General features: G+C 35.7%; 2 protein-coding genes and 1 non-coding gene across 4 annotated transcripts in view; all 3 read left to right on the plus strand.

Annotated features, from left to right (window-relative positions):
* The first annotated feature begins 5756 nt into the window (after nt 1–5756).
* On the plus strand, nt 5757–54581 carry TMEM196 (transmembrane protein 196). 2 transcript variants are annotated; one of them, XM_077995148.1, is made up of 4 exons: nt 5757–6816; nt 46527–46583; nt 50548–50802; nt 51966–52669. In XM_077995148.1, exons 1-4 carry the CDS (start codon nt 6670–6672, stop codon nt 52053–52055), a joined length of 549 nt encoding a protein of 182 aa, XP_077851274.1. In that variant the 5' UTR covers nt 5757–6669; the 3' UTR covers nt 52056–52669.
* A 12549-nt stretch (nt 54582–67130) lies between these two features.
* The window catches only part of POLR1F (RNA polymerase I subunit F), a 13348-nt gene continuing 8389 nt past the window's right edge, over nt 67131–72089 (plus strand). The window contains exon 1 of the mRNA XM_001103523.5: nt 67131–67405. Coding sequence (XP_001103523.3) covers nt 67152–67405 — 254 coding nt within the window. The 5' untranslated portion in view covers nt 67131–67151. The remainder of the gene's footprint in view (nt 67406–72089) is intronic.
* On the plus strand, nt 71772–71883 carry MIR3146 (microRNA mir-3146). The gene has a single exon (NR_128300.1). It is a non-coding gene; the product is annotated as a microRNA mir-3146 (primary transcript).

Genomic DNA, 72089 nt, shown 5'->3' on the forward strand with positions numbered 1-72089 from the left:
CCATTTGGCTATTTTTATTGCTTTTATTACCTGCTAACATTTCCCAGTTCCCTACTGAAATATTAACTGGTTGAAAAGTATTCTGTTTTAATTCATTAAGGATAGTTATAATTACTCTCTTAAAATCTTTGTTAGTTCCAACATGTGGTTTATTTTGTGGTCAGAATCAATATTTTCTCTCAAGAATACTGTCTATTTTCTTGGTTCATCATTGAACAATGTTTTATTATGCCTAGAATATTATAAATGTTAAGTTGTGAAGATTATTGATTCTCTCATTTTTCTCTAGTAAACATAATTTATTTTGTTTTAGCTACTAATTTTCTTGGTTGTGCTGGAACTGCAAATTCTGTTTCTTACATAGAAATTCTGGTCTGTTTACATCTTTGAGCCAGTTACATACATGTGTAGTGCAGGGGTCTACCAAAGATCGGAGATCTATTCTGTGGTTTCTTCCTTTACAAGTGTTACCTATTCTCAGAGGCATTGACAGTTTTCCAGATTCAATGTCCTGGTTATCTCAGCCAGAAAGACTCTGTGCCATGGCCCTGCCATGGCTGGATGCATTATACAGCCTGCATCTAGGCCTAGACTGAAGACCACAGAGTTGGGGAGTTACTTGTATAGCTCCCCCTTTACTATCACTGCCTTCTAATTAGAATGATAAAACTACTTGTTTCATTGTAACTATTTATATGGTCGGTGTTGATCCTATCATCTTGATATTTGTTTTTTATTTGTCTCAACTATTCTTTGTTCTTTTTTCATCTCTTCTTTAAACCAATGTAGTAATGTCTAGTATTCATCTCCATTGTTAGCTAATTTTCTGTTTCTTTTTATCATCATTGCTTAGTAGTTGCTCTAGCTTAAGACTGATAATTGCATCTTTAACTTACCATAACTAATTTGAAATAAAGTCATAATATAATGTAAGAATCTTATAACAGTCTATCTCTTTCTTGTTCTTTCTATTGACTGTGCTATTGCTGTCATAAATTATAAATGTGTTATAAACTCCAAAATATGTTATTATATTCTCTTTTTGTAGTCAATTATTTATTAAATAATGAAGATGAAAACATTGTTTACAATTACCCATATATGTACCTTTATGATATTCAGCATTCTTTTGTCTAAGTTTTCTTCTGGTATATTTTTAATTCTGCTTGAAGAATATTTACTTTAACACTCTTTTTTTAATTATTTATTTATTTTTTATTTTTAGAGGGAGTCTCGCTCTGTCACCCAGGCTGGAGTACAGTGGCATGATCTCAGCTAACTACAACCTCTGCCTCCCTGCCTCAGCCTGCCAAGTAGCTGGGATTACAGGTGCCCACCACTACGCCCAGCTAATTTTTGTACTTTTTGTAGAGAAAGGGTTTCACCATGTTGGCCAGGCTGGTTTCGAACTCCTGACCTCAGGTGATGCACTCACCTTGGCCTCTCAAAGTGCTGGAATTACAGGAATGAGGCACCACACCCAGCCTACTTCAACAACTTTTATGGTGAATATCTTGTGTTAGAAAATTCTCTCAGCTTTTTTTAGTCTGAAGAAGTCTGTTTCCCTTTTATTTTTAAGTTATTTTTGCTAGGTGTATAATTCTAGCTTAATAGATTTTTGGTTTTTTTTGGTTTTACAAAATATTTCATTACTTTAAAATGTTATTCACTTGTTCTCTGGCTTGAATAATTTTAGATTAGAAGTCTAGAATTGTTGTCTTTGTTCCTATCCACCTAGTGTTTCCTTTTTCTTTTGGCTGCTTTTAAGTTTTAATCCTTATCATTAATTTCCAGCTATTTAATTGTGATATGCCTTGGTGGGGTTATCCTATCTGAAATAATTTGTGTATATCCTACTTGTAGTGTATTGAGCTTATTGGGTTTGTAGTTTTCACCAAATTTGGAAAATAATTGACCATTATTATCACTTCAAATACTTTCTTATAGCCCTGTAGAATTGCACCCTACAATTGTGTGGCTTGGAATTTAGCAAGAGGCTCGAGGAATCCTTATGGAGATTTATGGATCTCTCTATGAAATACCCTCATCTCCCTGAAAATATTGGCTACCTCAATGTCTTAGTCAGTTGGAGCTGCTATAACAACATGCCATTGACTGGGTGACTTAACAACAAAAACCTACTTTTCACAGTCCTGGAAACTGAGAAATTCAAGATCAAGGTGCCAGCAGATTTGGTATCTGGTGAGGGCCCACTTGCTGGTCTGCTGTCTTCTCATTGTATCCTCACATGGTAGAGAGTGAAAACTAGACTCTTTCTCCTCTTCTAAGAAAACTAATTCTGTCGTGGAAGCTCCACCCTCATGAGCTCATCAAACCTAACTACCTCCCAAAGGCCCCACCTCCTAACACCATCACATTGGGGTTTAGGGTTTCAACATCTGAGTGTGAGGAAGGAAGGGAAACAAACATGCAATCCACAACACTCAGCCCCTGATAACTCTGCCATTTGTCTCTGAAATTCTGTAAGACCACCATTCTCTGCCTGGTACCCTTCTTCTTGGATCATTATATGTTAAGGGCCTGTAATAAGAAAACAAGCACAGCAAACTTTGCTACTGTCTTACCAAGGATCACAGTTCTGTGCTGCCTACTGTGCACTATCTGAACACTATTATATTTTGTATGCAGTTGAAGAGTAAGTCCAGTCCAGCTTTCTTTATAATGGCCAGGAGTGGAAATACCCATACATTTCATTAAACATTGGAATTTACTATAAACTATCTGTTTGTTTACATGTTTACAGGTTATTAACAATCAGAAACTATTTTGAACATAAATGAGAAGATGTGCTAAATATAGTATTAAATATGATACTTTCTTTGATTAATTTCCACAAGCACTGAAATTACTATTGGATACTGACTTCTGAGCTGCATTATTACTAAAAGCTAAGAAAAGGCAGAAGATAAATTCAGGTTTTATTATATCTGTTTCTTGACTGTTAAATTAAAAAAAATACTCCAAATGTGGGCTATTTTTCTTTTCTGGCAAAACTACTTCATCAAATCCTAGGTAGATCCAATATTTTTTAACTACACTGACAAGAGATTAAATATTAGATGAACTTCTAGCTAAATGATTGAAATCATTTTATGATTTTTTTTCTAATTTTTTGTACTGCATTGGCAATTCAGCCCAGTGCCCACGATCATCATATAAATTTAGCTTATAATAGCTTAGATACATTAAATCAGACCTTAAAATTAATCATTTCACATTTTTAGCTTTTTCAGTAACTCTATATTAATGTGGCAGTATTGATAATTTTGTCAACTTACTTTATTATATTAACACAGGACGCATCAGTGTACTGTCTACCCATTCCTGGATTTTCCTTCATCCAGATATTAAAATTTCCATAATCCAATTTAGGTAAATGGGTGAATGAGAGAACCTCAGAATCTTTGAATATTTATTGGAAGTGCTTCTTAGGTCCTTAAAGATAGCCACTATAAAGATGTTTTCTTTTATTAAGGCATTTAATAAGAATTATTTTGAGGCTACTCACATTCACTTGTATCATGCATAAGCCAGCAGATGGCAAACTTGAGATTTTTTGTGCTATTGTTCTTGTCAAAGTTGTGGAAATATTGAATTATCTATCAATGGATCTCATGAATAGCTCTTTTGGTGTACTACGGTGTTAGAAAAATCAAATTCAGAAATTGTGGAGCTACTGGTGTTTGGATAGTGCTGTGCTTTATATGATTTTTTCTTGATTTATAGTTTTATCCTACAATTATTTGTCTAGCAAATAATTTGGAGAGATAATTATGATAAGAATCATAAATAGTTTGTCAGTTTGAACTCTTTTTTCTTGATTTCTATATATAGGAGGAAATTTTAGGTGTATTTGGGTTTATCTTAGGAGGATCATTATGTCATTTTTAAAAGGCACAAAAAATATCCTTTGTGTCCCAATAAAGATAACATAGTTTTTTTGAAAATTTTAACGTTGATGCTCATGTTTTAAAACACAAAACAGCAGTTTCCTCTCTAGAAAATAATTGTTTTTATTTTTAAAAATATTTGTTTTATTGTGAATTATTGGTAGTTACTTATGTGAAGATGAGTTGCATTTCTTCCACATACAATTTAATTTTCAAAAGTTTTGGATTTCTAACCAATGACCCAGAATCAATCAAGATTGGTTTTAATCAGGCATATCATAACCAATCTTATATTCCAAGCCATCATATTCAGAGATAAAATGTTAACCATAATATATGTTTTGTTTGTTTCTTTTTCTCTGTGAAATTCAACTATTGCTAATGCCATCCCTATGTTCTCTACAAAAGTTTATTTCCCTTCCTAAATGTCTCCACTAATCAATTCATTTTAATATTACGATTTGTTGTTCTCTTCCTAACAGAGAAGTGTTTTTTTTCCTAAAGAAGTGACTAAAGACAAAGCAAAAATTCAACAACGTATATGCTGTATTATTTGTGCATATCAATTGGATAATTTAGATGACTTCTGTAATATTTAAATAAACTTTACATCATTACAACCATACACTAATGAGGTACTTTAGCATGTCTTTCAGGATTTAAAAGTATAGAAATGAATCCACTAATTATCATTCAGTACCAATGTTTATTTGTACTCCAAATATCACAGTAACTGAAGCTCTTTAAGGCTTAATAAATTGTAACTCATCTTCCTTGCATTTGTTTTTATTTTTAAGAGAAGAGGACCCAATTTTTAAATTATAGAATATAAACATATGAAAAAAAATTATAGTGTAGAATTGAGTTTAAACTCTAAAAGCAGCCCTTAATCAAATTTAAGAAAACTAAAACTGGCATTTATGTTACAGAACTTATGCTATAAGTCGCTGAACTTTTATGTTACCATCATGGGAGCTTTAAGAAGCCTCAAACCACAGAGGCGCCTGCACTGCACTGATCTGCATGTGTATAGAAGTCAAGATGTCCTAGTCTCCTGTTAATGTACCCTAACCTCATCTTCCTTTGTTCTATTTTCCTTCAGTCCATCTGCAACTAGAGAACCCAGTTTTTGAGAAAGATGACCCACACCCAGAACCCTCTCTTTATCCCACTTCCTAGATTTCCTTGATAGAATACCTTGAGATTTTTCATAAAACTAGAGTAATGAAAATGGGGTCTAAATACAGCGATCCCTAGACATCTAGACTCTCACAGGCATCAAAAGACAATGCAAAAATACCCCAGGCCAAGCTGGACTGGCCCCTGCCCTAAAGATTTTGATGAAAACAGACCGTCAAAAATAGTTGTGCATTAAGCCAGACGTGTTTTGTTTTGTTTTTGTTTTTGTTTTAATAATGCCTGTTGTAATGCATACACGTCTCTTGAATTTGGATGAGAATATATGATCCCAGCTCAGTTGGATCTAGCTATGCATCCTAGAACGTGTGGTCACGCTCCTAGAGGAAAGCAAGGGTCTGCGGCTGGAAAGGAACAAAATCACCCTGGAGATGCGGCCCCAGTCAACTGCTTCTTCGCCCTCCGACACGGAAGGCGACAGGCTATAATAGCCAGGAGTGGACATTCCTTGTAAGCAGGCTTGAATCTAGCTCTCCTAGACAGGGGAGTTCCTTGATGAAGGGCCTTGAGAGTCCTAGTGACATTAGGAATATGGCTTTTTCCACCCCTCTCCGTCTTTCTTTGCTCACTGCTCCCCCTACCCCGCGTACAAGCCAAAGAAAGTTTTTCTCAGAATGAGCCTGCGTTGACGTAGGCATCGCCTCCCCTCTCCGCTGGATAGAAGCCCAGAAAGGAGCCACGGAGAGAAGCGGAGGTAGGGGTCGCCTGGATTCCTGTTGCTGCGGTCCGGGGGCGGGGCGGATCAAAGGCCAGCCAAGAGTATTGGTCCTGGATCTACAAATACATCAGGCTTTTTCCTCCTCCGTCAACCTCCTAAATCCCAATGAGGTCATAGCAATGAGAGAGAATCAGCTGGAGAGAGAGGGGGAGGAAGAGGACGACGACGAGGGAGAAGAAACCCAGACGGAAAGAGGCCATCAGACAAGGTCGCTTTTTCTGGTGACATAGCAACTGCAAGGAGTGTGGTGCTGAATATCATCCGCCCGCTCTGCCTGGGGATCCAGAGACTTGCAGAAGCACTTTGCATTGCCACGAAAACAAAGGCGAGACGAAAGGGAGAGGGAGAGAGAAGCTCGGAGCAGTTCTCTTTGGGTCTCCGGGAAGCAAAGCTCCTCTCCTCGGCAATGAAACAGAAGGGACCGTGTGAAAGGGTCTGGTAGGCTGAGGAGGGGGCGGGTTTCCCTGCGGAGATTTGGGACGCGACAGAACTCTGGACAGCGCCTGGGGAGCAGGGCTCGGAGCTCCCTGGGTTACTCCAGGTTTCCGGCTCCTTAAAAGCCCTGGTACTGGTGTGCAATCTTCGCACCACCGAACCGAACCCAGGAAGATCCTTCTACGATCCCTATCTGAACGTGCCAGGGGGTGGAGCAGCTCCTTTGCCTCTGGTTCAGCCAGGGAAGGTCTTCGTTTCTGGAAATCCAGCCCTTGTGGATAATGCCTCGCTCTTGAAGAAAAGTTTTGGGATCTGGTAGGGGGTGGAGGGGTAAGGAGGATAGTGGAAGAAAAAAAGATAGATGGTTGGTTTCTCTCCCTGATCTGGAAGGAAGATGACCGAGGAAGGATGTGCACCAGCGGTCAGATTATCGGGAGCCTCTTGGTGCTTTCCGTGCTGGAGATAGGGCTGGGGGTGTCCAGTGTGGCCGTGGGGGCAGTCAGCTTCAGCCTGGCCCTCCGAGAGCACAAGCCGCAGCTCGGAGACTCGTCCCCGGTATGGAGCGGGGTGTGTGTACGTTGAGCCATTTCACTCTCTCTTTACCTCCTTACGGTGATGGTCAGGGTGCGCGCATTAGTCACTCCCTCCCTGGGAAACAAAATCGTAAATCTCTGGCTTGCATGTAGGTTCATGCTGACAGGCTATGCTTCTTTACATTGTCCTTTATTCATTTTTATTTATTTTTTTCCTTACTTGGGCTAAAGACTAAATTAAATGGCTTTGTTTAAAGGTGGGGGTGGGGGATTAGTTTCCACTGGCTGATTCTGCAAAGGGCTGCTCTGCCCAGTGGTGCTGTTCGGGAGGCGAGGGGAAGGGGGGTGTCACACCTGTCAAGGGCAGGCTCACTTAATCTTTTCTTCCTTCTACAAGGAAAATCAAAATAAGAGTGTTCCATCATTTTTCTGTATCAGAGAACAAGCAGAAATAGTTATGCATTTATCACTGGGCAATAATGCCCAAGGTACACCAAAGGCAATACCAATAACAAAAAGAGAAATGTGGTGTGAGTGTGAAAGGAAGTTTGTGGGTGCATTTCATTCCAGAAAACATTGCTCTTAATTTTCCTGTGCTACATTTCTGATATTTCACCTCTGAAAACTCTTTTGTAAGTTCTAGACAGTAAGTTAGAAAAACAACTGGTAAGATGTGTAACAACATTCTAATTGGAGAATAATTCTGCTTACAGAGTACCAAACTGCTCAAAGAAACTGTCATAGTTATCTCTAGGTCAGATGTTGGATTCAACAAGCTTCTTTTTTATTAGGGTGAATCTTCAAGAAAGCCTTAGAAACCTATTTCTTCCACCAATAATCAATAAAATAACTCAGCACCATTCCTAATGTGAATCTAATTGTGAAAACCAGTTTTTTCCTTCCTTCAAGCTACATGGCTTTCATATTTACTACCAAGACTATAAAGATGAATCAGAGCACTGTCTTAAAATACTACTCCATAGTGGAGGAAACAAAATGGTACATCAGTAACTTTGCCAGCAATGAGAAATTAGAGTGTGATTTCAGAGAGATACAGAGGCAAAAAAGGGGGAGAAAGATTGGGGTGGTCAATGAAATATCCACAAAAGAAGTATTATTTTATTCTTGATCTTGGAAGTTTATCAGGACTTAGAATTGATGTACTGCAGTGTTAACTAATGCTTCACAGTGTAAGATCTGAGGCCATACTACCTGGTTGCAAATCCCAGATCTACCACTTACTTAGCTGGGTGACTAGCCAAAGTTTCCTTATCTATAAAATGGGGTCGTTAAAAGGAACACATTAAATACAGTTGGCCCTCCCTATTCATAGGGGATTGGTTCCAGAGCGCTGTTGGTTACCAAAATCTGAGGATGCTGATGTCCCTTATGTAAAATAGTGCAGTATTTGCATATAACCTAGGCACATCTTCCGATACACCTTACATCATCTCTAGATTACTTACAATACCTAAAACAATGTAAATGCTATGTAAATAGTTGTTATACTATATTTCCTTTGTATTATTGTTATTGTTGTATTTTTTTTTTCCAAATATTTTCAATCAGAGGTTGGTTTGTATTCATGGATGCAGGACCTGGGAATACAAAGGGCTGACTGTAATGTTCTTAGTAAAGTGAATGGAATGTAGTAAGCACTGAGTAAATATGAGCAGCTAATACTGAATGCACAGACTGGCAGTGGAGGGCGTGAGAAAAGACAGTCTTTCAGGAAGCATAGATGAAGGCAAAAAACTGGGACAGGTTGGGTTGTGGTCCAGGAAGAGTAGGCTCTTCTATTTTTCTGGGGCTTAGGTGTGTAAGAAGAAGATAAGAATAGAAAAAATGATTGGGGCCAGACCATAGGAGACTGTGTACCAGTTGGAGGCAACAGATTCACTTCCTCATATTTCGAGTAATAATAACACCCATTCTTACTTCCCCTTCCCAAAGCGATACTGAGGAAATGCAGAAGAAAGCTAGACAGAAAATTATTCATCTCTTTGCTAAATTATGAATTAAAAATCTGGATTATTTATGAATGCCAAATAAGATTTTACAATAATTAACCTGTCACAATACACATAGTCTACAATCAAACTACATTTTGATTACTGTTGTAAAACTCCTTTCAACACATTAATATCATTACTATAAGGTTTCTGAATTAAATTTAAAAGGCAGTGGAAATAAAAGCTGCACTATAAAAGGATTATTTTTATACAGAGAGACCCTAAAATTGTAAGCTTTTTATCTAGGACAAGTGCACTAAGGCTTTAAGCCACTGCATTTTGATTATTTGGCCCCGAACACAGAAATCAAAAAAAAAAAAAAAAAAAAAAAAAAAAAAGAGGTAGCTTAAAAGTAAAGATAAGGGCTTAAAATGTATGAGATGGATGCTTACACAGATTATTTCAAGGCACTATTTCATCTGATTAATCAGGCAGGGATGCTTCCTGTGATAAATTTTTAAAATATGGGCAATTAGAAGGAAAAATCAGTTGACTATAATTTCATAAAGAACGAAAGCTATAGGTGTCATTATAGCATTTTTGTTTCTTCTTGATTCTTTGTTATAGCTGATATGGTCATCTACAATGAAAGCATAAAATCAGAGGCATAAGTGTTAGATAACAATTAATAAACATTGAGTAATATGCTTTGGAAAAGATATAGTCATGTGAATTACAACTGATGTAAAAGATTTATAGACAGGAAGTTAAATGCACAGAGTTCTGTTTCCAAGTTGCTGTGTGAAAGTCACTCTTCTCAGCCTCCAGTGCATCATCTACAATGGGAATGGACTAGGTTTAGCAGCACACAGATTTATAAATCCCTGAGAATTGTATTGCTGTAGGTTGAGATTTGGAAATCTAGAGATTTAAATGGTGGTATCCAGAACAAAATATGATGCTAAGTTGCATTTTATATATATTATGCTAAAATTCCATCCGTCTATTAACATATCTGATATCTTATAAAACTTAATTTATTAAACAAACTTTTCTAAGCCTAGTTCTCCCATGTGTAAACCACAAGGTAGTATTTTTAACTATTTAAAAGTTTTCTTATGTAAATCATTTAATATTTACAGGTTTTATTGCTTATTTTACTGGAGCATATTTGATTTATACATTATATCTTTATCTGCTTAAAAAATCTGAGGTTTTGCTTCAGCAAAATTTACAGCATAAACAATGCACATACCTTTTCTGTAGACTCTTGGTTTACCATGGCAACAACTCAGCCAATTGTAGGATTTTGTTGAAATTCACCTCTGCACATTCTGATCTATATTATAGTAATCCAAATGAGGTGCTGTATATAAATTATAGCTGCTCCAAAGTATTATTTTTAATATTTAAGCTTTTAAAATTTATTTAATAAAAAAGAAATAAAGTGAAAGAAACCTCTCAGTTACTGCAAATGTACACAATTTGAAGCTAGTGTGTCTCTAACCAGGTAACATATCATTTTTTCTTCCAGATCAAGTACTTAACAAAAGAGATTCATATCCTTTGGCATAAGATGAAAATGCTGCTCCTATGGCCCCCCAAAAATTACAACATATTTTTATGCCCCATTTTAAAATTAACTTAAATTATACAAGTAATTTATAAATACATTCAAAATGTTTTTCAAAGTTATAACTAAAGTCCTCTTCCCTACTCCCTTATCAAAATTAGACACCATTATATTCTTATAGTTTCACAGACATTTCTCCATGAAGAAAAAATAGTTTTGATCTGGGCATATAAACCAATTTTCATCAAATTTTTGCATATAATAAAGCCCATTAAGAGATTCTGTAGAGGCCAGGTAAAGAATCTCTTTCTTATATGATTCATACTCTCATTCTCAAATGCTGCTGATTGTCCACTGGGCATAAGCAGTTGGATGATTGACAATCAGATAAGTTAGGCAAGCCAAACTACTGGGAAATATAGTTATTATTTAGGGGGCCATACCGTGCATCAAAAGAGATGTAAATATGTGTTCACTTCTGGTGTTGATAATGGTATAGTAGAAAATATGGTGAGTTTTGTCACATTTTTATTTATTTGACGAATTTCTCATGGTCTAGATTCTGTTCACATGTAAATGGCACATACTGGAATTTCTATCCAAAGTCCATGACAAAATCTACTTTGACATTTTTGTTCTTATTCAAGGGTATAACTGGTCTTGAAGTCTTTGTCCTAGAAACATTAAGAGATAACTAATAATATTTGCATCAGTCACCTACTAATTGACAGTTTGCTTGATAGAAACATCTGAACAAAGTCAAACCTTTTAATTTGGACATTTTTGCCTAAAATATCTTAGTTGGGTCTCTGCGTTGACTTAATTATGAGCCGGATTATCCAATGTGTACTTTGAATAGAACCAAACTATCTAACTTTTTTGTATATTCATTTGGTCTTCACGCAACAATTAATCATACTGGTAGATTAATACAATCTGAAATGTCTCTCTTTGGCTTCAATAAAAGCTATAATAGATTTTCGTGTGTGTGTGTGTGTGTGTGTGTGTGTGCAAGTGCAAATTTAAACAGAGTTCAAAATAAAAATATATATAATATATGAGATACATATATGATACATATGTATAATCCTATATATGATATATATATAATCCTATGTATATCTCATATATATATATATATGATCCTGTTCACGTAAATGGAATTTCTGTACCTAAATAACTAGGTCCAGCATTGGTCTAATTTTTAAATTTGTCTTAGTAATCTAGAGAAATTTTCTTGTGGCCACTCTACAGATAGATGTTTCAACATGCAAAATGGACAGTGCCTTGATAATTAGACTCTCATTGAGCATATTTCTAGAAAAGAGAAAGAGAGAAGAAGCTGTGTGACAACTTTCCTCTGTAATGTACAAAGCCATGCAGTCCTTTAACTGCAGATCTAATCTATACATACTTCATTAAAATTAGATGACAATCAGATTAGATTCATACATCTCACTCAGTATAACTGTGTCAGTGGAAACATTTTATTTCTTCACCAAATCAGTCTCGTTATTCCTAAAAGGAGGAAAATATTAGCTCCTATTTCATGGAGTTCTTGTGAATCTCAAAAAACAATGTTTCTAAAGCTGCTAGTTCTGGGCCTGGCATAGAGTTAGGGATCAGTGAGCATCAGCTGCTGCTTTCTCTCCGCTGGCTGGTGCTGCTCCTTGCCTGCCTGGGACCTAGAGTCCACTAATGGTGCTCTGGCTCTCAATATTTCTCCCACACCTTTCATCAACCCTAGTTCGACCCATTCTTTTTGTTTTCGTTGTTCCTGTACAGTATGTATCTAGTTAGGTTTTGATTTAATTAGGATAATTACATTAGCAACTATGAAAATGTACCAAAATATCTATATTAGAAAACTCTTGTAATATTTAGTTTAAAACCAAATGAGAAAACATAAAACCCTTCTTTCTTTGTTTTTCTTTTGGAGTGAGAGAGGGTGGTAGAAACTCTATCATAAAGATATTTGGTAATCAGATTAATAAGACAATTATATAAATTAGACAAATTGAATAGTGTGAATATGGTGACCATTATTTATGCCATAAAACAAAGTATTCAAAAAGCAGTTAGAACTATGTAAATACTTTTTGAAAAGTCAAAGTACAAATTAACACATCTAATAGATACTTAATATCTTAGATATTTAGTAAATAAAGATACTTAACATCTTAGAGACTTGAACTGCCTGAAGAGTAGCTCTACAAGCCATGTTTATTACATGATGTATTATTCACAGACACCTCAATTAAATACCTAGATTTCAACAATGACTATTATAACCTTAACTGGTGCCCATGATTTATTAGTACCAATAGTAAAACTCCCAAGAAGCAATTCTAAGTTCCATTAGTTTGCAATCTATTGTTAAATATTGAATAAAACTATGTGGTCAAGGCAAAAAGAAAATATTAATGGTTAAATAAATAGATCAGCTTGGGAGATAGAGTGCCCTGATCTATTTATCCTGTAGAAATAATGCTAGACATGATTTATTAATAGTTAACTAATGTCCAGATGCTTCCATATGTACTATTATTTCTAATTTTAACAACTTTGTGAAAATGTGGTATTTTATAAAGTTTAAGTAGAAAAAGGAACTTACCTAGGGTCCATTGTTATTTAATCAGCTGAGTCAGTACTTTAAGTCAGAGCAATATTGTTTCAAAGTCTGTACTTTTTCTATTGTGTTGTGTGGAACTTTGGAAATTTTCATGAAAAAGTCTTTCACTGAGGCCCGACCTCATTATTTGCTCCCCATCCTTGAATATATGTACCAGGCAGGATACCTTAAAGGCTAAGTCCCAATCATTCCTTTTATCTATTTTCCAGAAGAGACTAGCAAGTCAATCAATCAACAAGTACAACCCCCACGTTACCAGAATTTTGCATCTAAGATATTGGACCTAAATTGTTCCTGCCATCAAGGCTTAAGACTTAGTGTTAAATTATGAATTTCAAACTATCCTTAAATATTATAAGGGCTAGTCAGTATAGCACATGACAACAAATTTAAACAGAGTTCAAAATAAAAGGTATAAGCAAGAGATCACTTACTCTTCATCTAAGCCTTGGAGACAGAATAGGTTTCCAGTGGGCAGAGGAGGAAAGGTGTGCAAAGCAAAACTATTAACATTCGTACAGTCATGGAGAAGAGGTAAAGGCAATAAAATGGAGTTTTTGTGGGGCACTGAGGATATCAGCCTTGTTAGGGCAAGATATGTTCATGTAAAAACTGTGAAATGAAGATCTGCCTCTTCTAAATAAGATGGTACCAGTCTTGAAAAGGTACTGAAAGAATGGCAAGACTAGTCTGCTCTTGATACCCTACTAGGCTTGGAGAGCTCTATTGGGTAGAACTTGACAATCATGAGGTCAAGGCAGTTAAGCCCAGGCAATGCTGCTCAATTTCCAGGCAAGATGCCAGCTGGGTTCTGAGATGTACATCCTGGATCAAAAGAAAGACTTGAGGAAATCCTTGAAATTGAGAAAATGTAAATTTACCATCGCAAATCTAACCACATTTTCAAATGTCATTCCTGTTGATGGTAGATTTTTAAACTTGTAAATTTCTTATGTTCAGTGAATCTCACAGCCGGCTGGCATATAAAAACAGAAATTTGTGCATTTAAGTGGAGATATCAGCATAATACAAAGAAATAAGAATAGGTTTGGGAGCTATTAAGATCTGGGTTCATATTCTACCTCTAGCACTTTTTTATTGTTTAGGCTTGAGTGAGTTACATTATCTCACAGAACAATAAGTTAATTCATCTGCAAAATAGAAATACCACCACTTATCTCATGGAGTTGTTCTAAAAATTAAATGTGATAGTTATATTAAAGTATTCAATATACGCATTAGATATTTACTAACCATGTCTGATCCACAACAATGGGATGCATGTTTTGGTCTCTTTTCTGGAAAATCTATAATCTGCGTGTGGTTTCTATTTGTCATTTATAGACATATTTTATTTTTATACATTTATGAAGAGGATCTTCTTGTAAGACCATTGATTAAATTGACCTTGGACTCTAGGCTTGCTAACATTTAGGTCATATACCCTGTCTTAGAAACTGTTTACTCTACATAACTGATTTTGTTCCCTAGTAATAGTTGTGATTTGGTGTGCATGTTCCAGAGTTCCAGGAATAATTGTTTTAGGTCAATGTTGGAATAACAAAGTATGATTTTTGTTTATTCTACTAAACAGAGACGTATGTTTGATTTTCTTGTTATATTTGGCAGGGTTTTTTGAATTCTTAGTTGCCTTCTTTTTTAATTTGTACCCTGCCAATTATTTTTCCATATGGATCATTATGTTAATAACAGCAATGGCAGCTTATATTTATAATAAACCATATTGCCTAAGAAATCCAACTGCTCTCATTACACCATTTATCCCAGCAGATAAATTTATTCACTTAAGGGATGAGAGACTAAAGGATTTAGGATTTAGTGATTTAAGATCCGAAAGTGAAACCAGTAACAGAACTAGGATAAAAATCAAAATCACCTAAAGAGAGAAATATGTGTAGGAGTCTGTGTGTGCACACCCAGGCACAGAGAAGGTAAAAAGATAAGCAATTCCTAAGAAAAAGTTGGTAATTGTCATTAATATACAATTTAAGCTGCATTTTTAGGCTGCTATTACCCTGACGTGGGGCCAAGTTCCCAATGCCATGACCTTCTGTGCAGCTATGTTTGTTTCCATAACTGGCTAGCTTTCAGAAACCACCACGCATGTTGGATGAACATTCATCTGTTGTGTTGGCAATTCTTGGGAAGAGCATAACTTCCATTATTTAATCCCCTAGGGTCATTGGCTATTTTCAAATATGTAAGAACAGGTCACAAATCAGACTCAAAGCTAGCACAACTCAAGGGAGTAATTTTTTTTCTTTCTCCTTCACTAAATTCATCATCTACATTTTAAATCCTATTATAGTTTCCACATGTTTCAAGTTGTGAGCTTTTTACTTGAATGTTGTCCTAGGCTATACCCAAGTACATTTTAGTCATATTTGATATAAAAGAATCTTAAACATAAAATATAAGCAAAATCATGTAAATTGGAGTAACCTACATTAATATAAAACTACTTTAAGTGACATAAATACACTTATTAAATTATTATGAACTATATAATACAGAGGTTCTGCACAAATATATAAAACGTTTAAGTTACTGCAGTAACTAGAAAATTATTGATAACATTATCCATACATTGATGCTTAATATTAATCACATTCCTTTTTACTACCCTCTAGAAGTAATCACTATTATAAAGGTTTATATGAATTTAATTTTAAAATTTATTTATTATATTTGACTAAGATAATAAAAAGTTTAACTCCAAAGAGAAACTCTTCTGAATTTTTTTTACTACTATCTATGAGATGGGTTTTCTTTTGTTTTAAGAGCCTATGTGAATAATGACTATAACTAAGATTTATTTAGAAAAAATGACATTTAAATATACTGCAAATTCAAAGTTCCCCTTATATAAAATTCACAAGTTTGGTTATGATTTTTCTGCCACTTTTGAAGCAGAAACAGCTCTAACACCTAAAAGCCTTATTTATTTAGCATGCTCAAAATATTCAAGAGATCATTTTTTAAAAAAGAAAAAACTATCACAAAACAGAATTGGAACAGAACACAATGCATAATGCATTAAAAACAAGAAAGATTCATTACATGAACACTGAGGGGGAGATGTGAAGAAATTGCATTCTGAGAATTAAGGCTGATTTGTTCGGTGCACTGAAAGATTTGGGTCCTGGGCCAGTTTGAAGTTTCTGAGATTTTTTTGGACTTGGATTTATTTAGAAGTGTGTGCATGCTTGTTAGCTACATGCTATGTCTGGTGATTTCTTCTGAAATTTATTCTTAAGTTCATCTTTCCTTCAGTTACTTCAGTCTCTGAAAAGGTTTCTGTCACTATCTGATGTGCATCTTCATTTAACACCATGAAACTATTCTTTCCATCTCTCTCTTGAGTGCTTCTGGTTTAATTTCTGTTTGCTGTGGTTGTATCTTATCTCACCTGGTCTGCTAAGCCACCAAGATGGCTGGTGTTAATGGAGGAACGCCTTATCACATAAACTTGTCTGTTGTACATTTTATCATCTTGGGATTTTATTTTTCTATGAAGTTGATCATATGTGTGAGAGGTTATGTCTCTTTTGATAAAAGATGTACATTACCCTTTTCCAGTTAAACTGATGGTGAAATTTTCTGTAGTGGAAGAAACGTGGTATATGGAACTATATTCCTTACATTATTTCAGTCCTTCATTATAGTTTAAAAAATAAGAAATTAGTTTGAGTTTAAGGAAAAAAGAACATTGCGTAATTAGCAGGGTTTTCCATGGACTAAGAAAAGAAAGAAATATAAATAGGAAGATGGAAAGTGGCTTGAAGATGTACACTACGCTAAAATTGCAGAAGAACTGGGAGAGGGGAAAGCTGAAAGCCAAGACCACCGAGAAGATCTGTAAATCTAATAAAGGCAAGGAAGGTCCAGGGACCTGGATTGTGAGCCCAGGGAGTGGGACCCGCAGGGATTAGGCTTATGAAGATGGGGCCAAGTCAGCGTTGAGGTCAATGGCAATAACACTTGATAGGCCTTAATTCTGTAGTCCACACTGGGTTGGGATGAGACAAAAAGGGAAAAGACAGCGTGGCGTGGAAGAAAGCTCTGCGGGACTCCAGGAGCGCAAGCTTCTGTTGTCACTCTCATGAGCCACCTGCTTACTTTCCTTGGTTCTCTTTCTTGTTAGATTTAGTGAACAAATATTGATTCCATGGCTACTGTGTTCTATATTGTGATTTTGGTCCTGAGAGTCTAGCAGTAAATAAAATAACCATAATCTCTGATCTTCTGATGCTTAATTCAAAAAGAAATATAGACAATGACTAAATAAGACACTAATTAAAATTAAAGACTGTGCTATGTTAAACAGGAAAATAGGCTGGGTGCCGTGGCTCACGCCTATAATCCCAGCATTTTGGGAGGCCGAGGCAGGCAGATCGCTTGAGGTTGGGGGTTTGAGACCAGCCTGGCCAACATGATGAAACCTCATCTCTACTAAAAATACAAAAATTAGCTGGGCATGATGGCACATGTCTGTAATCCCAGCTACTTGGGAGACTGAGGCAGGAGAATCACTTGAACCCAGGAGGCAGAGGTTGCAGTGAGCTGAGAACATGCCACTGCCCTCCAGCCTGGGCAATAGAGCGAGACTCCATCTCAAAAAAAAAAAAAAAGGAAAATATATAGGCTTATGAAGAATATAAAATAACTTTATTAACATTGGGGAAATCAGGAAAGCATCTCTAAGAAAGCAATATTTTCTCAAGAATGATGAGGCATTAACCAGACATACAGAAGGAAGAGCATTGTTTCATGCAGAGGAATAGCATGAGTAAAGATGCTGAGATAGGAAAGCTTTGGTGTGTTCAAGAAACTGAATGAAGTCCAGGGTGACTGAAGTATGACCTGAGGAGGAGGAGGTAGAAGGCATTGGGTGAGATAACGAGGTAAACAGGGGTAAAAATTAGAACTTTATATACATGCTACAACATTTAGATTTTTCCCTAATTATAAAAGGATCTATTGAAAGCGTTTGAGCAGGAAATGGACAAGATTATAAATGTCATTCTGGTTTTCAGTTTAGAAAATGTATTGATGTCACACAGGAAGTCACAGGTGTAGTTAGGAGGCTATTAAGATGTATGATACAATGGTTACTGCAGTGAAAGTGGAGGTGGTAAAACACAAAAGCACAGATATTTACTTGATAAGACTTTGTGTTTTGTGTTCAATTTTATGCCATTATAGAAGGGATGTATTAAGAATAACTACCAGATTTTGAGATCAAGCAAATGATAGAATCGAGTTTCTGTTTACTTTTTTGAGAAGTAGATTATTAGAAAAGAGAAAAACTCTGTGTGCATGTGTGTGTGTGCGTGCATGTGTGTGCGTGCATGTGTGTGTGTCTGGTGTAGGATGGGAGATCAAGAATCTGTTTGTGACCTGTGAAAGTAGAGATGCTTGTGAGATATCAAAATGGAGAGATGCTGTGGACTGTTAGATAAATAGGTCTAGAGTTCAGAAGAAAAGGCTGTGCTAGAAATATCAGTGTGGGAGTAATTAGTAAATACAAAATATTTTTAAGGTCATATGTTTGGTTGAAACCACCCAAATAAAGCTTTTAGTTACTACAATATTTAGAGGCTGGATAGAAATGAGGAACCAGAAAAAAGGTACTGAGAAGTTTGGCCAGAGAGATATGCTGAGGACCAGAAGAGTGGTGTAAGCAAAGACCAAAGGAGAGATTTCCTTGTAAGATGAAGGCTGAAAGGTGGTGGTTATTGTTTGCTTTTGCAAGAGTAGCTGAAGTATGGTAACAGGAATATAAGTCAGGCTAAAGTGTGCTGAAAATATAATGGGAAATAAGAATCTAGAAATTGTAAACAAGAGGCTTAGTGGCGAAGGGAGATGGGTTCTGTATAGAGATAGAGCAATAGACTTTGGAGTCAAGGAAATTTTCTATTTTTAGGGGAGATTTTGGAACATGTTTACGTGCCAATGTGAATAACGGGGTACAAAGAGATAAATATGTAAAGAGAAAAAGTCTTTAAGAGCTAAAGGGGGAGTTTTTTTGTTAAGTGTCGTCTTTGTCTATTGTATAAACAGAGAGAGCAAGTCAAGTATGAGTGAAGATGCACATTAAATGGCCAATGCAGAGAGGAGTCTTGGACAGCTTCTGCCTTTTTGTGTAGGCTGAGACTCTAGGAGTCAATAGCTGAGAGTAAACAAGACATAGATTTCTGGGTATGTGGGCACTGAAAGCATCATTAAAATGTTTTCTCTTCCTATTGGTTGAGAATTATAATTGAGTCATGCAATGAACTAGAGATTTAGAAATAACTTATTCTAAATTCATCATTTCACAAATAAGTAAACTTAAGTCCAGAGAATCAGGCTAGCTGTAGAACTAGGACCAGAGTCCAAATCACCTATTTTTTTATTCAAACATTATTTCCACAGATGACTCAAAATATTAACTATCCTTGAAATAATCTTTCAACCAAAAGGAAAATGCAGTTATCCGGCCACTACCCAAAACTGAACAGAAATGATCCCAAATTATTGGCAGTGCTAAATCATAATGGAAATATAATTAGCATGTTGACAGATTTCAGGGGTTTCTACCTGCTCAGAAGTTTCAAAGAAATGGCTTTCTATACCAATTTTGGCATGTTTTCCATGGTGCTTTTCCAGACAAACTGAGAAATGGAAGCTAATTTTTAGAAGTTAATATTTTCCAAACCCACAAGAGTTATTGATCAATTTGGATAAGTAAGTGAATTGCCTTCAAGAAGGTATTTTAAAAACAGAGTCCAAAGCTCATTTATCAAGCAGTGAACATTCAAAACTTTGGACTGGAAATGTCAAAGTCATTTGGCTATTAATGTTTGCTATCTGAGCATTTTCTTTTTAATTCAAACAAATAGGAATCAAAATTTATAAATTTACTACACCATTTGCCTGGAGTTCTTAGTAAAACAACATGCATATATATAAAAAGAGCTTCATCCAACACTATATTAAAAGATAAATGCCTTTTAATCATGGTATATGTTTAAAAAGGTAACCTTTTTAATGCTTTTATTTTTAACCATGGATACAGTGAAGCATATTTATTAGTGATAGGGTGGGCTGTTTTCTAATACAAAAGTAAGAAACTAAAATATTGTTATAAAAGACAAGCAATATTAATTAATTTTATATGCCAATCACTTATAATTAAAGTAAAATATTTTCTCAAAGGATCAGTTATTTTGGAGAAAAAAAAGGAGTAACTTTAACTCATAATTTTGCTAATGTCTTTTCAACTCCAGCCAAGCTATCTCACTAAACCGCTTAGGCCCTCAGACCTTCAGACTAGTCTTTTAGAGAAAGACATGTGGGTTTATAAAATACTAAGACGAAGGCATTGGCCAGACGTTGTGGTTCATACTTGTAATTCCAGCACTTTGGGAGGCCAAGGCGGGTGGATCAATTGAGGTCAGGAGTTCAAGACTAGCCTGGCCAAAATGGTGAAACCCCATCTCAACTAAAAATACAAAAAGAAAAAAAAAATAGCTGGGCATGGTGACGCGCACCTATAGTCCCAGCTGCCTGGGTGGCTGAGGTGAGAGAATCGCTTGAACCTCGGAGGTGGAGGTTGCAGTGAGCCAAGATTGTGTCACTGTACTCCAGCCTGGGTGACAAAGTGAGACTTCATCTTAAAAAAAAAAAAGAATAAAAGTATTCACTGCAATATAAGATGCAAGTTTTGGAGGTATTACGCTATAGGTTATCAGAAAACTTATGCAGGTAAAAAGTAAACTGCCTTAGAGCTAATTTAGGAAAACATTGTATTTTCTGAGTGACAAGATATTTGGGAAGAAACTTGTCTTTTCTTGACTTGTAGCCATAGTGCATCATCTAGACTTGCACGGTCAAATGTAGTAGCCACTAGCCACATGTGGCTATTGAGCACCTGAAATGTGGCTAGTCTGAATTAAGATGTGCTGCACACTATTCACAATAGCAAAGCCCTGGAATTAACCTAATTGCCCATCAGTGATGGACTGGATAAAGAAAATGTGATACATATATACCTGGGATACTATGCAGATGTAAAAAGGAACAAGATCATGTCTTTTGCAGGACATGGATGGAGCTGGAGGCCATTATCCTCAGCAAACTAACACAGGAAGAGAAAACCAAATACCACATGTTCTCACTTAAAAGTGAGCTAATGTCTTTTAATAAGAGCTTTTAATAAGAGCTCACTTTTAAAGTGAACTACTAAGACATTAGCTCGCTTGTAAAAGAGCTAAATGATAAGAACATATGGACTCATAGAGGGAAACAACACACACTGGGGCCTTTCAGAGGGTGGAAGGTGGGAGGAGGGAGAGGATCAGGAAAAATAACTCACCAGTCTAGGCTTAAGACTTGGTTGAGGAAAATAATTTGAACCACAAGCAACCATGACACACGTTTACTCATATAACGAACCTGCAGATGTACCCCTGCACATGTAACTTTTAAAATAAAAGTTTAGAAAACAAAGATGGGCTGCAGGTAAAAAATACACACTAGATTTCAAAGACTGAGTATGGAAAAGAGAATGTAAAATGTCTCAAGTCGTTTTATGTTGATTTCATGGAAAAATGATGATACTTTTTATAGCTTAAATAAACTATATTATTGAAATTAATTCCCCCTTTTGATCTTTTAATGTAACTACTAAAAAGTATAGTTATATATGTCATTTGCATTGTGGCTTACATTAGATTGCTATTGCATAGCTTTTGTATGAATACATTTTTTTGATCAAAAGAAATGAGTCAAGAAACTTCATTTTTTAAAATATATATAGAGAGGCTCACTCTGTCTTCCAGGCTGGAGTCTGGAGTGCAGTGGCACAATCTTGGCTCACTGCAACCTCTGCCCACCAGGTTCAAGCGATTCTTGTACCTCAGCCTCCTGAGTAGCTGGGATTACAGGCATATGTCAGCATGCCTGGTTAATTTTTATATTTTTAGTGGAGACAGGGTTTTGCCATGTTGGCCAGGCTGGTCTCAAACTACTGGCCACAAGTGATCTGCCTGCCTCAGCTTCCCAAAGTGCTGGAATATAGGCATGAGCCATCACGCCTGACCTTATGTTTTGTTTTGCTAAGACATTAACTAGAGATGAGGAAAGTCTTTAAGACAATTTGTGTTATTTTTTTGGCATAGTCATAAACTGGAAGGCAGTGTTGGCTTATTTGCCTTGTAGAGACACCAGAAACAGGTGTTACAGTACAGCATTTCCCAAAATAAACCGCTAAATTACTTGTACCCATGACACAGAACTTTCAATTTTATTTTTTTACGAGTAAAACCAAAATCTCTCTGTTACTTTTTATTCGTGGGATTTCAAGTATAGTATAATCTGGCAAGTACCAAAAGTGTTCCAGGCAAGGGAAGACTATTTCCCACTTCTCCCACTGAACTGAAATTCATTCACTCATCGATTTATTCATCATCGAATATTCACTGAAATTTTTGTATGCGCAGGTCTCATGTTAGTGATAAAGGTTGAATATATATTTTAATAGCATTCGACCAGAAGGAGTTTAAAACCTTTTGCAATGACAGATATATAATTAATAATTGCCAGAAAGTATGATCAGTGCATCAGTGTTAAAATATGCTTTAAAACAATATTTTGTTAGATTTTAACTAAGAATAAGTAGAAAGGTTAAAGAAAGCATCACAAATAAAGTTAATAATTGTACTGAACCTTGATGTTCAAAAAGAAATTTTTCCCATGGAAGGAGGAAAATAAATATTTATTAACACCTGCCATGTACTATAACCCAAGATTGAGCACTTTCACATGAATTGTCCCTTTAAGACCATAATTACATGATATTAACATTAGTCTCCTTATTCTTATAAAAAGAATGGAGAGAATCATTTCATTATAAATAATATGTGCTGTATCAGCTGTGATTTTCATCACGGTAGACACCGAAGAAATGCCTGCTAAAAATGAGTGGGAAAAAAATAGGGTTACATAGATTAGTGATCAGAAAATGTCAGAGCTGGAGGAGATTCACAATTCTATCTGATCCAAGTCCCTCTTTTTAAAGATGAAGCCCAGAGAATTAATTGACTTGCTTAAGGTAAATAAATAACAAAGGAGGACAGAATTGCCACCTAGAGGTTCTGTTCTGAATTGCAGAACTTTCTTTTTTTCTTTTTTCTTTTTTTTTAATCGTTCGTGGCCACAAGTAGTTAGTTGACAAGCTTTTAGCCCATAACGACAGAGGACAATTTCATCAAAACCTGCACTCTGATAACAACACACTTCAAACCATGCTCATGATTTATTGCAAGCTTTCAGCTTACTTGTAAGATTCCTGTCTGTATTCTACTGATTAGAGCTGTAATTATATTAACATTTAATCATATTCTCTCTTTGGAAATTCTGATGATTTTTTTCACCTGCTGTCCTTAATATTTTTTTTAACAGGACTGATATTATCACGTTGCTTTTGGTAATACAAAGCTTCAATATATACTGGACCCTAGAGCTCTCTAGTGAATCAATTTGACACATAATTATGGGGCTAACATTAAATTAAGCACTTGGCTGAGAATTTGAAGATAAATAATACAATGGACTCTGGATCCAAGGGCTTTAGAGTTGTTAGCAGAAATATACTTGCAAACAATAATAGATAGCGAGCACTTGAATTCTTCCAAGTGACTTTTACCTACAATTTCATTTAACATTTACAGCTATTCTATGAGGCGTACACTGTTATGCATCTCAGTAAAGAGGAAACTGTGGAAAAATAAGTAACTTTCTGAAAGCCACACAGCCAGAAAATGGTAGAGCCATGATGCAAACCCAGTCACTATGACTTCAGAGTAGTCATTCTTTATCACTAGGCTACACTACCTCCTACTCAATCCACATAAATATAGTTCAATACACAATTAAGTGTATGCAAATCCTGTGGATGCACAAGGAAGGTGAAGAGGGTCACAGATGACTTCAAGAAAGATGTGCCTTCGGTGGCAAACCTGGAAAAACGAAGTAGGGAGAGCTTGAAAAGAGAGGAGGAGAGATATTCCAAACTCGTGGAGGCAAGGCCTATGAGAGCTTGAGAACGGCAAAGAGACTGTTGGTTTCCAAGCAGAGAAAGAAGGGAGATTGAAGAGGTAGGCTTGGTCCAACTATGAGGAACCTGAGTATTAGACTATAGGATTTGAAGCCTGCTTCTTTAGAAATGGACAGGTACAAAAAGTGTTTTAAAAGGTTTTGAGGATAAGGGTGACTAGAATCAATTTATTTTAAGAATAATCACCTAGGGAGTAGTGTGAAGAATTAGAGGCAGGGGGATTACGTATGCTTTTAATATTAAAATTAAGACTCTGAATGAAGGGAACACCAGGAGCAATGGAATTATGTGGAAAACTATGGAGGCAGATTCGGCAAGACTTCATGGGAGTCAGGCTTTTAAAAACATGGGTTGAAAAGATTGGCAATTAAGTCTGACTTTCTGCCTGGGTTAAAGAGAATGAACGTGTACTGAGATCAGAAAAACAAAAATGAAGGCAGGTTTGGGAAGGGGTAAGAAAATGAGTTTAGATAAGTTGTACCCCTTTGATTTATTCTGAGTGGGAGTAGGGTGCTGGTGGTCGTTATAACATAGAATAAAAAATAGACTTCTCTTTAATGTGCTTAAAGTGTAGTAACAGAGATAATAAACGTATAACTATCTATAATACGAGTCAAAATGTAATAAGCCGCATAAAAAAGGTATTATGAGAATTAAGGAAAAAAGATGGAATTATATCTGAACAGAGAATTTCAGATGGACCCTGCAGAATAGTAAGAATAACACTGTCCAAGAAGAGAAGTGGAATATGCAAAAAGAGATAAACTGAGAGTGTACAGAATAATTTAAGTGCACTTTGGCTGTAGAAGATTCACAGTAGACCAGTCGGTAAATTGGGTTGGAACCATCCATTTGGGCCCTGATGCCAGCACAAGAAATTTGAAGAGACATTGATTTTAAAAATTGAATGAAAAGGCTGGACAGGCGGCTCATGCTTGTAATCTCAGCACTTTGGGAGGCTGAGGCGGGTGGATCACCAGGTCAGGAGTTCGAGACCAGCCTGACCAACATATTGAAACCCCGTCTCTACTAAAAATACAAAAATTAGCCAGGCATAGTGGTGTGCGCCTGGAGTCCCAGGTACTCAGGAGGCTGAGGCAGGAGAATTGCTTGAATCTGGGAGGTGGAGGTTGCAGTGAGCCAAGATCGGGCCACTGCACTTCAGCCTGGGTGACAGAGTGAGACTCTGTCTCAATAATAATAATAATAATAATAATAATTACAAATACTTAAAATTAAATTTAAAAAAATTGAATGAAAAAATAAGGCACTAATAAGGCGCTAAAAATTATGCTAGGAATGAACTTAGAGTGAGTGATATTAGAGAAACTAAAGGCAGGGGGACTTGCTCAAAAGCCCTTAAATAATCCAGTTAAGGGCTGGTGAGGCCTTGAATAAAAGAACAAGTTCACTATGGATATAAAAGTAATGGCACACAGTAATTTAATCTGATGAAAATGACATAGGAAGCGAGGGGAATCAATAGGGTCTTTGAGTTTTGAGAGAACAGTAATAAGAGTAATAGACATAGGAAAAGTGGTGAGTGGAAACAGAATTGAGATTCATGTTTTGAGTCTGAAGCTGACAATGTAAGTCTAGATCTCTTTCATTAACTGCTGTGCATCTGGCTATGTGCACACTGAATTGCAAAATGATTGTAGGCTGAGCTAAAACTAGACATAAGCTTTTATGATGACCAACATTTTGTGTTATTCTTTAGTTTCTTGGAGCATCAGCCCAATCTGAACATAACATTTTGCTTTACAACATGACATTCAGAGACAATTATGATTGGCAGCATTTCAAAGACTTCCCTTGGATTAAATAGAAATTAATACACAATTATTTTCCAGAAGACAGTCCACTTACAATCCTTGAAATCTTGTTAATCGTAGCTTAGTGTACTGGGCCAGAGGTTGCAGAGAATAATGGTACTCAAATCCCTGAGTATATATATTGGTGTGATGTAGGAAAATCTGCCTCCATGGATGAGGAAACATGAGTATTCTGAAGCAAACATACATACAGTTTTGGTACAAGGGAAGATTCTGTAAATAAGAAAAATAAAAGTATAAAATATTCTTCATAGTTTTGTTAGGAATTCTGACACTGGTCTGTACCCATCAGATGCTTAAAAATTATAAAATTTTAATAATTATTATTAACAGCTCCATTTATTTATAGTTTATTGGACATTAGAAATATACCAAAAATATCATAAGCATTATCACATTAATATTTTTAACAGCACTTTTAGATAAGTATCAGCATACTTGCAGGAGTACATCCATTTTACCAATGGGAAAATTGAGAGTCAGAGACTTTAATTAGCTGCTATAAGTCCCACTTGTGTGTGACACAGCCAAATTTACAGCATATGTCTGTCTGACACCAGAGTCTGTACTCTTAACCATTGTGTCATACTTCGCTGGTTTCTTTTAAGCCTTGGTTCTAAACAGCAGTGCTGGTTTTATATTCCAGACCTTCGCGGACAGCACCTGTCAATTAACCTTTCCCAGAGTGAAAAATGTCCTGGAGCATAAATACTGTTCCACTAGTGCTTCAAAAACTAGCAGCTCAACATGAAAAGCCATTGCAGATACCTTTCTCCCCTGTATAGTCGCATTCTGTTAGCAGATGCAGAATCATCATGCTATCTATCTTGTCAAGGGGAATGAATCATTTTCTCTTCCAATATTTGTATTTCTTCTTCATATGGTTTAGCAGAAAAACAATGCCACTCTGCATCTTCCTATTTCTGCTCTAACAAGAAATATGTAAAATAAAAATAATCATGACATCCTTTTTTTCCTAATCAGAGAGTCTTTCTATTCTTTCCTCAGAAATGAGGGAAAAACGTTGAACGCATTACATTTTTAACCATTCCTCTTAACTTGGTTCACATATTACAGTTACTCCTTTACAGATACCTTTGGAAACAAAACACTTTTCAAGGAAATAGCACTGGGGAATTACAACCTTTAAAACAAATATTTTAAAAGACATAATATATGATCGTTCTTTTTCAGATATTCTAAAATTATATTTTTGGTGTAGATTGTGCAAGATTCACTCTATTTCTGAAGGAATGATGTTATTTTTATTGAGTTCTGTAAAAGGATAGAACTGCCTGCAAAGGAAATAAATTGCATAATGAATGGTACTTGTTTATAGACTGCTAAGCATTGTAGACCCCATATATTTTAATCTCTGTTGTCCTATTTGGGAGCAGATAATGGCCTGGTCTCGGTAAAGAGCAGCAGAGGACCACTGCTTAAAAGTATTTACAACCCCAGAGCAACTTTTCACCAGCTTAAGGCTGACATGTGTTAAGAAGTTCTTGTGAGATACAAATATCTGTAAGGACATAATGATGATTAAAGACTTCAACTACTTGGAAAGTTGCTAAAAAGAATCCTCTTCTGGCTAACAGAAAAAGGTCTTCCAATTTATTTATTTGCACTGTAGTTGCATTTTTAACTGCCAAATAATAATTGCATATATTTATGGCTACAATGTGATGTTTTGGTAGTTTTGATATATGCTTACATTGTGGTGTGATTAAATCAAACTCATTAAGATATCCATCACTTTGCATACTTATCTTTTACGAGAACATTTAACATCTACTCTTTTAGAGCAATGGGAAGGTTTGCTGACTCTTAAAGAGAGAGAAAGACAACAGAACGTTTAGGAGAGAGTGATCATGAAAATGGCTGAGAAGCCAGGGCATGTTTTTCCTAGGGGAAGATCCAGGGCTAATGGTGCTCTTGTCTTAATGTGTAGACAATGGGTAGACATGGTGGGGATAAAATCTTCAGGTGTAATGAAAGAAAGAACTTTCTAACAATCAAAGTCATTTAGGATGAAAAAAGCTGCCTTTGTTGATGGAAGAGATTGATCCTAAACTGTGAAAACTTGTCAAGCAAGGAATGTTAGTAGTATAGTTATGCCAGGCAAGTTATGATGTATAACTCACTGACACTCTAATTTCCACTACAGCAGGCTGAGCTTAGCCTCAATATGTAGGAGAATTGTTTGTGAGTGTTTTGTATTTGGAGGTAGGAATTGTGAGTAAGGGAAATAAAGGAGAGAACAAAAATAGATGAGAAAAATCTGGAGGAGTTGTTGATGAAAACAAGGCCAACTTACAAAAAGCCTTGTTCTTTTCTAGCATTGAAAGAGATGATGGATAGGTTCATTTGTTTCACTATGGTAACCATTTTATTATCTATATGTAACCCATAACATCATGTTGTATACATTTAAATAAAAAAACAGAACTTTCCAGGACATTTAGCATTGCTCTGGGTTATTACCAAGGGTTTCTGACATGCACACAAAGCAAGATGAAGGTGTTTTCTCACTTGGATACTAATTTTGTGAATGCAAATCCCAACCACTTTATAGATTGTGTATTAAATGGATGCCTTTTGGGGAATCTGTGACATAATTCAAATGAATAATTCACATAGTAAGATTTTAAGCCAAGTGAGGGAAATATTTTCATTGGCTCTTTCCATATCACACGTTATAAGTAGGTCTTCCTCCACTTCTAAGAAGGGTGGCATCTCTTGGTTTATTTTTATCTTGTTCATATATTAACTCCTATAAATGTAAAAGCCATAGCCCAATGGCCTAAATAAAGTTATCAGGACAAATTTCTGGAAATATTATACTTAGTATCCTATTTTTTTTCCTACAAGTTTACCGTAGAGAATTGGAAAAATATCAAATAGCAAAATGGCACTAAAATTGCCAATAATCCTACCAGTAAGAGATAATCACTGTATACATTGATTCATAATAATTTTCTAGTTTAGGAACAAAATGTGCATAAAATTTTATATTCCGATATTTTATTAAATTGAAAATAGTCATATAAACATTTTATTGTGACCTAACATATTCTAAGAAGACATGATTTTAAGGAATAAATTTTAGTAAATTTTTAGTCTAGCCTTCTGCTTTCAATTTCATATAATTGTTTAAGGCAAATATTATCTCTACCTCCTAAAAAATACTTTCTGCCTTATCTCATTCTAGTAGACCACTTCAAATTTCTACTTGCCTTTTAGCTAAGCAAAATGTATCTTGATCACTATGAACTCATTTCTTTTACTTGTCTTCACATTGAAGAGTTGAACAGTCTTAGAATTTTGATATTCCCTTCTGAGGTCTTTCTGTACACGTCTTCCCTTAGGTGTAGTACTACCGTCATCAGAGAGAGCATGACACAGAGGAGGGTGCATATGTTTATGTCAGACGACTCTGGATTTGTGTCCTGCTTCTGCCATTCATGAGCTGTATACACTGCATTTAAGTGGACAAAATCACTTAAATTTCTCTGAGCCTGTTTCTTGTTCTATAAAATGAGCTGCTTGTGTGTATGGAGACAACATAAGTATGTTCCTTGATTATTGTAAATGCATAGTAATAAGTTAATGCTCAATTATTATAAGGCCTCTTCTAATTCTGGTTTCATAAGCTCTCATTCTTTCTAAGTTCTGTCATTACCCTTTTTTTTTGGACAGTCACAGTGAACATCTCTAAATTTATAAGGTTGAATGAAGGAAACCTTTATATTGTCATTATGTATAAACTCTGTTATAAAGGAAAATGCAAGAATTTTAACCTGGGAGATGCAGGAGAGCATTGTAAGCAATGCCCCCAGAAAATCATAATCATAATAAATAAATATGCATGGGAGAAACCAGTGGAAATACATGTATTACATGGAAAAAACAATTAATTGAAAGAAGTAATCCGTTTTACAAATCACTCCCCAGTTAGAGGTAAAGATCAATAGTTTAGTTGTTAATTATTTGGGAGCTACTGCCACCAAGTGGTAAGAAAATATTCTTCAGAGACTAGAATACCATAACCTTTAGGGAGAAAAGTTCCCTCATCACACTGTGGATCCAAATGTATTCCATCCTATCCCATTGCATCACAATCACCCAAGATCTGATCTTCATTAAATAACCAGCTGTCTTTGGTTTCTATTACCACACTAACAAAATGTTTTTCTGTCAAGAGACAAAACCGAAGTTTAGTTCTAATAGAGGAAAAGAAAAGAAAACATAACAAATACTGAGAGAGTTCAGGTAAAATCATAATTGAAAAATTCCAAATTAGGTTAGCCTCTAGAGTTAAAAGGACTGATGTTCAAACACCAACTCTGCCACTTGCCTGCTTTATGATATGAAAAAAATGTATCTGAGGATCAGTTTTCTCAGCTGAAATATAGAGGTTAATTTAGATGATGTGTGTAAAATGTTTAGCCTACAGGCTGTTATCTAGCAAGTGCTTGATAAATATTATTCCATTCCTTTTTATTATGATAACTATAAATTGTATTCCTCTTCCCTAAACCTAAATACATATTCAGTACATTAAAATTATGATATACAATCAACTCAACTGTAAAGAGGTTTAACCTAAGAGAGTAAAAATCGCCACAACCATAATAGGGATTTTCTATGATTTCCCTAATTCCAAAGAAAGAACTACAGTGAGAAGACAGAAATGAAGAAATATCATACATTCTATATCTAGATCAGGCAGTAATAATAATTCCTTCCTGCTGAGGTTCTGAGCAAGGCAATTAACCCCCCTTGAACCTTGTTTAACTCATTCAGTGCTATAAAAAATACAAATCAATTAATTATTTTGGAAGGTGGCCCAAAATATAAAATTTGTATGTGGATGCCAATTATAATTTTATACAATAGAAACCAAAAGTCATCTACTATTATCTTTAAATCAAAAGAAAAGTAAAAATAGTGTGGTCGTTTCTTTGGTTATAGTAACCTGTTATCTGGAATTCTGGATTCAGTAGCCTTAATTAACCAATTCATGCATATATTTATGACTTGAGTAATTTATATTCACAACTATAGATATCCCAGGACACTGAAACAGCCTAAAATGGCTTGTTTTATGGGAGATGAATTACACAGTGTCACATATATGTCATTGAACTCCAATTCTTCGAAAATTGAGCATCTACATTTCTTTGAAAGTTGAGCATCTAGCTGCGTGGTAAATTACGGTTTAAAAAAGAGTCAGTATATTTCATAGGATTCTACTTCAACTTTTTGCCACATTTGCACCAACCTTATCCTCTGTACTCCCACGTGGTACTCATTTACCTACTCCCTAAACATTTCCCATTAAAAGGACCTCATTTATGTTATCAGGAAGCTTAAGCTACTTTGTGGACAGATCTATTGATTAGAAATTATTTACTGATAATCGGTTAAAATCTTCCTCTATGTAACTCCTCTCCGTTGTTCTTGGAGCTAGCATTTAGATTCAGAAATAATAGGTAACATTTTAGACTACCCCAATTTCCCAGGTAGGTCAAAGAACAGAACTTTTAGTAGTATTAGCTTCAACCTATGAATGTACATATCCTGCAGCACAAAATGTAGTCGTTCTGTGTATCACACCTTTCAGCAATCATGTATTTTTATGACCTTAGCACTTTAAAATAAATAAAATATAGGTCCTCTGAGTTATTTGATTTTTTCAAATCTGGATATAAATCAGAACAAAATGTAAAAATACCATCATTTTTATTAAAATAACTCATAGAATATGCCAATGGATACTTTCAATTGGGAGCAGATGACCACGGAAGTGGCCTCTGGCCCTTTGCCTCCTAAGGTTTGATGTCCTCTCAGCATCCCCAGTACTGGGTCACTGGGTCCTTCCAACAGGATGTGGGATGGAACAGGGCCGGCATGTTCAATGAGTTATGCACCAGGAAGAAGACACGTCCTTTCATTTTCCTTTAGTACTTCTTTATTTTCTAGCCATGTCTCTTTGAAAATATCAACTTATTTTAGCGGTATTAATAGATAAATGGAAATAAATGTATTCTAGCTGTGTTAGACTTTATCCTCAGCTGGGCAAGAGATACAGTGGGAAGCCTAAGTGTGATAGTGATGGGGAAAAAAGAATCTTAAGGGATTCTTTAAGGGAAAGGTGAAAATTAAGGTGATAGGTATACTCATTAGCAACCCTTCCCTCCAGACAGATTTTCCTCAAAACCTTTTCACTGGGAACAATTTATAATTGATCTTTTAGAGAGTATTTTGTGACAAGGTGTTTCCAACATACTTAGTGCTAATGTGAAACCAAGAATAGTTGGCCCTCCCTATGCGCAGGTTCTGCATCCGCCAATTCAACCAACTGAAGATTTTTTTTAAATCTGAGAAAAATGATAAAAATATGAGTACAACAATAAAAATAATACACATAGAAAAACAATATAGTATACAACTATTTACATAGTAGCATTTATATTGTCTTTGCATTAAAAGTAATTTAGAGAAATTTAAAGTATATAGAAGCATGTGGGACGATTATATGCAAATACTGTGCCCTGTTACATAAGCGACTTGTGCATCATCAGGTTTCAGGATCTATGGTGGTCCCAAAATCAATCTCCTGCATATATGGAGAGATGACTGTATAGGGCGCAATAAGGAATAATTAGGAAATCTCCCGCTTCAATTCTCATTAAAATTCTGCCACTGATTTGCTATGTTTTGTTGTTGTTAGTTTTTTCGGTTTGTTTGTTTTGCATCTTTATTTCTCTACACACATAATAAAAACACTTAAAGAATGCTCTTTTCAGTATTCCCAGAAATATTGGGAGAACTCAGATAGTAAGTGTTACAAACTTTTGAAAAAAGTAAACTATTGAAATTTGAGAATTTATTCCAAAAGAATATCTCAGAAATGTTTCTGTTTGGGGTCATTCTTGATTTAACAGCAAAGTAAAGGAACTGGATGATGAGGGTATAGTTTCATCTGCTAAGATATCTTATAAAATTTTTTCAGTAAGGCTAAGAATTGTACCTCTAAGGGATATTGATAGAGAGTACAGTGTTTAATATTTTCTCCAAAGCCCAAAATCCACATGTTTTTTTATGCTCCCAAATTATTTCTTTTTGCTACACTATTATTTCTTGCTGCAACCTTTGTGGGTATTTCAGTAAAAGCACACTGTTACTCCAGGAAATAGAAAATCCATCAGGCTTAATCTTTTTGCTTCTTTAAGAGCCAGCACCTATTGTCTGGCTCTGTTGAGAGAATAAGTTATTTTTGATTCTCTGTAGCATTGTCTTATAATACTACAAAGACATACAAGTGTTAAATCTTCTATGCAACTGCACAGGCCTAAGAAAATTGCTGAGTAATGAATAAATGAATCAGTGAAAGGCTAGAAAAAGAGCTAAAATTATTTTATGATGGTCCTGTTTACCCAGAGAAAGCTGAAAGCTGTTACATTAATAACACAAATCAACGAGACTTAGAAACCACCATTCATAACTATTCTTAAATAATTCAGAAACTCAGCATCTTCCCTGGGTCTTTTATTAGCTTAAGTTTATAAATCACCTAGACCATTATTGTACTTCTATTACAATGATTTCTTCCACAATCTAGTCCTTAAAAACCTCACCCTCCGGATTCACTTACCAGAATCTTCTATCTGATTTGGATCAGACAAGATTCTGATTCATGTTCTTGTAAGATCTTATTTTAGATTTTTTGAGACAATGAGAAATGTATAATTACTTTTCATTTATATAATTCTCTAATATTTCCTTTTGAGATTTGATTTAAAAGTCTCCCTATTTGCCTTATCAAGATTTTAGGGCTCTGTGGCAAATCAAATCGAACCAGGTACTGGAAAGATGTAATTCATGTTTGCTGTCCTTTAAAACCAGTTTGAAGTTAACAAACTAGGTATGTGGAGAGATGAGATACTTCTGCCTCAGGAAATTTCAAGTGAGTTATAAATAGTGCTCTTTAACTCATGGATTTCCCATAGAGTTTGGAAACAGTTCATTCTAGTTTACTATTTCCAACCCCTCGTTTTCAGAGTCCAATTATATATACTGACCTCTTGCATAAATGTATTCAGGAAGAAAAATGATACTTTTATACCTGATCCAAAATATTTATTATAAAATTGATACAAACAGAGAGAGCATGGCTAAGTCATATAAACTATAATACTGACTCACAGAGTGAGAGTAAAATTCTTCCCTGTGTTTATTTCAAAGGCCTCAAATCAACTGCTCTAGATGCTCTGAAAAGAGAGAGTGAAACAGATAGAGAAAGAGAGACAGAAAAAGTTGGTTGAGACAACTACTTTTGTTAGTACCTCTTGAAGAGGCCACTCTCTCATTCCTTAGGGGCTCTATCTGGGATGATAGCTCCACCTTCCCTTCAATCCAGGTAGTCTGATCCCCAGAAATGATCCCTCATCATGAGAAACAGAAAAACAAACAAAGCTTAAAAGAACTTAAAAGCCCAAATATACCACCAGTTCTTTGAGGGGGAAATGAGCCTCTCAAAGACAAACTACACAAAACTTCCCATGCAAAGGTATAAAAGGTTTCCAACAGGATCTAGAGAAAGCAACAGTAACCTCCTCGCCCCATAGCTAATGCAGATAAGTATGAACAAGACACTGACTCCTCACAAAGTGCTTCTGACAACTGTCTTAACACTTGGGAATGGAGAGAGAAGTGTTATGTATGAGAGTCCATACCTTTTAGGAAAGAGAAGAACCTTGTCCATCATAAAAGCTTAGGGAGTCCTTAGAGTATATGAGACATCAATTGCTGCTCCCGTCAGGACTCTTACATGAGTCTGCATTTCTAATAAGTATCCCCATGTCATTCCAATATAATGGTTTATGGAAGTCATTATTTGAAAAATTCTTGCGGATGTTTGGTAACTCAGATTATTCAGACTAAAGTGGGTCCAGTTGTTAAGACAGCCAAAACCCGGTCCTCACAAACTACCTGTGGAAAAGAAATAGGCAAATAGCATGGGCAGCTTTTATACATTGCCTCATTCCCCAGAGTGTTGAAACTGGATAGATGCACATTCAGATAGGATTATTGAATAAAGCATATGTCGTCAAATGGAGCGATGCCTCTTTGCTTTCAGTGATATCTTACAAAGGATTTCAAGCAGAGTCATAAAGTCAGGATTATTATTAATGTGACGTAAGCCCTGAGGTTTAAGGAAGTTCCTCTTAGGGCACCCTACTCTCCCTGAGAGAGCATACTCTTTTTCCTCAGAAAGGACAAACAAAAAAGATGGCAACAGCTTTGGTTATAGTCCTTCAAAGACCAGTCATTGTTTTCAATCAAAAAGTAAGATGCCTGTCTCCTTTAGGAACTGTGCTTTAGATAGGCATGACATGAAAAGTATAGTACCTGATGGGTTAAAATAACGATAAAATAACAAAGAAATTGACCCTATTTAAAAATGTATTCTGATATTTTAATGTCCTGAAACATTTTCTAATATGTTTTGACTGTTCATATGTTATCTGATCTTGACTGAATGAAATGTATCTGGATTTCTTCCGGTTGCAAGTTTCTAGATGATATTAGGATAGTGTGTGCGTCAAGGCTAAAGAGGGGTCTAAAGAGGAGAATGAACTACAGTCACTCAGAACAGTGAACCAGTCAATAGCAGGTAATAGCATCTCAGCATTCAGATGAAAGTGCTAAGACGTTGTCCAACTTCTAGTTTCACCAAAAGGGAAAAGCCATTCTGTGTATATTCTGAAGGCAAACCTGATGTTTGAGAGAAAGTGAATCAACTACTGGAATATATTCTCATAGGTAAATTTCACAAATCATTTTCTGTCAATTAAGAACAGAGTCTTTTCTAGTTTGGGAAATTACTTCTCATCTCTAAAAAATATTTTTGCAATTATCACTCAGTGCAAAACTGTCTTTTTCAGTGACTTTTATGTAGAAAAGTCTATTTGTATTGACATCTCAACAGCATCTGAGGACTGAGAAAGAACTTCCTGAAATACACAGTGTTATGACTGTGACATGTGAAAGGTCAACACCATCCAAGTTATTTTCAAATGCTACCATTTAGAAAAGAATTAATCTATCATGACGAACCATAACTGTTTTCAATGTTTAACTGGATTTGATTCAGTGACGATTAATTGCACCAAGTTATGTGCCTTAAAATTGGCTGAAATTGACTAATTTTTGTACCTCCCCATGGATACTGTAAATATACAGTATCATCAATGCATTTACTAATTCATTCATTTCATCTGAAGTTCAATTATGTCATCTAGAAATATTATTTCAACAGCACAGCTTTGTCAGAGAGGCTATGGCAAAGCTGGATATAACAAGTAGATGATCTATCACTCTAACAATGCCAGTAATGGCAAATGAAATAACACATTTATGTTGATATGGAGATTCATATGAGGTTTGAAAGGTTTCTTAGATCCATAATTTCTTTTCTTCATAAACTTGCTGCACATCACAGAGCAAAATTCCTTTTTCAATTAATTTCTTTTTCTAGAGGGTCAAGAGATGATCAAAATGCATTACAAAATAAAGATTTTATTTCAGCAACTATTATGAATGTGTGGAACTACAAGATCCTTTCTAACTAAAGATGAAATATGTTAGTTATTGAAGGTGGAGACTGCATCTACTTCAACATGTAGTGGTTTATGCTTCATTATATTTAAGAAGAAAACTATGCTCAGCCTTCAACCTCAATCTTCCATGATAGGCTTAATTTATTTCAAGGAGTGTACTCAATTGTTATAAACTACTCTATGGAACTTTTGGGTTTGTTTCTGAAATGCCTGACCCTCCAGATTCTGAATTCATTTCAATTGCACATGCAAAGCCAGCCTTGGATATAGGCAGGCAAAACAATGACCTCAGTGGTTGTGGTTGAAAAAATGCTAGCAGAGTTCCTTGGCCCACCCCAAAAAGGGGTGCCACCCTCTCATTCCAAATACACTTTCTGAGTATGTACAGATTGGGGAGATTTTGTTAGTATTTTTTAAATACCTATGGAGAACACAAAACTGAATAACAATGAACCTTGATGGACTACTTTTTCTTAATATTTACATCATAATTTTGCCTTGAGCAAATAGGAGTCAACTTATTTAACTTTTTGAATAAGTAACTCCTGAAAATGGTTCAAATGTAAATGAAACCAAAAGTATTCAATGAAAAGTTCAGTCCCTTTGATCAGGTTGCCATCACTCCTCTAACTCAAATAATCATTTGTTTCTTATTTGTTTTTCCAGAGTTACTTTAAACATGTATGAGCAAACTTGTATATAGATAATTATATATTTCTTGCCTTTCTACACAAAAGGTAGTATATTACATACACAACTTTACACCTTGCTTTTATCCCTTAACTATATGTGTTGGAGAACTTCCCATATCAGTGAATAGTAATCTTTCTCATATATTTTTAATAGATGCAGAGAACTCCTTTAAGTTTAACCAGTTCTCTACTGACTGACATTTGGGACTGCTCTTCTTGTGCTATTACTAATAGTGCTAAATTAAATAATATGGCACATGGATCAGTTTGTACACTTGCAGCTAAATCTGTTGGATAACTTCTCACTTGTGGGACTGCTGAGGCAAAGGAGATATACGTATGCACGCACAGGCACACACACAACACACCTGTATAATTTTAATAATTGTTGCTGAATTCCTTTCAGTAATCAATGTATCTTTAAGCAATGTATGACTGGTTCTCTACATCTTTGCCAAGATTATCAAACAGTACAGAACAGAATCAAAGGATTTCTGCCAATCTGATAAATGAAAAAACATATTTGAGTTAGTTTGAAGTTGCATTTCTCTTATTACTGATGAGGTTGGGCATATTTATATTTAGAAGTCATTTGTATTTCAGGGAAGTATCTGTTCATATCCTTTGTGTATGTTTCCATTGAATCGTTTGTCTTTTCCTTATTAGTTTTTAGGAGTTCATTTACATTAGGGAAATTAGTCTTTTGCTTATTGTTGCAAATATTTTCCCCAGGCTGCCAGAAGATTCAGTGTCTGTTGAGGGTTCACTCTTTGCTTCAAAGATGGCACCTTTTAGCTGTGTCTTCAGGTAACTGAAAAGATAGACAAGCTCTCTGAGGCCTCCTTTATAAGGTCACTAATTCCATTAGCAAATATTCAGACTATAGCAAGTATGTTTTATGTATTTTCATTTGTATAAATCTACTATAGTGTTCTTCATTAATTTTTTTTCTCCTTATTTATACTTATATTACACAATTTATTTTTAGGAATTTTATCACTTGCATATATGAATATTACTAATTTCTAATACTAATTTGTGCCTTGCTACCTTTCTATATTACCATGTAGAGTTGATTCTCTTGGGAATTTCATATATCAATTATATTGTCTGCAAATAATGATAGTTTCACTTCCACGTTTGCAATTTTAATACTTTTAATTTATTGCTATTGCCTGTTTGGACTGTCTAGTAGCTCTGCTCCAATGTATAACACAAGTGGTAATAGTGGGCATCCTTGCCATTTTCATCACATTGAATGCAGGATGTATGCTATCAACACGATTTATCACTGTTGGCATTGACCTTGGTCACCTGATTGAGGTGGTGTTCTCCTTGGAAAAAAGAGTACTCTATTCCATTTAACTTTTGGGTTTGTTTCTGAAATGCCTGACCCTCCAGATTCTGAGTTCATTTCAATTCCACATGCAAAACCAGCCTTGGATATAGGCAGGCAAAACAATGACCTCAGTGGTTGTGGTTGAAAAAATGCTAGCAGAGTTCCTTGGCCCACCCCAAAAAGGGGTGCCACCCTCTCATTCCAAATACACTTTTTGTATTCCCATATGGTACTTTTTGGAAGAAAATCATTAAGTGTGGCTCACACTTACACAGTGGGAAGTTATGCTCCACTTCTTTGAGAGCAAACTATCTACATAAGTTATTTGAAATTTTTCTGTACAGTAGATTTTCCTCTTCTCTCCATTTACTGATTTAGTCTATCATTCATTTTCATGGCCTTAAGGATATTTATGGTACACATTGTGTCATAATCCCATGCTATTTTATTTTATAGCTTGAATTGCTCCAGCTTTAGTCATTGGAAGCTATTTCAGTTGGCTCCTTTGTCCCTTTGACAAATCTCAATGTGGGTTTTGTTTGTTTGTATGCTCTACATTCATCTTATATATTTCCTACCCCAGTCCAAAAATCAGTCATTTCTCCAAGGATGCATGGTTCCTTTTACAGGAAAAGGCATTCGAAACTAAGATCTGGGTGATAGGTGTGCTCATTGATACTGGGATGTTGCTCCTTCTAGAACTTGTCAGTTATCAGAGCAAAGAAATATATATATGAGAATATGCCAGTGTGTGTATAGACATCCATATAAATAGTTCTATATGTAACCGTCTGTATCTACATTAAACTAAAAATTGCTTAATACTGATACCTACAACTCCAGTCCCTTCCCACTGCATCATTCTAGACTCTTCCCCTGACTTATCTCTGAACTCTCAGTCTAACAGTAAGAAATCTGGCTTTTACCATTTATGCATTTATTTAATTGTTTGATTTCAGTATACATGTATAGTGGTGTCAAAATTGTTAACCAGTAACCCTGTAGGAAACAACTGTGTGAAATAGAGTATAATGCTTATATACCATCGCCTTTTTGTCTTTTTTTCAGTTTTACATATTCCACTTATTTCTAAAGTTATATCTCAGGTCAGCATTTTCTCCCTGACCCCTTTCATTGAAATTGTCTTACACATTTTATTAAAGTTATATTGTTTGGTTACATTCTACATTCTATTCTAGGATTCCCTAACCCCCTAATTTTTTAATTTTTAGCAAAATTAATTTAAAAATTTTTTTAGACATTAAGGTTTTTTGTGCTATACAGTTCTATGTGTTTTCACAAAAGGATAGTATCATGTGTCCACAATTGCAATATCATACAGAATAGTTTTATTTCCTTAAATATACACCCTATATGTCACCTTTTCAACCCCCTTTACCTCCCTCAAACCCTAGCAATTGCTTGTTTTTTACTGTCTCTATTATTTACTTTTTCCAAAAGTTTACAGAATTGGACAGTGAACAGCCTTCTCAGACAGGCTTTTTTATTTAGCAGTATGCATTTACATTCTGTCCATGCCTTTGAGTGTCTTGGTATCTCGCTTTTTTTTCTATCAGTGAATAGTATTGCTTTGTATGAATATATCACAGTTTATCCATCCATCTATGAAAAAAAAAATCTTTATTGTTCCTAGTTTTACAAATCATTTCAAATTAGTTAGGTAAATACCTAAAAGCAAAATTGTTGGGCCATATGGGAAGACTATGTTTATCTTTGTAAGAAACTGCCATCTTGTTTTACATAGTGGCTACACCATTTTCCATTCCTATATGTAGCAAATGAAAATTCCTGCTGCTTCACATCACAAGCAATTGATATCATCAGTTATTTGTTTGTTTAATTTTAGCCATTCTAGCAGATTTGTCTTGATATTTCACTGTTGTTTAAATTTATAATTTTTAATGACAAACAATGTTGACTATCTTTTTACATGTTTATTTGCCATCCGTGTATCTTCTCTGTCGGTTGTCTGCTCAGATCTTTCACCCATATTTTAATTCAGTTGTTTGTTTTCTTATTCTTGATCTTGTTTAATTTCAGTTTATTTCCCTTCAATATTTTTCTGCACGGGTGTTTGTTTGTATAGGTGTCTTTCTTTTGCCTATTTCTCAATTCTCAATAAAAAACTGACCTGATTTACCCAGATAATAGTGTACCATGCCAAATTCTAGGTCTAGTTAACTAAAACAAAAGAAAAGTTTGAAAAAAGTTTAGAAAAGATTAGAGACTTAGGGAAAAAAAAAATACGTATTAGCAACGATGAAGGGCTCTGAGTGAAATATTAAAGGATGATAAAATAATGATCTCTATGTCTAAGACCTATTACAAACCAAACAATTCTCACTCTTTGACCTTATGTTTTGAACGCTGACTCCATGTTTCTCCCTTGAAGAGCAGTTTATTTGGTCTTCATGTTTGTCGGTATCTCACTGAGAGTAGTTAAGGAGAATTTCAGGGCTGAAATGGAGAGCCCTAAAATGAATAGGTCTATTGGTAAAGCACTGCTGAAAACACTGCATGTGATTCCCAGGGGAATGGACTCTGTACCTTGACTGTATACTAGAATCACCTGGGAAGATTTAAAAATAATGATGCATGAGTCCTACCCTGGAGATTCTAATTTTTGATTGGTTAAAATGTCAGGAATTTTAAAAGCTAATATGCAGCCAAATTTGAAAACCACTGCTTTCAGGCAGGCTTTCCAACTTGATAAGCTTTCTCCATTTTACAGAGATAATTTACTCTATATATTATATATATACACTATATATACATATATAACATATATTATATACTCTGTGTGTGTGTGTATATATATAATAGAAACCACTAGAAAAGTGGGATCTCAAATGAAAAGAAGCCCATAACAGAGGAGGCATCCTTATGAGTTGAGCCAGGATATGATGTAAGAAAAACACAATCACTAGCACAATATCAAGAAAACTATGAAATGCTTTCTATGTGCATTTTGTGTTTTGAACCACAAAATAACCTTTCTAAGAGCTTCCAGAGTTATTACTTAATTAAAAGGTGAGTGAAGTAGAGTAAGAATATTCAAGAACTAGTGGTCTCAAAATAAGTCTTTCAACTTTTAATCCAGGTACAGGATAAATACATCTTTTAGCCAGAACTAGATTCTTTCTAAACAATTTTTAAACATTTAATATCTGTCTGTGTGTTTTCCTAATGATTTTTCTATGCATGTTAAAGAAATGAACTAATGTTTATGAAATTGTATAAGTCATTAAAGGTTTTCAAAGTATTAAATTCAATTTGTGGTTCAGTGGGTAAAAAAAAAAGTAGTGTTGTTTCTATTTTCTAATGAGTATATCTCCTCTAATAACTAGAGAATTTCAGTGAAAATTATTTCATCTGAAGTAGTTAAATATTATGTGGGAAAAATTTTTAATAAGCTGTGTTAAAATAGGATTGGCCCATCACCGTTTATAATCTTATCAGTTCAGCCTTGCCTGCTCTCCTTCAACCTTGCCTGCTCTCCCTGCCAGCTAATACTTATATCTGCTTCCACAGCAATCATGGTTCCGAAATTTTCCATTACATAATTCAAACTGGGAAATTCTACCATTGCCTTTTTTACTTTTAGTTGCTCTTCCCCAAAATAAACTTTCTTATACAGAAAAGAATACTAATACGGAACTCATTAACTAGTACCTAGGCCAGTGTAAGAGAAAGAGAGAGAGACAAGGAAAGAGGGAGACAGAGAAGAGAGACAAACTAGCAGGGAAAGAAAAGGGTGTTACTCATTTTAGAGAAATTCTAACAAAGTACTTTTCTGTTCTCTATTTTTCCTCTTGCTAAGAAAATTGAAAACATTCACATTTAGTCTTATTGCTTACTTTATTAGAATTATTTACATCAATGTATTGCATAGTGTCACTTTTTAAATTTTTTTCTAACTTTCCTAATACCTGTTGGTTTAATCTTTGTTGTCATTTTATCTTGTTTTTAAAACAAATTCTCTTTATTTTTAGTTTTCTGATCTATAATTTAATGCACAAATTTAAAGTTCAACTTTTTAATTGTTATCTAAATCTAGTTAGGATCTCTTTATTCAGTTAAGTAATATAAGAATGTTAGAACATTTTACTTACATCTTCTTTACTCCTGCTCAACACATCATAGCTTATGCCAAAATCGCCTGGGGTATTAGCAGATATTAATTTTTTTCAATAATGTATTTTCCATTTAAAACATTTACTGTGTTTTATTTTGTATTTTTGTTATTTCTTTCCTTTCCTGTCTCATATCTTTCTCTATTTATTGTCCTGAATACAACTTCCGGTAATTCTTTTAGAGTTTTATGTGGAATAATGTTTTTGAGCCTGTATCAGTTTCCTGTTGCTTCTCTAACAACTTTCTGCAAATTTCGTGGCTTAAAACAATGGAAGTTCGTTTTCTCACAGTTCTGAGGGGCAGAAGTCTAAAATTAGTCTTTAGGGCTGCATTCCTTCTGGAGGCTCCAGGGAGAATCAGCTTCCTTGTCCTCTCCAGTACCCAGAGGTCACCTACATCCTTTGCCTCATAGCCCCCTTGCCCCTCTTCAAAGCCAACAGTGTAGCATCTTCAAATTTCTTCTCCCTGCCTCTTTGTTTCTGTCAACACATAGCCTTCTGCTTCTTTTGACCTTGCTTCCCTCTTAAATGACCCTTGTGATTACGTTTAAGGAATCCCTGGATAATCTGTAATAATCTCCCCATCTCAAGAAACTTAATTTAATCACATTGGCAAAGCCTTTTTTACCCTATAATATTCATGCATTATGGGCGTTAGAAGATGGCTATATTTGGAGGGCCATAATTCAGTCTACCACCATGCCCTTGGCCAAGTGAACATGTCGTTCTTATAATCTGTTGCATAAATAAGAGTTTGGCTGGATATACAGTGCAAAGTTTGAAAGTCATTTTTTTTCCAGAATTTTGTATTTTATCTTAATATCTACTTTTAGGCTGTTAGTGTGAGAAGTGGAGTCAGTCTGGTGTACGGAACTAAATGTTGTTGTGGCTGTGATTATCTTTGGTGCAAAATAGTCTTCACACTCCTCTAGTAGTGGGCTATAGTTGCCTTGTGCTTATGTGCTGGACTTTTTTTTTTTTTTTTTTTTTTTTTGGTGTGAGTGCTCCACCCTCAGCTGGAGTACCTGTTCATCTTCATCACAGGGTGGGGGTGCAGGGTCTCCTCCCACGCTGTTGTCTCTCCCTCATTGGTGGTAGACAGAGTAGCTGGGATGACAGGCACCCGCAACCACGCCTGGCTAATTTTTGTATTTTTAGTAGAGATAGGGTTTCACCATATTGGCCAGGCTGGTCTCAGATTCCTGACCTTGTGATCCACCTGTCTTGTCCTCCCAACATGCTGGGATTACAGGCATGAGCCACCACGTCTGGTCCATTACATTATTAAAAACAAATTAATTAGACACTTAATAAAGTCTTAAATTGTATGTGTGATTTCTGACCTTTATGTGTTACCTTGAGCAAGTCACTAACCTCTCTGGACCTCTAGTTCCCCACATCCCCACATGTAAGCTTTGAGGGATAAATTAAATCAACTTTTAAGATCTCTTCCATTATTATGACTTGGGGTAAATAAAGATAGCCAATGAAATAAAATATCAATTTACTACTTTGGGGGCCTCTTTTTCTCTTTTCTATAAACTGTGCTGGCTAAATTTCAACCAAGATCTTTTAGATCCTCCTCATAAATCCCATAATTTCATATGCTTCCTGTTACATGTGTCCACTTTTTCTTAGGTTACAGCTTTTCTCTAGGAAATGTGATTTTTGGATACTCTAACAGAAGTGACAGTCGGAGAGTATTTACATTCTTCTGCTGCAAGTAGAAAAAATTTTGATTGATTCCTTCACTACTCTCCCTTCCCTCTCCCAATCCTTGAATTCCCATTTCTTAGCTCCATCCAATTGGAGTGAGACAATACAAAATAGCAAATTTATTGGCACCTAGATGTTCCAACCAAATGGTTGAATGGAGAACTCTGCTTATGCTCCTGACCACCCCTTGGGCTTTACTGTAAATGAATAATGGCAGTGTTTATAGATTTCAAAACAGATGCAAGGAACATAAAGCTACACTGCTTTCTAATTCTTTTCGATTGAGTTCTGGATAAATGAACTTTCAGGATGAAAACAGGGTAGTCAGAGAAACTTAAGGAGAAGAGTATGCTTGAGCTTTGATCTGAAGCTTGAAGCACTGAGAGGTACAGAATTGGTCCAAACTGGAATTTCTTGAGCACAGCCTTGAAAAATGTGAGATGAAATTAGTAACAAAAAGAGTCCATAAGAGGACACGATCATCTACACTTAGGACACAGTGGGTGGTGAGAAATGGTCACTCTGAAATAGCTTTTTAAGGCTACTGAAAATTATGCAAGTATTCAGGTTTTATCAAGTTCTGAGTTTCTATCTTCTCATGGTCTTATAATACTAAAAATATTTTGTTAGCTCTATTTCTAAAGTATGTTAACTATTTAGCTATCATATACTTTCTGAATATAATCCCAACATGTTTTTGCCTTTGAGTGTTATGTTTTTGACTATCAGAATTAATTTTTTTTCTATTAATAAGTACTTTCTACTTTAGTTAAAACTTTGGTGCTACATTTAGAAAATCCTTCCCGGTCCTCTAAAATTATATCAATATTTAACTTAGTTGTTTCCCAAGGCATTTAAACATTTTTGTATAAATATTCAATTTTATATTAATTTTGGTGTATGTTAGGGAATGTTAACACATTATTCTAGTTCTATTTATTGGGAAAATAATCATTTCCGTTAATATGAAAGGTCATCTAAATTATATACCAAATTCTTATATATTCTGTGTTCCCTATTCCTTCTTGCTGCACCACTGCCTGCATAATCATTTTGCTCCCTTATAGGAAAAGGTTCCTTGCAACAACTTCCCTTACTTATTGCTTTTTAACAAATTTTCTTGGTACTTCTCACATGCATATTATCTCAGATAATCTTTAGCATATTTTGATATGTATTTGGAAATAAATCTATCCAGGTGTCAAATATTTAGTGAAATAAGCTATATTGTTAGTTCTGACTTCAGATAATTAAACAACAACAATGAAAACTAGTTCTCTTTGAAAATCAAAATTTTCTTTAAATATCTGAAGTCCTTTAGTGGACTTCTTACTTATTAATGAATATTTTACATAGTTTAGTTCAAGTCAGAAGTATGTGAAAACTTGCATTCAAATGGAACTGTTTCTATTCAAATTAAACTATTTATCATTTTATGATCACCAAAATATCTAATAGTCTCTCCTTGGTAGATAATCTGATGTGACTGCCTTTGCAAAGCAATTATGTCAACAATGTTTTATCTACAAGAAATTACATGCTGTCAATTGCTTTATCCCTTTGTGTTCTTCTGACATATCCACAAGAACAGTCTTTTGGGTAGAATAAGGAAATAGTCACTGTACCAACTGGAGAGGTACAAAGAGTATCTCTATAGAGAATCATCCTTGTCTGATGCATTATCTTTTGATTTGTGCAGATTCTTTCCTGTAGTGTAACTTACTGATTTCTCGTTGTTAAGTATGAATGAATATATCACACCACTTTTCTCCCTAAGAAAGTGGAAAGGAATCAGACAGTGAAAGGAAATGAGAAAAACAAAGCTCTAAATTTATTTACTTAATAATTTTACCTGGTGGTAAAATGGATTCAATTACCTCTAACAATCTTGCAAAAAATAAATTTTTATTAGGGTTTATACCTTTATCCTTTACTATTCTAGAATGAGATCTTATCCTTTCCAGATTTTGAAGGAAATTGAAAATGTTCTATCTTCCCTGGAGAAAGTATCATGAGTGAACTAAAAGCTAAAATCTAGGGGTCCTCGTGTCTTTGGATAAGGCATAATTGTTCTTCTTTTCCTTTTCAGTTTCTTCTTTGTGGCATTTGTGGAATATTGTGCGCCAAAAAAAAATCAGGACTTGTCGTAAGTTTTTGATTTGTTTGTATTATGCATTGAGGTGTTTGAAATGTAAAATTGTAAAATAGAAATGATGACTAGCCAGTTTTCATATACTGAATATTGCTAGTTTGAGACCAAAAAAAAAAAAAAAAAAAAAAAAACTGGCAAAAAATCCTGCCTTTTCTGTTTTCAAAGAAAACCATCAAAATTATTAGAAACCATGACAAAAGCCCACCAATATAAAAACACTTTAATAAACTCTTTAAATACCGGAATATGTAACCTTTAATGACTGCTGCAGATGGCAGTCTCTAGTTTTCCAATTTGAAGACTGCCAGACAATCGCCTGAATCCTTCAGTGAGCTCAAGAAGATAAAGCTTCAGCCCATGAGAAATGTAACCGTTTAAATATGGAACTGGGCCTAAGGATTATTGGCTTTCTTTGACTGTGAAGCAAGTTTTGCGAAGCAGCAAGACAGCTGTGTTGCTATGGTTACAGTTAATTCTCAGAGATTTATTTTATTTTCTTTTATTACTGTGAATGCACATATAAGTGTTTTCAGATGTTTTCTGGTACTATAGTGGGTTTCTGGGGTATGGAACACACTCCCAGTTAACTCTGATATTGGCTGGATGAGACACACTGCATGCTGAAGTGTGGATTCCACATTGCCTTTCATGATTTTTTATGAGAGTTTGGAAATAAGGAAAAAGTGTGGTTTATTTTACCAAGTATTATGGGAAAGAACATAGACACTTACAAATTAGCAAAATTAATACTACACAGGGACCCTAGGAAGTGGCCTTTGAGCCTAACAAGAGTTTTCCAAGGGGAGGCCAGTTATGTGAGCAATCAGGCAATTGGAAGCATTGCAGTTATTTTTATTTGACCCCTTTTTCTAATCACACCTTTCTTTGTGAGAACATCTATTATGACAAAAAGGCTAAAGCCCTCATTGCTTTAGATAGCAATTTTATATTTGATTTTAAAAAATTACATAAAGGGAAAAATGAAACCTTTAGAAAAAATGTATTTTTTCAGGCTTGTAATTTGCATTTATGATTCTCCCATCATTCTTTAGACATGGCCTTCATTCTTCTTATGCTCTTCCTCTACCAAGACTCTTTATGACTATGTAGGAACAACTCCTTGGGAGAAAGCAAGTAAACAAACAAGGAAACAAGACAAAAAAGGAAAAGAAAGAGAAAAGAGAGAGAGAGAAAGAAAGAGGAGGGAGGGAAGGGAAAAATAAAAAAGGAGGGAAGAGGCTTTTTGTTGTTGTTGTTGTTGTTTTATACAAAGGCAATAGTGTCACTTTTCTGTCTTTCTCTTACAAGTTACAAAGAAAAAAAAATAATGAAATCTGATTTTTTTAAGAAACTACCATTCAGGTGGTAGCTGTATATACTATTAAAAGGTACATTATCCTCTGTACTTTCTGAGGTCCCCATTGATGGCATTTAACTATCAAGATTTTCTACATTTTAATGAAATTTTTAAAAAAATTTTCACTCCAAATATATCTGCAGTCTAGAGTCTCCAACCTGGTGAAATTTGAAAATAGTATATGGTTACAGATTTTAACATTTTAATTCCTGGATAAGATTGCTTTGTTAATACATGTTAATGAGGTGTCATGCCTTTAAAGAATTAATCAGAATGACATCAGGAAAGATATGGGCTTTCATGTGATAGAAAACTAAAGGTATTGTCTACTTTCTCTGTAACAATAATTATTTGAAGCTTGATTATAATATCTTTCCATATTTTCAGAGAATGAGTAAACACCAAAATATATCCCCAAAGAACAGCATGACATCCAAACCTACTTTAAAATAAAATATAATTGGTTAATTCTAGTAGGCATCATGAGCTACAAGTTTATACTTAGTAGGATGATTTTATTATTGGTAATGGATCTTCAGTATTATATTTAATCAAGTATAAAAAGATTTTATTCATTATTGGATTTTTAGCTCTGATGATACAGATGCAATAAGGAATGCTGAATTAAGTTGAAGAAATGAAATTAACTACTGTAGTTACTGACATGACATATTCTCAAGAAAGCCTTCTCCAAAAATCTTGGCTGGGCTAAATTCTTCTCCTCCCTACTCCTAGGGCAATCCATATATCCCTTTCTTAATATTTATCATGCCATGTTAAAATTCTGGATCTTCTCTTTCACAAGATTTAACTATTCTCAAGAGGAAGAATTATGAATGATTGATTGTAATGCCAGCAGCTGCTGACTCAGGGGCTAACAGATGCTAGGTGCTTAATAAGTGCAGAGTAAACTCAACTGTCAATGAAAAATAATACCTGATAAGGCCGGGTGCAGTGGCTCACGCCTGTAATCCCAGCACTTTGGGAGGCCAAGGCGGGCGGATCACGAGGTCAGGAGACTGAGACCATCCTGGCTAACACGGTGAAATCTCGTCTCTACTAAAATTACAAAACATTAGCCCGGCATGGTGGCGGGCGCTTGTGGTCCCAGCTACTACTCGGGAGGCTGAGGCTGGAGAATGGCTAGAACCCGGGAGGCGGAGCTTGCAGTGAGCCGAGATTGCGCCACTGCACTCCAGCCTGGGCGACAGAGCAAGAATCCATCTCAAAAAAAAAAAAAAAAAAGAAAAGAAAAGAAAGAAAAATAATACCTGATAAAGTAAAATTAAATGTTAAAGCGAGTTACAAAGCTGTTTGACTTGGGGAATTATAGCAAAGGAGAAGATCAATAAAGTCCAAGTTAGGACTTAATTTCTGCCTTTCATCCAGGAGTCTAAGGAAGAAGCAAAATTATTTCCAGGAAATGAAAAATATCACTGATGTGGGAATAAGTAATTCATATTGAAGGACAAGAGAGGTGACTGGAATAAGACTGTGTTCCAGAGAAGAATGGAAATTAGATTGCATAATTCAATTAGTATCATACTATAAAGTATCATGAAAGCCCATAGAAGAATTTAGACCAGATGCAAAAAGAAAATATAATTATTAAAGTTATTTGACTAGTTAATTTAAGTTTATTAAATATTCACAAAATATGTACGTCTCAGAAAGCATTATTCTTGGTTCTGCTAGGGATCCTATGATAGTTGTTGATTAACCCTCCTAGCTCTATTAATAGACACTGAGATCCAACCAATAGTAGGACCAAAAGCAAAGCTACATCATCTGTTTCTCTAAAACAAACAAACAAACAGTATTTTTGGAACACCGATTGTATATTCTTCAACAATAGTGCCACAAAGTAATAAAATATTTGTAATATATAGGGGCCAGTTCATAGGAGTCCCTAAAGTACTTGTTTAGGAAATACATGCACAATGAAATATGAGTGAACTTTTTTTTAAAAAAAGAGATTTAACTAAGTTTCCTAAGCTCACATAGGTAGGAAGGTATAAAGATTTGAAGTTAGGTGGAACTAATGACAATCCAAAGAGAAGCTATTGAGATATTTTTGAAGGATTGACACAGTGAAATTAGATTTGGAATCAGAAAAATCTCGGCTTGGTGCCTAAACTTAGCGTTAGCTATTTACCATTCATTTTTCTAAAACACATGTTACTGTCTCAGAGGCTTGCTGGGAGTGTTAATTGAGATGATATCTGTTAAAGTTTCTAGCATAGTAGCACACAGTAGATGTTAAATAAATATTTAAATCTGAATCTACCTAGAAGATAAATTTTGTTTGCTTCAGGGTTTTCATAAGCTATATTCTTGGCTTTAATATCGTCAGCTATCAATTTCTGAAACACTGTGGTATACTCTCTCTGTCTACAGTGAGTCAGAGTGAATAGAAACTTGGCTTAAAAAAAAAAATCTCCTGTCCTCTGTGAAGCACCAAAACCACTTTTTCTTCTTTATTGTAGGTTAGTCATCCTTGACATGCAGCCCGACAGGGCAACTGTGTTCTGGTCAGGTTTGACTTTTCAACTTTAACGCTCCCTTTCTTTTTTTTTTTTTTTTTTTTTTTTTTTTTATCAGATGATCCTCTTTTCAGCCTGCTGTATCTGTGGACTCATTGGGGGCATCCTGAATTTTCAGTTCCTCCGGGCAGTCACAAAGAAAACTTCCTCCCTATACCCTCTGCACGTTGCCTCCATGTCTCTCGCGTGCATTGGGATCGGGGGCTGCACGCTCTCTTCCTGGCTCACTTGTCGACTAGCCAGTTATGAACAGAGGAGGATGTTCTCAGAAAGGGAGCATTCCCTGCATCACTCTCATGAAATGGCTGAGAAAGTGAGTTTCGTACCTTTTCCTCTCACTGCTAGCACATGATGAAGACTGAAGTCCACTCTGGGTGAATCAACTTGAAACTTTAGATCACAATTTGAGGAATCAGATTTTACACATTTGGCTCTATTGGGTTAAGAATAGAAATTTTATATTTTTTTTTCTCTGCAATTCATGGATACACCTATTTTCGACAAAAGTTTGTAGTCTATCTGTCTATTCAAAAACATAGTGCCTAAAATAGTATTTCATAAAATATTGAATGCTTTATAAATACGGATTTTTATGTATTATACTGAGGAAAAGTACAGATACTAAATACACTCTCCACTCAATAATGCCAGTTTTAGAAATTGCATGAATTCCCTTTTCTAGCTCTTCCCTTGTTCTTGTAAGGAGATGCATTTGATTATGTAAATTTGATCTTCAAGTATAAAGGGGCTTTTTAATAAGGTGACAAAACGCCTGGCCTATCAGTGCAGATATTACAGTCCATATAAAGCTTCATTTAATTCTCATCTAAACTTATGCATATGTGGATAGCTTTGCCTGTATTTTAAGCAGTTGTCCTTGCATAATTGTTTCATGAAACCCATATAAATAGGAAGTTAAATTAATTGTATAAAAGGACAAATGGTATAGTATGATGTCTGTGTTTCTATTACATTTTGCACATATTCCTTAATTCAGTTCCTGCTACTGGATCTAGTAGAGAAAAGAGGAAACATTTGTAAAATAAACTCACTAAGGTAATGGCCACATTATATTTTGCTTCATGTCATGGAAATAAAATTGCATAAGCACAGAGCAGAAGTAATAACAGCAAGGCTTACTGCACATTTCTTTATAATGTTTTGAAGGAAAAATATTTATTCTGTAGTGTTTCCATTTTGTGTACAATCTATACATTCAAATAAGGGGAGCAAGTGTTCTCAAATTGACTCAAGAAAGCAGTTTTAAGCAGAGCTACGCATGTCCTTCATTAAAGAATTAATGATATACATAGGAAGACTCCAGTAATTTAAAGAAATGATTGTTAAAAATAGATGGTCATTTTATATGTATATATGAATAGTGGCTCTTTTGTGCTTTATTTTTATACTAGTCTGATTTAGTTTTCTGTATATATTTGTGCAATATTTATTGTATGATTGTTATATTTACATTAGAGATTGAGGGCTATTGAAATAACCGACTTGCCCAGCTGCCCGGTGGTGCCCCCGACACCAGAGTTACCTACAAGGTACGCTGACTTCTAGGGAGTTACCATGTTGTAATGTCACTGCAGAAAGCATTACCCCCTTCCAGAAAGTCATGATGTCAACAGATCAGTCTGAACTGATGTTGTTTAATGTTGTTTCTCAAAGTATCGCTTTCATAAGCGCTTACTTTGCAGAGCTGACATAAACCTACGTGGCCGAGTCTTGCAGCTTGAAAGTTGGTTGAGTATTTAAAACACTCAGCCCGCCTATAAGCATCCAAACACATTTCTGCTTGGATGGTTCACGACTCCTTTTATTGTCTGCTACTTCATGATACTGACTCAGTATAATCATTCATGGGCCAGAGTTTTGTTTTTAATAATAGATATGTCTGGATAAAGACAAACTGTGTATTTCCCTCATGCTAAAATTGCATGAGAAGATGGCCAAAGTTGGACGCTAATACAGTAAAATTTCAGTATGAAAAGACTCTTCTAGTAAAATTATCTTATGTGATAAATTTTAAATTTAGTTCCCATATTTCAAATTGTTAAAAATAAATAGTAATGTTTCTTGGTTTGCTCAAACAAAGTAATTGGACATACAGAAAGTCACATGGATACTATGGCCCATTTGCAGAAAGCCCATTTGCAAATAGTCACATTGGTTCAGCCCAAATTTAAACTACAATCTTCCTATTAAATTAAGCATGCCTATTTGCAAATTTGTTTGCAAACTGGAGACTCACTCATTTTAAAAATAATTTTCACTCTTCTTTCCGATCAGTGATTTTGCTGTGTTCACGGCAGAGTGAATTCAGTTAAGAAAATTCTTTTTTTGTAAAATTTTTAAAAATTGTTTTACTAAATTCTGCAATTGAAGGTTAATATAATGGATTAACTTTTTATCATTTCTAAGCAGTTTTTGAGTGCAAAGTCCTTGTAGAAGGAGAAAAGGCACCGAATGGGTTTATGTAAATCTACTAGAAATTTGATTTTTCTCTTAGTAGGTAAAAGGGGAAAAGTAAATTTTGTTGAAGATCATTGGGGGTGGGGGGTGGTTCTACTTATTTTGCCATCAGTGGTGAGTTCCTCAATGAAGCCTCAAATCAGATTTCTGAGCTATGAACTTAGCTCCAGCACAATAACCCTAATATATTTTCAGATTTTTCATCACATGCATCTCTAGGAGAGTTTCACCATGTACATATCTAGCAGATTCTCCAAACAGAGCTAGATAGAAATAGATAGAAATAAATTGAGAAAAAAATATATATATATGTGTGTGTGTGTGTATGTATGTATATATATATATATATATATATATATATATATATATATATTTTTTTTTTTTTACTGCTCTCTTGCAAATAGGCTTGTTCAAGCATGGAAAGATGCTGCCAATCTATTTTTAGATAATTTTATCAACATATTTTTAGTATGGTGCTCTAACCATTAAAATATGAATGGGCTTCACATCCCATCACTTTTTATTGTATTGGGAAGGGTTTAATATTTAATAAAACATATGAATTAAAAGCATCACAATTTTTCATAATGTTATTTCATATCATCGAAAGTGAAACTTTTAACGCTAGTTTGTCCTTTGCATCTGTATTTTCAGTGCTTTTCTATATAGTTTTACTTATTAACTTTTTAGTAACTGATCCATTAAAAACATGTTAAGAGACTTCGCTGTTATTACTTCTTACTGGAAGAGGGATGGTGTCATGAAAAACAATCTTTCCTACTATGATTTTTTAGTGATCCATAGTTACAAATGAGCAATGATTCCCTTGTAGGCCTTTTCCTGTTCTTAGCAAAAGGCCACGCATTTTCCTATAGAATAAAGTCACCTCTAGAATGCATTGGCACTTTGTTGACAGGCTCAGCAGAGTCTATGCGTTAGAAAAACTTGCTCATTTAACCATCTTCTTCTTTCTAGGCAAGATCTTTCCAAAATTTAGTTGAAGAAAGAAAGAGGAAACTCAGGAAAGTGGGGAGAGAATGGACCGTTGTTGTGGATAGAATATTTTGGTCTAACCGACTCTTACTTCAGCATTTTCATGTGCTCCAAGATGCCATGAAATTTTATTTCCTCAAATATCCTTGTCTTTCCCCAAAACTTAGCAAGTTTTTCAATGGATTGAAATTTCTGTTTTGCAAACTCATTAACCAAAACAATGTCTTATTCCAAAAGCCAATTTTAATTAATCATGTCATTTTTCTAACAGGAAATGACAGACAACATGAGCAATGGAGGACCACAGCTGATATTTAATGGAAGAATATAATCAATGTTTTAAAGAATTGAACACTTTTTAGGATTTTCATGAGGCAATGAGACACCAAAGGACTAGAAAATAAAACAGTTTTTGCATTTGCGTTTATTTCTCCTGAGCATCCACTAAAATTATTCTTCCTAAAAAATATATTGCCTCACTGGTTTCTCCACCCTTTTTCATGGGGTAAAAAACTTTCCAGAAACGTTCTAATACAATAATTTCAAGAGGCTTTCCAGATTGTTTCCTTTTCAGGAAAAAGAAATAATAAAACAAATAAAATGCATATTCTATACAAACACTATTTGACTAGCATGATTATTAGATTTGTAATGACATATTTCATATGAGTAATTGAAAAGTGCAAATATCAAGAAATAAAAATAACTTACTGATGTCTTTGTTTTGAAAGACAGATGGCTTCAAGGATGCCACAATTCAAAACCTCAGTAATGCCTTGTTATAAAAACATTGTAATTATTTTCAACTTGTTAATGAAATATATTTCATAATTTATTTGTAAAGGACGAAAAACCTCAAGCATAAAAAAGAGACTTTTTAGAGAGAGAGAATACTAATCTATATGGTATTTTTGCACAAAGAGTGAAAAGTTATATGTGAATATCATTTAAGAAAATAAACATGTTTTGATCATACTGTGCAGATTGATCTGCATGTTCATGAATGAGCCTAAGAATAAAGGATGTGTGTGAATGTGTGTATATATACTGTAAATATACAACATGTATACAGCATATATTATAGCATACATGAATGTAAATAGGTATTAGGAAAGCAATTGTGATGCTGTGGGGGTATTATTAAGATTCTACTCCAATAGAAATGGGAAGGCAATTGCTCAAGGCTCTTCTATGCCCACAAAATCACATGTTTAATTTCTACTAAACTTGCCCATTTTTCTTCTTTTTATTAGGTTTGTTTTGTGTAAATATCATTGTGGCTGATACTTATGAAGATGAGTGATCTGAATAGTGTAGTATATAGATAGATTATTTATTTTACTGTTTCACTATGATTATAGTACTTATGTATAGCAATTAAAATTAATTTATAAATGAACATGATTTTAATGACATACTTCCATATTTATAAAGACATCATGACTTAAAATTGTTGATGGTATTGATATTTCAAACACCTTGCAGTCCAATTAAATGATACAAAAGGGCAGATGATGTAACCCCCCAACAATAAAGTTATAATTACCTTTGCTATAATTTAGGCGTTTTGTTTTACAATTTTCATGAAATAATATAGGCAGTCCATATATAAGAAAGCATATATCCAAAGATCCTGAAATAATTCTTTGTGGAAAAAGTAAAAAGATAGGCTAACATTTATATAGCTATGTTCATTCCTTTCCTGTAATAATGAAATGTTAAAATAGCAAACAAGAACAACACATATACGTGAAAAAACAACATATATCTGAATATATTTATGAGAATATAACCTGTGGCAACAGGCAAAGAAATCTATTATTTTTAAGTACATAACTCTCACTATATTGTATACTTTTCTTTCTCCCCAAATCTAGTCAATTTTCAAGTCATTTTTTATGAGTTACTTATTGAACCATAGGTAAATTAAAATATTTAGTACCCAGTATGAGAATATGATTTATAAACAAAACATGAGTTTTAATTGTGCTAACACAGCAATAATGATACAAGTTAATGAAAATGTGAAGGTCTTTTATTTTATAGCAACATGATCATCATGTAACCTATGTAAATGAGCTCACTAAAAATTCTGGCTGTCATCTATTCAACAGAAATAACGGGACTCTGCTTTTTTGGTGTAGTTTTTGAAGTCTCCCAATGCCTTTGGATAACTTCATTGCCTAGTATATTAGAGAAGCTGTCCATAAATGCAACCTCACATAGTGAATCAACATCATAACTATTCATTCAGTGCCACAAACAGGCATGATCTTTGCCAATAAAAATCTAAATTACATCATGAACATGTTTGTGTGTGTATGGTCCTACTGAATTCACGCAAGAATGTAGTTTTGTACTGCAAGAATAAACACTGACTCTAATTTTCTGTAGCATTTCTCTATAAACATGTTTGTACAATACAAAATTATAATACATCAGAAAAATGTTGTAATGTCTTTTGAACTGATTTATAACATAACACATTAAAGGGCAAAAGAAGGCATATCACTGCTTTGATGTATAGTTAAAAAGAGATGCAATCATCACAATTATTCAAATAGTTTACAGTGTATGTTTAACCAAGTATAGATATATTTTTAAATATGATCATTTCTACCTAGTGTTTTCAGAGTTGAGTCTAGAATAATTTACTTGGGATGTGCAGTGATTCTTTTTTAGATAAGTGGGGGATGTTAGAAAGATATTGTTTAAGTACTTGAAAATTTAATTTGGACAATACATTGAACCACATGCTGGAATGTTTTAAGTGACTACCTTATAGTTTTAGTATGAGCCTACACTTAGAAGAAAGCAAGGTGATACTAAATTAGAAAAAATATGTGAAACTGGTGTGGTGGTATGCTTTGGACCATATCAAATAGGGAGACGTATCATAAGCATAAAAGAATACAATTTGGCTCTCTTTGGAAATTTTAAACATGTATGTGTATGTGTGTATATATATTTACATATGTGCATATGTATATGTATATGTATATATACATACACACGATGGTTTGGAAATGGAACATGATATGACAACTCTACTGACATGTCTATAATAAAATGATGTGCTTTGAAACTACATATGGTGTTGGCTTTCTTTTCATTATAATACAGAAATGCTTCCCCAATAGCTACATGAATAAATGTGCTATTGTGAGAGTGGCAAGGGATAGCCTGCTGTGAATGAGGGGAAAGAGATAGTCACAGATGAAGGATATAGAATTAAATAAGAATATTAGTTGAGATACAAAAGTTAGAATATGTTCAAGTATAGAGAGAGACTGGTTGAAGACATCAAACAAAATGATTATAATAAGAATGTGAAGTCCCTAAGGGCATGAGAAAATAAGACACAGATCATATGAGACAGAATTTACTATGGTAGGACAGAGATTGCATGTGATGTCACAAATTAAACCACAATATTTAGAGAACTCTGATGGCCTACTTGAGTTTGTCAAATTGGTTGCTACTGGCATTTGGGCTGGATAATAACTTATTATGCAGACTGTCCCACACATTTCAGGCCATGGAGCATCTTTTGTCACTTCCCACTAAATCCCAGGAGGACACTCTAATCATTTTAATAACCAAAAATGTCCTAACAAATGCTTACCTGTTTCTTTGGTAGGGAGATATTACCCAGTTAAGAACCACTGAGGAAATCCTTTGAACATAATCCAGAGCAGCCAATTTTAATGCCACCCATAAGGGAAGCCTTGAATTGCTCAAGGTCATAAACTCACTGTTCTAAGGTCTACCTACACTGTCTAATATGGTAGCCACTCTCCACATGTGACTATTTAAATCTAAGTATCAATTAATTAAAACAAAAAGAATATTTTTGTTTTTCAGTTTCTCCATCAAACTAGCCATATTCCAAGTGTCAAATAGATATATATGGGCAACAGTTACAGAAGATCCCCATCATTTCAGAAAGATCCATTGGATAATGCTAGTCAAAAGCATATAGAAACTTCCCATTTCCTTCAGTCCTTGTACAAGTTCTTGCACAATTAACCAACTGTCATTACAATTGAAAATATGAAAAGAGTCAGTAAATACTCCATGGAATTTGAAAGGTGATGCACCAATTATAAATCCATGAACTGGGCCGGGTGCGGTGATTCACGCCTGTAATCTCAGCACTTTGGGAGGCCGAGGCGAGCGGATCACGAGGTCAAGAAATTGAAACCCCGTCTCTACTAAAAATACAAAAATTAGCTGGGCATGGTGGCACGCGCCTGCAGCCCCCCCTACTTGGGAGGCTGAGGCAGGAGAATCACTTGAACCCGGGAGGTGGAGGTTGCAGTGAGCCAAGATCACACCACTGCACTCCAGCCTGGTGACAGAGTGAGTTTCTGTCTTAAAAAAAAAAAAAAAGAAAGAAAAGAAAGAAATCCATAAACTGAGCACAACTTGTAAAAATTAGCAAATGTGCACAACCCATAATCAAGTGTAAAATTGTTTTAGATATTTCACATTTAAAAAGTTCTGCTTAGAACAATTCCACTAAATTGCTAAATATTGTATGTTTGACAAGCAAAATGAGATGTTGCGTAACCCCTATTTTTGAAGAATTTTACTCTACCTATTACATGTGTCAAAGGATATCCTGCATTTCTTGTGCTTGGGGATGTGAGAATAATAAATATATGGTCTTCCACTTTATTATTTGACTTAGTTCAAAAATGGTGTATTTTAAAACCTTATGTCCCAAACTACATTTTCAAAGATTAGTTAGCGAACATATTTCAGAAACTTAGAGGAGCATCTTAAGTATTATTCAGTTAGAGCACTGTTTCCAAATAAAATGTCAGAAGTTGGCATCACTTCACTCTTTTCTTCTTTTAGTCATTTTTTCTGGAAACATATGTAATATTTCTTACTCAAAGTGTATGACAGCCAAGAAATTCAATTATTCCAAATCCATAAATCACAGATTGTCAGTTACTCATAGCAGGGGAAACCAATTCAGAAATTGCTGGAAATGTGGATGCCTAGCAAAATTAAACGGAGGAATTTCTGTTTTACTCCCTTTGCTAGGAAAACAATTTATTGAATACAAGAGTCCTTTACTAGGAATACAAATGCATTTCACAAGTAATATATTGCTTAAAAACCAAGCTATAGCCTTAATGAAATTATCTTAATATTTTAACACTTCAATATTATCTACATCAACAAATTATAGTGAAAAGAGACTCCTTCATTTTAGGCAGAAGGCCTTCATTTAGTTGGAAACCTTGCCATCTTTACCTTCCTCCACATCAACTAGGGACTATTGTTTTCACAAGATTTTCTTCACTGAAAGGCTCCACCTTCTTCAGCCACAGAATACATTGCAAGCCTTCCCCCAAAGCCAAAAGTTATTATGCCACAGAAAATTGTCAAGAAGGCTCTAGAATTTGCCTGAAACTTCACAGAAAAATCTAAAATGTTGTCAAAATTTCACCAAGTGTTGTATTAGCTGCAAGTAATCGGGACTCATGACTGTTCCTTAGTATCCAACAGGGTATTGATCTCCAGTTGATCATTCTATAACATCCAACCCGGGAGTTGGGGTGGGGGGGGGGGTGTCGTGCACTAAAAGAAATCCCTTGAAATAATAGGGTCATTGCCCAGGAAAGAAAAGCTACTGATACCTTTGGAGGTGGCTCTATTAGCCAACACTACCCCTCACTCTGAACTGTAAGTCAGCCCAAGGATGACATAACACTCAACTTTGTAATATAAAAGTAATCTAAGGGCTTGTTTAGATAGTGGTCTAAATGTCCACTCCTTTCATTACTATCCAAAAAGGCTTTTGAAAGCCAGACTTCTCTTTCTATCTTCAGAGTGTATTAGTATTCTTCTATCAACCTCTGAGGAAACAAAATAAAAGCCTCAATGTTCTCTGTAATGAAATGAATTGCTGGAGAGATGGTCAAGTTTCCAAGTCTCAATATACTTAGTAGTGGTAATATTAGCCTATTGCCATTTACCAGCAAAGAGGATGGTGGCACAGCAGGTGAAAATAAGCATTTGTCAAGCTCTATTTAGCAAATGCTATTATAATATACATTATCTATAAAGGTGAATATCCCTTTATTATATTAACATCACTTATTTAACAAGAAATAAGAAATAGAATAAACAAGAAAAAGGTGGGTAGACATCATTTTACCTGAAAAGTGAGGTCATTTCTCCTGAATCTTAAAGCCATTCAGCCAAATCATATAACATGTATGTGCATATATACACACACACACACACGCACGCACACACACACACACTCATACTTAGGTTCATAAAACAAACCAATTCTATCCCATATGAACCATTCTCCTTTATTTAATCTACTACTTCTGATTTTAAATTCAAATTTCTGGTTCTTGATGCTGCCTTGATTTCAGTTTCCGGTCTCTGCACTTGAACCTGAGACTTCATCTCTCTGTTGTCAAGCCTTGACAGCTACCTTCAGTCATTTCACTCTAGACACTTGGGTTCCTTTAACAAAACTCCCTACTCTTGAATCAGCCAATTTAAAATCCAGCTTTAGTCACTGAGGCAGCAGCAGCTAGTGAGAGAAGTGACCGTTTTAGTCACCTGGCCAACAAGTATGTGCTCAGACTGAAAACAGGATTTCAAAGAAAGCCAACTGAAAGAAAACTTGAGCTCCGTAACCCTTGAATATAAAGAGGCTGGAAAATCTAGGAAGTCATTGGAGACAGGTAGAAAGCTGTAACTGAGAAATGGAAACAAGATCACTTTTCCCCTAGGCTTTATTGATAAGGTTCTTGGACCTGTAGAGTATATAAAAAACTAATTTAGTCATGAACAATATTATTCCCTTATATTAAAGACATGTTCATTTCTGGTACGCTCTTCCCCCCCCCCCCCATTTTAAACATCCAGTTTAGTCGATTCGACTGTGCCAAAGATTTCAGGAGAAAAGGTTTTATTCAAGCTGGAGTTAATACTGTCAGTATCACCCTAAAGCCAATATGGTACAAGACAACAGGAATCACAACAAAAAATGTCAAGGCAAAGTGAGACACAAAGAAATCGAGTAGCTTTCTTTCATTCATTAGTCTTTCATTTTATTCATTAGTCTATCCTACTCAGTGCAAATTTTGGACTTTCAGATATTTTACTAACAAATGTGGCCTTAAAGTAATGACTTACTTTGTAAATTCCTGCAGGGCATTTTTTCACAACTGGGCAAGTTCACTTTGCCATTGGACAATGATAAATTCATAACTATAATAATTTCCAAAGCATAGATGTATTACTCACCCTGTAGCTGTACGGGGAAGTCTAGAATATGATACATTAACATAAATTGTGCTTGGTCACTTCAGAGTAAATTGCATATCAAAAGGCACTGCATCTAAATTTCATTTTTTAAATTATCACACTCAAACTTTCGATACCACATTCTTTGGAATTATTTAACGTCAAGAATCTTGGAGTTCACACCTACACAGATTCTGCAGTCATCAAGTGGTTTATTAAACTACAGCATTAAAGTAATATTCAAAATATAAAAGAGAAAACTGTTTTCTATTTTTGTTCTGTACTGAGCAAAAGACAGGTGGAAGTAAATGAGAATTTCCACAGGCACCTTTGCAAGCATCACAGCCAATTGTATTAGCCTAATTCATTGGATTTGAAAACCTTGAAAGAAGGATGTTAAAATTCGATTGCAGAAAGGTCTGATTAGATAGGCAAAAGGGCTTAGAAGAAATACTGACACTAGTTTTTGTAAGAGGACAATAAATACAGATGGCATCTTGTCCTCCTAAAGTAGACTCACCCCCTTGAGATACCTTGTTTACCTCTTCCCAACCTCTAAAAGCAGTCATTAGTGCTCACATCTACATGGATGCACCCTCATGCACACCCACACACCTCAAATTCATTTTGTTATTTAAGGCAGTCCTTTTTAGTTGACATCTTTCATCCAAAGTGTTAGGCAGTTCCTTCTTGGCTTTTACCTAGATAAATAATTGTAACATCAGGAGCTAAAACATTGGCATGACTTTATTTAGTTCCATATTTTAAAGCTCAGGTTTAAACCATATATGTGTGTGTGTGTCTGTGTGTGTGTATGTGTGTGTATGTGAGTGTATGTAATATAATGTGCTCTGTTAATGTATTTCCTCATTCTCTGCAGGCACATGTGTATCATTTAGTATCAACAATCTAACAAGCAAGTAGAAGGAGCCTTCAGAGTCAAAAATTTATCGTAAGTTCTTTTTTGAAGAAGGATTGTAGATAAAAACAAGCCATCGATAAATAGTTTCCCTTCATTTTTGTCATTTCTATAGCCCTTAGGCTAAAGCAAAACTTTACAAATTTAAGCTCATTTTTGCCATCTGCTGGCAAATTTGTGAAATACAAGTGGTCTGCATCAACCAACATTTGGTTGATATATCCTGTATTTTATATATTTGGCTAAAACTGGTGCTTGTTTGACAGCTTTCCAATCCTACTAAAATGTTAATATTTTCCAATTTGTTCAAATATCTTACCTTAGCATTTTTAGGCAGAGACTAAATAAAATAAACCATCCATTTTTACAATTCCCTTCTTCATCAGTTTTTGTTATAGACATAGAAAAAGTGAAGATCTTTAGTAATTGAAAGCATAAGTTATGGGATAAGTCATGCCTGGGTTAGATTCCTTTATTGATAAATAGCTGGATATTCTTGGGAAGACCCAAGGAGTATGCGTTAGGACCTGGGTATGTGACTGTTAGCAATACAGATAGGATAGCTACCATCATGAGGCCGACAGTTTTTTTAGAATTCAGGCTCCTCACTTGCACATATATGTAATTATTGTAATAAATTCATAAAGATTATCTGTCAGTGATTTGCCTAGGGCACTGGGCATAGCATCTGGCAGGTTTGCAATAAAGTTTACCCATGATAATGTTGGTCATTGTGATGTTGACACTCATCACTCATTCTACCAATTTGATAAAAACAGTCATATAAGCGTGATTAAATCCTTCCTGTCAGTACTAGTATTGCTCTTTATCCAGGGTGGGCATTCCTAAGGACTTCTATACCCCTGATATATGACAGAAGAAGCTTCTGAGCCTCTCTGAGGCAAAGAACAAAGCACATGAGATCAGATGTACCCCATACATTGGATTGACATTGTGGAAGTTCCAGGGTTTAGACAGGAGGTCTTGTGCGCTTCCTGCTTTATCTTGGAAACCTGCATAGCTGCCAGGAAAGCAAGCTCACTCTAGCCTGCTGGAACACCAGACACGTGGGGCCACATACAAGGACAGATGCACAAGTGAACCCAACTGAGTCTTGCCCAAATTTGTCCCCATAGAATTATGAGTTAAATTAATAGTTTTATTTAAAGCCACTAAATTTGAGGATAGTTTGCAGCAAAAGCTAACTGATACAATGACATTTTTCATGGAATGCTCTTTATAGGAATTTTTTTATGCAAACTATTACGTATAGTCAAAAATTCCTGTCTGATTCCATCTTCATATAATCCTACTGTAATAATATAGCTTTTTGAAAAATGAAAGAAATTTGCCTAACATCACACATCTAGTAAGTGACAGAGCCAGGATCTGAACTCCAGCAATTGACTTTAGCATCTAGGAAGACTCTTCACTTTGTACTAGGCTGGTGCAAAAGTAAGTGTCATTTTTCCCACTAAGAGTAATGGCAAAACCCACAATTACTTTTGCACCAACCAATACTATTAAACCATCTAAAACTAGAGGATTTTCTGTAACAACTTCAATCTTCTGATTAAGTTTCTGATTTTTTTCTGTATAAAACATTAAAATAATACATAAAATTCACAAAAGTAAAAGAAAACCATAAACTCACACTCAAGAAATAACTAACATTAACATATGGTATAGACATGTGTCACTTAATGACAAGGATCCATTCTGAGAAATGCCTCATGAGGCAATTTCATCATTGTGTGAACGTCATAGAGCATACTTAGATACATCCAGATGGCATACCTTACTACACACTTATGCTATATGTTGTGCTATGCTAATCTCCTTCTTTATCAGCTTTGGTCATGTACATAGAAAAAGTGAAGATCTTTAGTAATTGAAAGGATAGGTTATGACATAAGTCATGCCTGGATTAGATTCCTTGATTGATAAATAGCCTATTGCTATTTAGCTGGTTGGTAAATAGTCTGTAGCCCATTGCTCCAGGTCTACAAACCTGAACAGCGTGTTACTGTACTGAATACTGTAGGAAACTGTAACACAGTGGCAAGTATTTGTGCAACTAAGTATATCTAAACATAGAAAAGATACAGTAAAAAGATATGTCATTATAAACTTACAGGGCCACCATCACATAGGTCAGCTGTTGTTGACCAAAACATAGTTATGGGGCACATGATTGTATTTGTGCATCTAGATTTTTTTCTAAGTGTATAAGTGTGCATGTATTCTATAAAAAGCAGAGCATATGGCACATATTACTTTGTAACCACCATTATTTCAGCAAACCACCAATTTTTGCACATTTATGTTGCTCCAGGGATTATCTGATTGGGAGGAATAGAAACACACTAATATAATAAGGTGTATGTGTATGCATGCCGGAGGTGGCAAGGTCAATGATAAAATAATACAGACAGTTGCACAGGAAATTTTCTCTTTCTCTTCCTCTGAGGCCATTGGTCATGGGGTCAAAATTATTTCTAACCTTCTTTCTCCTCCTTATAGAATGAAGCTCTTCTCAGCACACTGCCTTTGACTTGACAGAGCTTTTCATGAGACAGGGACCACCACTGCCTTACTTTCTGTGGAACTGGGACACATTTTAGAGAAAAAGAAAATGGTTCAGTTCAACTACAGGTCCTTGAACAAATAAACTTTGTACATGTCTGTGGGGTAGGGTAGGTAGGAGGAACTGGTGGTATTTCTGTTTTCTTCCCTGTGTCGAAGGTGAAACAGGTTAATTTGTAGAGTAACCCCATAATGGTGAACACAGGCATGCAGGCAGAATCACCTTGTTCGCTCCCAAATCACGCAGAGCATGGACAGAAGCTAACGATCAAGCCAGAATTTTTAAAACTGAAAATGGCAAAATCAGTTTCAAAATTAAACAAGTAAACTTCTAACTGCAACTGGACACACCTAGGGTTACAAAACTACTCCATGGTGCACTACATTTAGTTGTTGTGAAAGGTTATTACTGGAATATTTGATTTCAGGTAACATTTTGTTTTGGGCAAACTGCCACGATGTCCAGCTTGTTTTTTACTAAATTCTTTTTTGGCCAAATAGTTTTCATTCAAATCACTTACATCCAGTCTAGATCCACCTTGACTGTAAGGTGTAGTCACCTGGAGAGATTTTGATTGAACTGGTCTGGGATGTCATCTGGGCATCAGGAGTTTCTTAAAGCTCCTCACCTTAGGTGACTTCCTTGTTTAGCTGAGTTTGAGCACATTGAACAGAAGGGTCCTGCACAGGGGTTTTACAGGACTTTGCAACAAAATCAAGGTAAGGGCCATTAAGTTTCCCATTTATGGACTTAAAATGTCTACTATTAGGTTTTGGGGGCAGTTTCATCCCACTATCATCTCATGCTGAGTTTGCAGTCATTTCAGGAATATTAAAGAAAATACTTTTTATTTATCTTGTTTGACCCTCCTACCATCTCTCTAAGGTAGCAGGGCAAGCATTATTTTTCCTATTTTACAAGTCAGAAATCAGGTTTAGAGAGGTTAAGAAGCTTTTTGCAGTGTCTAGGAGATGAGGGAGTATGTTAATACTCACATCACTGCTATACATTTCTCTTGGCACTTACCCAGCATAACCTATTACATGTTTACATTTACATCCCACTTCCACTTAGGCTGCAAGCTCTTTATCACTTATTATTTATTAACTCGCTATCAGGTTATTCATTCAGAGTGCATTGTTTGCGTTTTTCTTGGTTTTCTTTGGAGGAGGGATGAGATGTGGGGGGCTACTGTAGTGAATAATACAGATATTATGGTCCCCACTTTAGTGAGTGTAGGAATCTATTGACGGAACAGGCAAGCAAATGGCAGTTAATATAAAATTAACATTTAAAAAACATGCATGGGTAACTACCTAATCCTTATAGAGAAAGAGGTGTGGGGTGGTTGAAAACTCTTTGCAAAGGGACAGAATGTAAAATCTAAGCTAAAAATTGATACGTGAGGAGAATTTACCCTTGTGAAAATATTATATTTCCCGGTAGAAGGAACAGCATAAGACTGCAGAAAGAGTGACCTGAAAGTGGATCAAGGGGCATAATATTAGGGTGGGGAGTGTGACAAATGAAGCTGAAGAGAGAGGCTGCGTGCCCACACAGATCACAAAATGGCCTTGTATAAGCATTTTTCAGGAGTTTGTGTTGTCCTAGAGAAAGTGGGGTGCCTATGTAGGGCTTAAACAGGGCACAACACAATCATATGTGTTTCAGGGAAGATCTGGCTGCCCCAGGGCGTCCTCCTGACCATTGAGCTAGGCTTCCACAGGCAGGGAGTCCTGTGGTTTTGTCGGCAGGGAAAGAGAATAGTGTCCAAACAGAATGATATATCCACTTTGGGCAATACAGGCCTTCAGGCTGATTTAATATTTGGGAAAACAAAAGAGGATCCGAGGCTGACAGGTTGGCTGTGGTATAATTCCCTGATTTAGCATGTGCATAATGAGGAGAGAAGTGGGACAGGAGAGAACTAGTAGGTTCGTTTTAAGATATGTTGCATTAGAGTTATCAGGCCTGCTTCTTAGGATTTCGTGTCCTGCATAAAATACACTCCATAAATATTTTGATTTTTTATTGTACAGTCCAAGCTTGTAAAATTCTACCAAACCACCTTACTACTGGAAATGATCAAAGTGAAAACCCCCCTTTTTAAGCTGCCTACTTAATCCAATAAGCTTCTGTACGAAAACACATATTTGCCTGCCCTTAAAAGAGCAGACAGTTGACTTTCCTGCATGCTCAATGCATATCCCAGGCTCTAAGCTCCCGTCCTCGAAGCGCGAAAATACGGTTCCCCCTGCCGGCCAGAGCGGCGTAATACAGCGTAAGGAGGAGAAATTCCTAGGGGCGTGGTAGTTGGTGGATGACGTAAAAAGAGCGTCGGGGACAGGCGATTGTGCTTGCGTCAACGGCGCGCGCCGTGGGAACCTTGACAAGCGGCATGGCTGCGGGTTGTTCAGAGGTGCCGCGGCCAACGGCGGCTTCTGATGGGTCTCTGGTAGGGCAGGCTGGCGTCCTGCCTTGCCTAGAGTTGCCGACTTATGCCGCTGCTTGTGCGCTGGTGAACAGTCGCTACTCATGCCTGGTGGCTGGGCCGCACCAAAGGCACATCGCGCTGTCTCCCCGCTACCTGAACAGGAAACGCACTGGCATTCGAGAACAGCTTGATGCGGAGCTCCTTCGCTATTCTGAGAGGTACCGATCTCTTTGCCTGTTCCTTCTTTTGTGCACGGGAAGTAGCAGCAGGTAGATATGCTGACAACGCAGCAGAAAGGGGGCAAATAGTAAAGGTCGCATTGCCCCCCCAGAGCTTAGCCCCGTGGAATTCTAGAGTCGCGATCCGCCCCTCAAGGCCAGTACCACTGTGGTGAAGATCTTTATAGGGTCCCTTTCATAGATAGAGAAGAAAACTTAAAGATGAAGTTCAGGTGTCGGCGGAAGGAGTGGAGATTCTCGCTCCAGAATCCTGGTGTAGGGGTAGGAACAGACCAGGGGTCTGGAGACCTAGTAGGCCCAGTTCTGTTTGGCATTCAACGTTTCATTTATCCCGTTCCGGATGATGTTTTCTCATTTGACGATAAAAATTTGGTTTGCAGTGCTTAAGTAGATTCTCATTCCATCGAAGATTGCACATGAAGCATTAGTACAACCGTTCTACCTGTAAAACGTGAAGCACGTTTTTTTCTTACTGTATTTCAATCTGGTAATTTCCCCATTTTCTCTTCTTTTGGACCTGAGTTGTTTTTAAGACGATTTATTCAATCGAACTAATGAGCCTGTTGCTTTTGGGAGAGAAAAAAACAAAAGGTATGCATTTATATTACGGTATTCAGAAGTGCCTTGAAAACAGAATTACAGAGGTGTGTGGCGGGGGGCGCGGGCATGTGCTTCAGTATTCCTCTGGACTATACTTTGGTTCAAAAGCGAGGTTCTAATACTAGAGTGAATGGATTCTTTAGGGATTCATGACTGCCCTTCAGGAATTCTTATGTGAAGTTCCTTGGGCACTGTATCGGAAGCTTTTATCACTTTCTTAAGGGATCCTTGACCTCCACACACAGGTTAATAATCAAGCATCTCCAGAATATACAGCTTCTTCCAAGCACCAATATACACTTCTCGTATGTTTATATTATATACCGAACACTTGAGATACAAAAACAAACAAAAAATGAAATCCCTCTTTCAAGGAGCTTTAAGCTGTAGTAGAGATACAAATACAAGCCAATAAATAGTAAGGTGTTAAAATTTGACAGAAATCTAACAAGATAAGGAGTGTTGAATTGGGATCTTGGGACCTCTGAGAACAACTTGAGTGAAGACGGTACTTTCCCATGGTAGCATTCCAGGCAAAGAGTGGCATAAACAAACGGATACTGGATGTGAACCGGTATGCTTTGCCCAGAGAACCGTATCTATTATATAAGTAGAATAAGGTTTATGTCAGGGGAAAGGCATTGGATGCCATTGGAGACGAGGGCAGGGGTGACTCAGAGAGGATGGCCATTTTGCTTTTCCCTTCCTGTCATTGCCAGTTTTTGTTCTTTTGGGGGTAAGGTGGGGTTGTTGTTGTTTTTCCTTTTGTGTTTCTGTTTTCATAGGCAGGGTTAGTGCTTCATCCTCTCAGTACCCTTTAACTCTGAGACTTGGTACACTTTTGAGAACGCAGTACTTATCTGCAGTTCCTGGCATATCAGATTTGCAGTTTAAGAAACAGTACTTGTTAGCCTTACTTAATGGTTAGCTACCAAATAGGATGAGAAAGTGGACAAGGAGAGGAATTAAGATCATGTTATAATTGTTCAAGAGAAAATGATTAGAGAGGATGGATTTGAGAGATTAAAGGATATACAAAGTAGTCATAACATCTGGAAACACAAGCAACCATCCTGTTTTCTGTAACCGTTTTGTATTGCCTGCATTTGACAGGCTAGGGCGGGAAATAACGAAATCTCGCGGAGTGACTCTGAACAGATCTGGCCACCACTCCTTTCATATTACTTGGATATGCTGAAGACCCCTGGTGAAATTATGCACCAGGTGAAAATCAGGCACCACACTTTGAACTATGCATTACTAATGAGGGACAAAACATTGAACATACAGTATTAAAGAACTAAAGTGAGGCTACCATCTTGCCCTGATACCTATTTAGGATGGTATCTGAAAAACAAAAGTGAAGAAGAAAAAGTATATAGTGTTGGGTGCCTGTGTTCACATATCTGATGACTCTTAACAAAATCCCCCTTGAATTTATATATTGCTAAATTCCTGAACAATTTAATATAGATTAAAAATATGCAAAGATGGCTGTGTGTTGATGTTAAGAGTTAAATTAGGTTCCTAGCTATTTGTAAACAGATTTGTCCTTTTATTCAAAAGTCAGAGCTAAGGATATTTCCTCATTGTACCGACTGTCCTGTACATGACAGACTCTTTTCTGCCCTGGCTTGTGCAAAGTTTGTGATAACCATGATTAGTATCACAAATTTCCAAATGTCCCCCCTCCCACCAGGGGACCACAGACCTCCTTCCAGACACGGCTTTGATTAGGAGAAATAAAGTCTTAATATTTGTTTTTCTGTCTAGTATGGCAGTTAATTTTTCTTCCTATTCTCTGACTCTGTTTTCTGTGTCCCTAACATTGTCTTAGTGATAGGATGATTCCAGCTTAGGAATGCCACATGCAGAAATGAAAACCTCAGAAGATTGCTTTCCCGAGTAAGTCTCTGAGTTAGGATTTTCCTAATTTGGTAGTTCTTAAAGTTTATTTTCTGTGGCTTCTAGCTGTTTTAGTAAACAACAACTATTAGGGATAAATGCTTTCCCTTATTTTATGTGAATTGTGTTAGAAGTTTAATTGAGTTCAAGAAAAAATATTCTTTGCTATCAAAGGCCTTAGAGTCATGTGTGAAATTCAAACATATATACAGATAGGTTCAATACAGTTAAGATTAAGAACAGTGAGAAAGCTGGCCTATAGGAGTAGAGGAATGATTTCAGGTTTGCCTAGCGGAGTCAGGGAAGTGTTTTCCAACAAGTAATGAAGCCACCAGGTTGTGTTTGTTTTGTTGTTTCTTGTTCCTTTGAGATGGAGTCTCCCTCTGTCGCTCAGGTTGGAGTGCAGTGGTGAGATCTGAGCTCACTGCACCCTCCGCCTCCCACCACTAGGTCTTTCTCCTTAATAGCTATAATTCCTTAAGAACTAAGAAATGACAGTTTGAAAAATAGTTGTCCCTTAATCCTGACTGTTACATTTGTAGACTAAAGTGTCAAGAGTCAGTTCCTAAATGTAGTTGTATTAACATTTGCATTTACTAGCAACAGTTTAAGTTTGGGATTTTCTCCATTAAGTCATTGACTTTAAAATTCAGGGGCGTTGCTTTGCCGGGGGAGATGCACTCTTAGAATGGCGATCATTAAAAAGTCAGGAAACAACAGGTGCTGGAGAGGATGTGGAGAAATAGGAACGCTTTTACACTGTTGGTGGGATTGTAAACTAGTTCAACCATTATGGAAAACAGTATGGCGATTCCTCAAGGATCTAGAACTAGATGTACCATATGACCCAGCCATCCCATTACTGGGTATATACCCAAAGGATTATAAATTATGCTGCTATAAAGACACATGCACACGTATGTTTATTGCGGCACTATTCACAATAGCAAAGACTTGGAATCAACCCAAATGTCCATCAGTGACAGATTGGATTAAGAAAATGTGGCACATATACACCATGGAATACTATGCAGCCATCAAAAAGGATGAGTTTGTGTCCTTTGTAGGGACATGGATGCAGCTGGAAACCATCATTCTTAGCAAACTATCACAAGAACAGAAAACCAAACACCGCATGTTCTCACTCATAGGTGGGAACTGAACAATGAGATCACTTGGACTCAGGAAGGGGAACATCACACACCGGGGCCTATGATGGGGAGGGGGGAGGGGGGAGGGATTGCATTGGGAGTTATACCTGATGTAAATGACGAGTTGATGGGTGCAGCACACCAACATGGCACAAGTATACATATGTAACAAACCTGCACGTTAATGCACATGTACCCTACAACTTAAAGTATAATAATAATAAATAAATTTAAAAAATAAATAAATAAAATAAAATTCAGGGGCGGCCGGGCGCGGTGGCTCAAGCCTGTAATCCCAGCACTTTGGGAGGCCGAGGCGGGTGGATCACAAGGTCAGGAGATCGATACTATCCTGGCTAACACGGTGAAACCCCGTCTCTACTAAAAATACAAAAAATTAGCCGGGCGTGGTAGCGGGCGCCTGTAGTCCCAGCTACTTGGGAGGCTGAGTCGGGAGAATGGCGTGAACCCAGGGGGCGGAGCTTGCAGTGAGCCGAGATCGCGCCACTGCACTCCAGCCTGGGAGACATAGCGAGACTCCGTCTCAAAAAAAAAAAAAAAATAAATACAATAAAATAAAATTCAGGGGCTTCAGCTTTAACTGTAATGCTTCCCTTGCTATATGCCGTCAAGTACTGAAATTCAGTAATGGTGAATAATACCAAAATTGCCTCTTGTTAGTCATGCTCACAGAGATACACGTTTTCTTTGCTAAGTCCTTTCTTTCTATCCTAGTATAACTTGAAGAATTCAAATAGTCATGCTAGAACAGAAAGAATGGGAGTTGGCAAGGGAAGAAGAGTTGATTTACTGCTCATGCATTAATGCATATTTTGTTTCTGTGTATCTTGAATCATCATTTTAACTTAGCCAACACATCAGAATCCATTGGTGAAACAGGACTACTAAAGTTGTTACAGACTAATCATATACTATTGTTTTTGACATGCGTGGTGTATTTAGGAGATGTGTAGGCTTTGGACTCTTAGAATATCTAATCAGTATGA

This window comes from Macaca mulatta, chromosome 3 (genome assembly GCF_049350105.2).
Source record: "Macaca mulatta isolate MMU2019108-1 chromosome 3, T2T-MMU8v2.0, whole genome shotgun sequence".
Taxonomy (NCBI): domain Eukaryota; kingdom Metazoa; phylum Chordata; class Mammalia; order Primates; family Cercopithecidae; genus Macaca; species Macaca mulatta.

Coding starts and splice junctions, on each gene's coding strand:
- TMEM196 (XM_077995148.1), top strand. CDS start 6,670: ATGTGCACCAGCGGTCAGATTATCGGGAGCCTCTTGGTGCTTTCCGTG. Junction 6,817..46,526: donor AGCTCGGAGACTCGTCCCCG/GTATGGAGCGGG, acceptor TTTCCTTTTCAG/TTTCTTCTTTGTGGCATTTG. Junction 50,803..51,965: donor CTCATGAAATGGCTGAGAAA/GTGAGTTTCGTA, acceptor TATTTACATTAG/AGATTGAGGGCTATTGAAAT.